Consider the following 72,089-nt stretch of genomic DNA (forward strand, 5'->3'; position numbering starts at 1 on the left):
AAATCACAGATTGAAAACTACTGAAAAACTTTGAATGCTTACTATAATATAATGCTAATGTTCCTAACAGAAATTCTAGAAGATCATATGGACGTTAATCTTTGAGTTCTTACTCTAATATGATAAGACAAATGTTTTTCGCTGAAACAAAATACAGTTTAAATCAAATACATGTGCTAACCTTTGACCGATCGAATGCTCGTTGAAAAACAACACATCCATATCTGTATAACATAATGTTCGATAGCATACGATTCTCAAAAAACTTTTGCATAACATTGGTGTATTGTTCATCATTTGCATACATCAGACATTTCACAACCATATTACTGCTAATGCACTGCATGGACATGCTTGTGTAATTACCCTTTAATTGGTTAACAATAGCCATTGTTGCCCATGGAAGCTGAAGCTCAAGCACACGTTGTACAACATAAATTCCAGAAATTCCAATCAAACAGAACTACATAATTTCAAGGGACTTTTAAGGTAATAAAAAGCTTATACAAATTACTACACCTATGTTTTCTTTGCAAAATCTGAATAAAATTTACTAGAAACCAAATAAAAAATATAATATATGAAGCTGCCATGAATATAGAATAAATTCAAAAAAATATTTGGCACTTGTTTTTCAAATTTACTATTCATTGAGCCAACAAAAAAATTGTAGCTGCATTCTCAAAATTTACAGTCTTAAAAAATAAATTATTTTTAGAAAAATATCCAGCAATACAAAATCACCAACATGAGGAAGCAAAACCCAGCATTACCCAATCACTAAACATGAGGAAGCAATATGCAGCAACAGCTCTATAATTTGTTTCTCAGCTTCTCTCTATCTCAGGATCTCACTCTTCGCTCGTCGTCTCTTGATCTTACCTCTCTGCTCTGAACAATTGAAGAAACAACCAAGAAAAAAAATTAAACAAAACCCATCAAATTTATCAAATTTACATAGGAAAAATTGAAAATTTAACTATAAAAACCATACTTTGATCTCTTTGATACACCTCTGTTTCAAATAAAACCCACCGAAAGAATTGTCAAAAACCCACCCGACTAAAGAAACCCAGAGAGCACAACAAAAATTAAACCCTCGCCTTCTCTTTCTTTCACCGTTATTGTGCATGAACCGCACCGAATCTCTATTAAGCACATCTTCCAAAACTGAAGAACACAAGCAAACTAACAAAAAAAAAAAAAATCCATACAAGTCCCACGTAAAAAAATCATGAAGCACATAAATAAACTCTACCAAAAAAGAAATCAGCTTTTTTTATGAATCCTTGCCTCTTTCATACAACTGTTTCAAACAAAATTCACCCAAAAAATTGTCAAAAATCCATACAAAACCCATGGAAAAAAAAAAACATGAAGCACATAAATAAACACAACAAAAAAAGAAATCAATTTTTTTTTTTTTTTTATGAATGATTACCTCTTTGATACACCTGTTTCAAACAAAACCCACCAGAAAAATTGTCAAAAATCCATACAAAACCCACAAAGAAAATCATCAAGCACATAAATAAACAATAGAAAAAAAAATAAATCAAATTTTTTTTAGATGAATCCTTACCTAGACTGCCACTTCTCCTCTCTCTTTCTTTCACCGTTGGTGTGCAACAAAACCGACCGAAACAATTGTGAAAAACTCATACAAAACTGAGGAAAGAAAATTGAACAATAAAAATCATTTCAAGTTGGTCTCACGTTACTGGATCCAAATCGTCTTTGTCGGAGCCCAACCACTGGATTTGTTGAGAGAGCTGGAGCCGGAGTGCCGGAGTGAAATCGCCGTTATTTTCTGAGAAAGAGAGAGAGGGAGAGAAGCGATTCAGAACAAAAATGAGGAAAGAAAATTGAACAATAAAAATCATTTGAAGCGATTCAGAAAGAGAAATGCTTGGTTGTAATAAAAAGTCCATATTTTGGCAATAAACATCACGCGGCAAGCATTTTAAAATGAGAAAAAATATCTGTTCTCTCTCCAACAGGCTTGTTAACCCAACCGGGTTAACCTTAACCAGCCTTTTTATTAAAAAAAAAAAAGAAAACGCATAACTCCCCCTCCCACCCACATCGTTACCCAGCCTTCTCTCTCCCACTCCTCTCTCTGTCTCTCAATTTCTCCCACCCTCCTCCCACCCACCTCCAGCCGCCACCACCATTCACCACCGCCAGCCACACCATCCAGTGGCTACGCCGCCGGCCACCACGAAGCAGGAGCGCTGGCCACCACGAAAGAGAAGCAGCGCCGACCACCCGAACCAGTTTCTCTCTCTCTCTCCCAAACCGCCGGCTGTTAACCAATCACTGTTAACCAATCAGCCGTGACTCACTCCTCTACAGCTCATGAAGATATGGTGCTGCATCAAGAAGGAAATATCCCATCAGACACGCCCAATCAATCAGAGAAATATCATACACCAAGACTTAAGGAAATACAATCAAAGCATGGGTGAAAATAAGGAAAGACATATCAAGCTGTACAAGGAAATTCTCTAGAAAACCAACGGCTACTTTGTACACACTCTGTTTATATATATCCATGTACATGACAATATTTATTATTGAATAAAAAGAATTATCTCTTTATTGTATATTTACATGGTATCAGAGCTAATAGCTCACGCATAGATCCATCTTCCGCATCAGATTTTTTTTTTCTCCTCTCCTTCTCACATGGCTCCCACCTCTACTTCTCAATCCACTGTCTACAATCCACCAAATATTGCACAGCTTATTGGTTCCCGAATGGATGGGACCAACTATCCGACTTGGCGTTTTCAGTGTCGGCCTATCTTACAAAGCCATGAATTGCTGGGTTTTGTGGATGGTACTGAACCGTGCCCAGCAAAATTCCTTCTTGCTGCCGATGGTAAGGAATCTACTGATCTCAATCCTGAGTACCTACTGTGGCTCAAAAAGGATCAATTTGTGATGAGTTGGCTCAATGCCTCTCTCACAGACAAGGTGATTTCCACCTTGTATGGCTTAACTACTGCCCGGCAGGTTTAGGTATCTTTATCCAACCGTTATGCCTCTCAATCCCGCGCTCGGGTCCACCATCTCAAGAGGCAATTGCAGAATCTTCATCAAGGTAGCAAATCCTGTATTGACTATCTTCACGATGCCAAACTCTTGGCTGATCAGCTTGCAACAATTGGTAAGCCAGTTGAGGATGAGGATCTCATTTCATATGTAATTGGTGGTTTGAATGCCTCTTATACCACTTTTATAACTGCTTGTTCCTTTGCCCTGGATGATTCCACCATGAAGTTTGATGACTTCCAATCAAAATTGCTCTCCCACGAGGTATTATTGGAGGAGCAGAATCAAGCCCATCTTTCCTCACAACAATCATTTGCAATGCTTGCTAGAAAGTCCACGCCCCATGGCCTCAGGAAATCCAAGATGCAGTTTTCTCCACGTCCTCCTCAGCATTCCTCCACTCAATCACACTTTGCAACTCGTCAACATCAATTGAAGTCCAAATTCACGCAACCCAGTGGCTCCTTCACACCTCAGCACAAACCTGGTTCTCCTACTACCTATAGTGGTGCATCACGAAGCCCATGTCAAATTTGTGGAAAATTAAGTCATAGGGCTCTTGACTGTTTTCTTCGCATGGATTACAGCTTTCAAGGGCGCCATCCTCCCGCTCAACTCGCTGCCATGGTAGCTCAAACCCATACTATACCTGAGGATGATCCATGGTTTGCGGATAGCGGTGCTAACAACCATGTCACCAACGACGTCGCCAACTTGTCTCGTCATGAACCCTATGGTGGTGACGAAACCATAGCTGTTGGTAATGGCTCTGGGTTACCCATTCAAAATAAAGGTTCTCTCACTTTCCAAACTCCTTCATCCTCTCTACATTTAAAACAAGTTCTTCATTGTCCCTCAGCCATGGCTAATCTGCTTTCCATTAATCAATTTTGCATAGATAATGCTTGTTTCTTCATTCTAACCGGTTCTCATTATTTCATCAAGGACAACAAAACCGGCATCACACTTCTGGAGGGTCTCAGTGAAGGGGGACTTTATCCCATTCACATCAATAAAAATTCTATCAATAAATTTCGTGCCTGTGTTGCTCTTTTCGGTGTCAAAACGTCTCTGGATATTTGGCATGCAAGATTGGGCCGTCCTTCCTCTCAAATAACCAAGCGGATTGTCTCCTCTTTTCAACTTCCCGTGGCTGGATCTCTCACACTTGATCATGTATGCTCTCATTGTCAACTTGGAAAGACCAAACAGCTACCATTTTCCGATTCCTCTAGAATTTCTACTTGTCCTCTTGAACTCATTCACTCAGATGTATGGGTTTCTCCTATTGTTTCCCATAGTGGTAGTCAATATTATGTCATATTTGTCGATGACTATTCACGTTTCACATGGTTGTACCCTCTTTTCAATAAAAGTGATGTTTTTTCTTGCTTTGTTAAATTTAAAACTTTGGTGGAAAATCTTTTCTCTTGTCGCATCAAAAAATTTCAAACGGACAATGGCGGCGAATATATATCAAAACAGTTTATTTCATTTCTTGACACCAATGGTATTTTACATCGACTCACATGTCCTTACACTTCTCAACAAAACGGGGTTGCTGAGAGAAAACACAGACACATTATGGATATTGGGTTATCCCTTCTTGCTCAATCACGTCTCCCTTCCACGTTTTGGGTCGATGCTTTTCTCACAGCCATTTTCCTTATAAATCGTCTCCCAACACCCGTCTTAAACAATAACTCGCCTTATGGTAAATTGTTTAAACACCCTCCAGATTATTCTCACTTAAAAAGCTTTGGTTGTGTTTGTTATCCCCTTCTCCGTCCTTATTCGTCTCGCAAACTTGCCTTTCGCAGCAAAGTTTACCTCTTTCTTGGTTATTCTCCCCAACACAAAGGGTATCGTTGCTACGACCCAGTCTCCAAAAAGACTTATTTGTCACGCAATGTTATCTTTGATGAGAAAAATTTTCCTGGTCTCCCCTCATCTCCTCAATCAAGTGCCACGTTTTCTCAGCCCTCTTTGCTGTCCATTCCAGCAACAACCCCCTCTCCATTAATTCCAGAAATCCCACCACTTGCCCACTCTAATGCCACGTCTCCTACCCACTCTTTGCTGTCCATTCCAGCCACATCCACCTCTTCCTTATTTAATGCACCTGTGATCTCTCCAAACCACACATCCCTTGATTTAAATCCTACACCTGTCAATATCCATGAAGCTCCTACACCTATCAATATCCCTGAAAATCTGGATATTCCCCTCATCCAATCCCCCAATTCACGCCTTATCTCATCTCCAGAAATTTTGGCACTCAATTCTCCTCCTCTTTCAGGTACTCCAAACTCAACGCAAGCCACGCCCAGCCTGCTTGCTTCTCCCGTCTCTTCCACAACGTCTCCTGATTTGGTCCCACCTCATCTTTCCACTCCCACTTCTCCTCCACACCCTCCTACCCGTATGCTCACCCGTGCTCAAACGGGTTCTCTCAAACCCAAAGAATTCCCCAATTTCAAACTTTTTTACACAATCAAACATCCTCTACAAGCCCTTAATAGTGTCCTTGTTCCTGAGCCCACATGTTACTCCCAAGCCGTTACCTCAGCTTAATGGCGCCAAGCCATGAGTCATGAAGTTGATGCATTGTTAGCCAACCATACGTGGAGTTTAGTTCCACGGCCTGCCCATAAGAATGTCATTCGTAACAAATGGGTTTACAAGTTGAAGCAACGTGCCGATGGCAGTATTGATCGGTATAAAGCCCGCTTGGTCGCAAAAGGCTTTGATCAAATTTCTGGAGTTGATTTTTCAGAGACGTTCAGCCCCGTAATCAAACCAGTTACTGTCCGTGTCCTCCTCGCACTTGCCGTTCACTTTGGCTGGCCCCTCCGTCAACTAGATGTTTCCAACGCCTTCTTACACGGCAAACTCCTTGAAGAAGTCTATATGGAGCAGCCCCAAGGCTTTGTTGATCCCATGCTTCCCCACCATGTTTGCCGGCTGCACAAGTCCATATATGGCCTCAAACAGGCACCAAGGGTCTGGTTTCATCGGCTGTCTCAGTGTCTCCTTGAACTGGACTTCACGGCCTCCTCTATGGATACTTCTTTATTTATTTATTATAAACATGGTGTTCATTTGTTCTTACTTGTTTATGTTGACGATATTATCTTGACAAGAACACATAGCCACCTGCTGGCCTCCCTCATCAAACGCCTTCAAGAAGAATTTGCATTGAAGGATCTTGGCCCACTTGGATATTTTCTTGGTATTCAGGTAACCCGGACAGCTCACGGTCTTCACCTTTGCCAAAGCAAATATATATTGGATGTCCTCCATCGTGCACGTATGGTTGGTGCAAAACCATATGCTGCTCCATGTGTATCAGGCAACAAGTTATCTTCTTTGTCTGGGGAACCTCTCACCGAGGTTAGTGAATATCGCAGTGTCGTGGGTGCCTTGCAATATTGCACCCTCACACGACCTGAAATTGCCTACTTGGTAAACCAGCTTTGCCAACACCTTCATGCTCCCACTATAGCTCACTGGACTTCGGCTAAACGTGTCCTTCGCTACCTCAAAGGCACGGTGGACCATGGCCTCTACTTTACACAAGGTTTTCTTGACCTTCATGCCTACAGCGATTCAGACTGGGCTGGTGACCTGGATGATCGCCGCTCCACGATGGGCTATGGTGTTTTCTTAGGTCCCTGTCTTGTTTCTTGGGCTGCCAAAAAGCAACCTATTGTCTCTCGCAGTAGCACCGAAGCTGAATATCGGGCTTTGGCAATGACAGTGGCTGAACTCTATTGGCTTCGTATGCTATTCCAAGACTTACACCTCCCCCTCTTGTCTCGCCCCATAGTCTGGTGTGATAATTTTGAAGCGCTTGCTTTGGCCTTTAATCCGGTCTTCCACGCTCGTACGAAACACATTGAGGTCGATGTTCATTTTATCCGTGAGAAAGTAGCCAATAAAGATGTTCAGTTGAAATTTATCTCCACCGTTGATCAAGTCGCGGATATTTTTACCAAAGGTTTATCCTCTCTTCGCTTCAACTTTCTCAAAGGAAAACTGATGGTGTGTCTTCCCCCCATCAGTTTTAGGGGGGCTGTTAACCAATCAGCTGTGACTCACTCCTCTACAGCTCATGAAGATATGGTGCTGCATCAAGAAGGAAATATCCCATCAGACACGCCCAATCAATCAGAGAAATATCATACACCAAGACTTAAGGAAATACAATCAAAGCATGGGTGAAAATAAGGAAAGACATATCAAGCTGTACAAGGAAATTCTCTAGAAAACCAACGGCTACTTTGTACACACTCTGTTTATATATATCCATGTACATGACAATATTTATTATTGAATAAAAAGAATTATCTCTTTATTGTATATTTACACCGGCCACCACGAAGAAGAATCAGCGCCGACCATCCAAAAACTGGCAGGCCGAACACTATCCTAACCTGACATTTGAGGTAGGCTGAATGGATATAGGTTTGTTGGGCTGAAATCTTGATGGGTTTTCTTGTTAGGACCGATTATAGTAAGATTTTGTGGTTTTTTGTTTGATTTCAAAAATGGGTAAGAATTTTTGGGTATATTTTGTTTGTCATTGGGTAACCGATATGGGTTTGGTTCTAATTTTGTGATTTTTTTTTTTTTTTTTTTTTTAAAAAGAAAAAATTTTATGGAATTTGGATGATTGATTTTCGGATGGAAGGTTGATTTTTGTTGAGTCTGGTCGATGTGTTGAATTTTTTTGGGAATTTTAAACCGAATGGATTTGGGAGAAGCTTTCTTCGGTTATTCTTTGGTTTTGGTTTTATTTGCACGAGATCATGGGAGTAGAGGGTGAAATACCCAAAATCCCAATCAAAGAAATTGAACCGTTTACAAATGCAATAGGCAAAAAAGTAATCATGAGTAAAAGACAACAATGCCCATAAAATTCCTTAGAAAGTCTAATGGAGAACAGGGGCAAACGAGTAATGTTAAATTTTGAAAGACAAAAATAACCTTAAACATGATGAACAAATAAAATGGACACGATTGTAAAATTATATGTCAAATAAAAATCACTGCTCAAAAGACATTCGCTCTTTTTATATAGGGAAAAATGCAAAATTAGTCCATGTGGTTTACCTGATTTACAATTTACTCTCTGTGATATCAAAACGAACTCAGAGGTCCTTGTGGTATGCAATAAAAATAATTTAGTCCCTGCAGTTAAATTCCATCCATTAACTTAACGGATTCCGTTAGTGTGCCACGTCACATCCAATAAAAATATGACACATGTTATATTTTATTTATGACTTTTAAAAAGCGTAATTAAATTTTCCATGTCATATTATTATGCCAACTAATATTTCCACCTCAGATTTACTCCACGTCAAACACAAGTAAAATATTTTAAAAAAACCTAATTATACCATTTTATTAATACGAGCACCGCCGGCTTCTTTTTCTTCTTCACGTTGTGTTCTACAACATCTTCACCCAATTAAGTTTGTGCCTCCACTAGCAGGCGTGGAAGGCAAATCGTGACTCTGCCCCGTACCACTTGTTCGTGTTCAGAGCACCGCCACTTCAAGTCACTTAGACGGCGGTAAGCAAGAAACCTTTTCAACTATGGTGAAATTTACCTTCCATGTTGTCGATTCATCTTCAAATCATTTGTGTTTGTATTTCTGTTAAATGAAAATTCATCTTAAATCGTGGGTTTACCTTCTGATCTCTCAATGAAATTTTTAGGTTTGAATTTTTTCTGCCATTGTTTATACCTTTTTGCTTTTAGGTTGAGATTAGAGGAAAATAAAGAAGACGATGAAAACTGCCTTTTATAAACGCACCGTTTAATTAAGTTTTAGTGTTTGACTGTTTTTGTACCATAGGTCCACATGCACGCCAGCTACCTACTTCTTCTTTTGTTTTTGTTTTTGTTTTTTTTTTTTTTTTGTTTAACTGCAAGCTAGCTATCTTAAGCCTACAGTTTTGTAACTTTGTTGTTTGACTCTTTATGACCCACCTTTTTTAGTTCTTACGTAAGGCTACACTTTCTCTTTTTTTTTTTTTTTTTTTTTTTAAATATATATATAAGCTTGCAACATGCACTATTTTTCTTTCATTTAACCCGCAATTCGCTAGTATATTTGGTTGAGAAACCAAATTTCAAAAGACTTTCCAAAGTCCAAACCAAGTTATGGCACTCTTACTTGCTGAAAAATAAAATAAAATTTACGTAATCAATGAGGTTTTCTAACACCCATTTCTAGTTGCAGTTATAGGGACCACACTAATCACATCTAAGATTACATTTTTTTTTTTTTTTTTTTTTTTTTTTCTGGAGGAAATGGTGAGAGTTCTCATTTACCATGGCGGTTCTCCTGAATTTTTACACATGTGCTATGTCGGAGGGCGGATTTTGGACCAAGGAGATATTGATGTAGACGTATTGTCGATTACTGAGTGGGCATACAAGCTAAAGAAATTGGGTTACACGAATTATATTGGTTATTGGTATAAGCTTGATGATAAGTTTCAGATAATGGACTTGCTCACATCCGTAATGATAATGATGTTGTCAACTTGATTGGGAGGATACTAACGGAGAAAAGAAGAGTGTTGCACCTATATGTCGAGCATGATACCGATCAGCCAAACTTAATTGAACCAGCCGAACAGCTAGCTGAGCCTTCGGAATTATGTTTAGTTGTTGGGGGAGATCTACAAGATGCTGGTGTTGAAAAAGTGGTTGTGGAGGACTCCTCTGATGCTGATTATGAACCTTCTAGTGAGGAGTCAGACGATCATTCAAAACTAAGTGATTATGAGACAACTGATGCTGAGGATGAAGAACTTTACACAACAGTTGTGAGAGGTAAAAACAAAGATAATGTACATGGAAAATTTGAGTGGTTTGGGCTTGGTATATCCTCAAATGTAGATGATGGCGAAGTTGTGCCATCCGATTCCGCTAGTAGTGATGGGGATGTGGAGAGTTTATCATCCGAATCTGATGAAGAGCAGGCCACTCGGACTTGGCGCAAGAAGAAGATAAAATACCCAGAATTCACTGAGCATGATTTGAAGGGGAAAATAAAGCTAAAAAAGGGGCTAAGGTTTCCCAGTACATCCATGTTTAAGGCTGCCATCAAAACTTATTCCATTCAAAATGGGTTCGATTTTGTGTACAAATGCAATGATAAAATACGGGTGACAGCGGAGTGCAAACTGAAATGTGGGTGGCGAATTCATGCATCGTGGTCAAACACGCGAGATTCCATTCAAATTAAGACCTTCAAACCAACACACAATTGTGGCACCCATCATGAGAACAAAAAAGCTGATGTTAATTGGATTTCGAATCACTATCTTGAGAATTTTAGGGATGACCCCACATGGACTGAGTATGCTTTGAGAGAGCAAATTAAGAGGGACTATAATATTTCAATCCCAAGATGGGTTGCCTATAGAGCCAAGAAGATGGCGATGAAAAAGGTGTATGGGAATGAGGCTGAGCACTACAAAAATTCTCGAGACTACGCTGCAGCAGTGCAAAGATGGAACCCTGGCAGCATGTGTGGTTTGCTAAAAGATGGACCTAATTTTCATCGGATGTTTGTATGCTTGGATGCCTGCAAGAAAGGTCTAATTTTTGGGTGTAGACCTATAATCGCATTAGATGGTTGCCACTTAAAGGGCTCATACGAGGGACAATTATTATGTGCAGTTGGCAGGGATGGGAATGATGACATGTTCCCAATTGCATATGCTGTTGTAGAAACCGAATGTAGAGACTCATGGACATGGTTTATGGATAGTCTTTTGGATTGCATTGGCCCTATTGAGGAGCGTGGATGGGTTTTTATGTTTGATAGGCAAAAGGTAAAATCTATATTTGACTTTCTTTTTTGTATGTGAGTTATATTAAAAAGACACTATGCTAATATAATTTATTTTTTCATTTGAAGGGACTTGTTGAGACATTTGAGTCAGTGTATCCTGGAGTTGAACATAGGTTTTGTATCCGACATCTACATGCCAATTTCAAAAGTAATGGATGGAAAGGAAGAGCATTTAAAGATGAGTTATTTGGTGCCGCTAGAGCCACAATAGAAGCACGGTTCAACCACCACATGAATGTGATTAAGGTTATGGACGAAGAAGCTTTCAAGTACTTGGAAAAAATTGATCCACGTTCTTGGTCAAGGCATGCATTTGGAACCCATTGTAAAAGTGATATGATATCAAACAACATTGCTGAATCATTTAATTCATGGATTAAGGATGCTAGGGATAAGCCACTCCTAACCATGTTAGACACAATCAGGAGACAATTGATGTGTAGGTTTCACACTAAAAGAGAAGGAGCTAAGCAATCCACTAATGAGATTTGTCCCAAGATACAAAAAAAACTGGAGAGGTCGAAAGATCTACAGAGATACTACATTTGCCATTGGCGAGATGGGGTTGTGTTTGAGGTAGACCACTGCCACGATTCGAGGAGGGTGGTAAATCTGAGCAATATGACATGTAGTTGTGGTAGATGGCAACTCAATGGGATTCCGTGCCCTCATGCATGTGCTGCCATTTATGCAGATCGACGTACTCCAGAAGACTTTGTGCATGAGTGTTATCGCATGGATGCATACAAGAAAGCATATGCCCCTTCTATTCATCCAATGCCTGGGCCTGAGGAATGGCCAAAAGTTACTATTGACACCATTCTACCTCCTTTGGTGAGAACTCAACCTGGACGCCCTAGAAAGGTCAGAAGAAGAGCTGAGGATGAGCCACAACACCCGTATAAAGTTACAAGGCAAGGGTATGATGTGAGATGTGGTAACTGTGGGTTGGTGGGCCATAATATCAGGTCTTGTCACGAGCCATTGAAGACAAACCGTAGGTCCTATAAGAAGAAAGGAAATGTAAGGACGGGTTTTTTGGCTGATTCCATATGCATGTTACTTTCAGCTATTTGTTTTTATACATGCCCTTTCTGATTTTTTTTTTCAAGGTCCTTTTCAAGTCACTTAACACTTTGCTGATTATTTTTTTTATTTTTATTTTTAGGGAAATGTGCCAAATGGGTCCGGAACATCTAACATAGAGGGGCAGCCTAGTGAAGGGAGAGAAACTGTAAGGATATATATTTACATTTATTATAAAATTCTTAAAACATGTAAATGGAACAATGAACACATCCATAAGGGTCATTTTTTTATTTTTTATTTTTAATGTGACTCATACTTAAAACATGCTTACAATGGTGTAGGGAAATGTTGGAGGCACTAGGGGTTTTCCAGTTCTGAGGAACCGTAGGGTTATGAGACCACATAGAGTTTTTCGTGCAAGCGAGGTAATTCTCTATGCATGTTGGTGTCTGCTGATGTAGTGGCTCTGCCAATGGATTCATATTTTATCTGATTATGCGTTTTTAATTATAATGGTTGGATATTTGTTATTGGTCTAATATGAAACTCTATTTATATATTTGCTATATTTTAATGCACAACAGATAAAATGATAATTCCCATGAACTTTACTAATTGATTATTCTGTTGTTTGTTTTTCATGCAGGGAAATGTGACTAATGCTTCAGTTTCGCAATCAGATGGGTCTGGAACATCTAACGTAGAAGGGCTCAGAGAAGGGAGACAGATGATGCCAAGGCCCACACAATAGAGTAGTAGATTTTGTTGTAGTAGAATTTGAAAGGAACAATGATGTATGGTGGTATTTTGATGGTCGGGATTTTGCTACTAAAGTATGTTAGTGGGTGATATTTTGTTGGAGTGGACAACATCAAAGGCGTAATGAAGTAGGTTGGTGGTCTTTTGTTGGAGAACATAAAAAAGGTTTAATGAAGTATCCAAGGATATTTTTTAGTTTTATGGATTAGTCATCATGTGCATTTGTCAGATAACTGCACTATGCGTCTTTCGATTTGGGTTCCTTGCCAGTTTCGGTGTGTTTTTGAGCTTGATATACATTTTTAGGCCACTTCTTCACAGCAGGGGACCAAAGTCTATGAGGATAAATACATTATAATTGACTCGTTGCTTCTTTGGATAATTTTTTTTGTCGTAATTATTTTTATGGTGAGCTAGTAAAGTATATCTATATATATACCTAATCGATGCTATTGGCACTTGATTCATCATAATTCTTGGTGACTTCTGGGCAATATAAAACATCATCATTAGCATTGAAAGAGGTGATTTTAACAAGATTAGGTGGAGAGAAGGAGGACCTCCAATTGTTAATGAGCTCATCATCCACTTGTTAACAACATGGTCTAGTACAACATATGTTCCAGTCTTAACGACCTTGAATCAAGTGATTACTTTTAGGAGAAACTTCATTAAGGACCCCCAAACTTTCATCCGTTTTGAAATACCCCCCCTGAACTTTAAAATCTCTCAATTTAGTCCCCTGAACTTTCAATTGCTCTCAATTTGGACCCTTCCGTTAATTTTAGCCGTTAAAAATTCAAAAATAGACCAAAATATCCCTGATTTTTATTTTTTAAAAAATAAAAAAATGTTTTAGAAGTTCGAATTTTATACAAAAGTTAGGGGTATAAACGTCATGTGACGTTTAAAATCGGATGGAGGGGTCCAAATTGAAAGCAATTGAAAGTTCAGGGGACTAAATTGAGAGATTTTGAAGTTCATGGGGGGTATTTCAAAACGGGTGGAAGTTTAGGGGTCCTTAGTGAAGTTTCCCCTTACTTTTATATTGTATGTACAAACATAACATTGGAGTTCTTTGAATGGTCTTGGTCAAAAGTCCATATGCAAATCTCTGTATGAATGTGCAGTTGAGAAAATATTGTAAATTCTTTGTATTTCATTCAGATAAAGGGGCAAACATAATCCCCACAAAAAGCAAACACAGTCGTCGATCCCAAAAAAAAAACACAAGGAAATCAATTTTTTTAATCTCACCATCTCCAATTTGCATTGTACACAATAAAACATTGACAGAATTAGTGAATTCCTTTCAATGGAGTTTGGGTTAGAAAAATTCTTATGTCTCTCTGTCTCCGTGGATTCATGCATCGTGGTCAAACATAGTACATACATCGTGCCCTCTGAATTCATGCATCGTAAAAATCCGCCCTCTGAATTCATGCATCGTGGTCAAACCAAAATCCGCCCTCCGACATAGCACATGCGTAAAAATTCAGGAGAACTGCCATGGTAAATGAGAACTCTAACCATTTCCTGCAACAAAAAAAAAAAAAAAAAAAAAAAAATGTAATCTTAGATGTGATTAGTGTGGTCCCTATAACTGCAACTAGAAATGGGTGTTAGAAAACCTCATTGATTACGTAAATTTTATTTTATTTTTCAGCAAGTAAGGGTGCCATAACTTGGTTTGGACTTTGGAAAGTCTTTTGAAATTTGGTTTCTCAACCAAATATACTAGCGAATTGCGGGTTAAAAGAAAGAAAAATAGTGCATGTTGCAAGCTTATATATATATATATATTTTTAAAAAAAGAGAAAGTGTAGCCTTACGTAAGAACTAAAAAAGGTGGGTTATAAAGAGTCAAACAACAAAGTTACAAAACTGTAGGCTTAAGATAGCTAGCTTGCAGTTAAACAAAAAAACAAAAACAAAAAAACAAAAGAAGAAGTAGGTAGCTGGCGTGCATGTGGACCTATGGTACAAAAACAGTCAAACACTAAAACTTAATTAAACCGTGCGTTTATAAAATGCAGTTTTCATCGTCTTCTTTATTTTCCTCTAATCTCAACCTAAAAGCAAAAAGGTATAAACAATGGCAGAAAAAATTCAAACCTAAAAATTTCATTGAGAGATCAGAAGGTAAACCCACGATTTAAGATGAATTTTCATTTAACAGATATACAAACACAAATGATTTGAAGATGAATCGACAACATGGAAGGTAAATTTCACCATAGTTGAAAAGGTTTCTTGCTTACCACCGTCTAAGTGGCTTGAAGTGGCGGTGCTCTGAACACGAACAAGTGGTACGGGGCAGAGTCACGATTTGCCTTCCACGCCTGCTAGTGGAGGCACAAACTTAATTGGGTGAAGATGTTGAAGAACACAACGTGAACAAGAAAAAGAAGCCGGCGGTGCTCGTATTAATAAAATAGTATAATTAGGTTTTTTTAAAATATTTTACTTGTGTTTGACGTGGAGTAAATCTGAGGTGGAAATATTAGTTGGCATAATAATATGACATGGAAAATTTAATTACGATTTTTAAAAGTCATAAATAAAATATAACATGTATCATATTTTTATTGGATGTGACGTGGCACACTAACGGAATCCGTTTAGTTAATGGATAGAATTTAATTGCAGGGACTAAATTATTTTTATTGCATACCACAGGGACCTCTGAGTTCGTTTTGATATCACAGGGAGTAAATTGTAAATCAGGTAAACCACATGGACTAATTTTGCATTTTTCCCTTTTATATATCTACTAGGTAAAGATTGTTGAACAATACGACGTCATTTAAACCATTTAAAAAAAAACATTTGAAGGACAAAACTACGTCGTTTTGCGCTTCTAAACTAAACCTAAAGCAAAATCACTCAGCCTCTCACACTTACGCTGTCACTCAGCCTCTAACGTTCTCTCTCGCTGCCGTCGTCTTCACCTCGCCGGCTCTCAGTTTTTCGCTGCCGTCCTCGCCTCGCCGTCTCTCGGTCCAGAACTCTCGTATTATCAAAACTACCGGTCCAGAATCGTCCTCGCCTCGCCTCGCCGCGCCGTCTGTATACATATATTGGTATATGTATTATAAAAACTCATTTGTTTTCTTGTTAATCTCTTATGCTGATAACTGTTGGTGCAGCTTTGAATTTTGATCACGACCCATTATCGAAAAAGGGTTTTAGGTGCTTGAAATTCTGCTTATTTAGTCCTTTATCAAAGGGTTTTAGCTTTTGGTGCTTGAGATTCTGCTTTATGTGCTTTCCTTAACAATTTTTTGTCTCTATCTCACCGTGTCTCTTCTCTGTTTTAGGTTTAGTCGTGACTCGTGACCTCAGTCTCTGTCTCTGTCTCTGTCTCTTGTTTTCTCGCTGCAAGCCAAGCAAGGTAAGTTAGTAACTTGATTTTGATATGTAAATGGTGGCCTTTATTGGGATTTATAAAGGTTTAGATTTAATTGGGACTTATGGTTGTTGTTGATTTTGATTTTGGTATATATAACATCGGTGGTTAAATGTTAACTTGGTATGTAAATGGTGGCTATTATTGCGATATATAAAGGTTTAAAATTAATTGGGATTTCAAATGATGGATTATCACTGAGGTTGTAAGAGGATTTCGGTTATTTGGCATTGAAAGCTTATTTGGGAGGGTGTTGGTATACCATTTGGTGGAAGAAGGACAAAGATAGCTAGATCTTGATTCTCGAGGAAAGAAGGTTTAAATATTGATCATTTATTCCTATATTGTCAGGTGGCTACCGAGATTTGGAGTGCAATTCTTCTACTATTTGGGGTTGTGTGGGTCATTCCTCGCAGGGTGAGTGAGTGTTTGAGTTGGAGGGGACAAATGGGAAATCATATTGCGTTGCATATATGGAGACTAGCACCATTGTGCGTGATGTGGTGTGTTTGGAGAGAATGGAATGCTCGAAGCTTTGACGATTGTGAGCAAGAATTGATTCATTTGAAGAAGTTGGTGCTACAAATGCTATTTTCATGGAAAGTGGCGTGGCCTATTCCAACTACTACTTTTTCTGAATTTCTAGATTTATGTTCTTCTTTCTCTACGGAATAGGGGTCTCTTGTATACTTGCTGTGTACATGGGTTGTGTCCCTCTGCGCGTTGCTTGAATATACATTATTTATCAAAAAAAAAAAAAAAAAAGTTGCTTCTGTTCTTTTTCTCCTTTCATCCTCAAACCCTCCTATTCTAACTCCATTTTTTTCCTTGACAGGTTACTAGAGCCCTTGGAACAGGCGCACGGCTACTTCCTGTTCCAACTCAATTTGTCTCCTTGACAGGTTCTATTGTATTGGCCTAATGTCTCATAGTTTGCCTCTATTTCCTTCCTTTGTCGTTGTTGGTATTGGCCTAATGTCTCATAGTTTGCCTCTATTCCTTCCTTTGTCGTTGCCACAGTGACAATCAAAAAGTGAAGATAATAAGTACAAAAGTGAAAATGTTCCTCCGAATCGCAAAGCTAAAGCCTTTGGCGTCGTCGGTGGAGTCCTCCTGGAGCCACCAATTCCTCCAGCAAAGGCCGGTTAGCGGAACCGCGAAGGGCAAGGCCAAAATCAAAGGAGGCCAAACCATAAAGCGATCCAAAATGAACACCAAAAAAGGCCAACTCGACTCCAAGAGCGGCGGAGCGGGAGCCAATAAAACATTCGAGCGAGAAGATAGGCTCGAGAATCTGTGCATGAATGCTCCCACGCCCGTCCGATACTTGACCCCTAGAGAAAGAGCACGTGAAGCCAGGAGAGAGAAGCTGGGCCTCCTCAGCAAAGACCGGAAGCGAGAGCTGGAGATGATGAAGAAGAAGGACTACAAGGAGAAGATGGGACTCTCGGAGGAGCCAGTGATAATTGGGACTCCGGGATTGGATCTGATTACTCTGGGACTTGTCGACGCCGACAAGATCCCCAAGTACGAGCTCACTGTGGAGGATGGGCGCCGATTGGCGAAGGAGTACAGTAGGTTTCTGATGCGGCGGCAACGGGCAAGGCAGGCCGCAGAGTCGACTTTCTTGAGGCTGAAGAAGGAGGCCATTGAGGCGCTGCCGGATGATTTGAGAGCGGCGGCTTTGGTACCGGATTTGACTCCGTTCCCAACGAACCGGTTCATGGCGACTTTGACTCCGCCGATTGAGGGTTACATTGATAAGGTCAAGGAAGCGGCGAAGAAGAGCAGTGGAAGGGAGAAGCTCAGATGATCTAAGCAGAGGTTAAAGTTTGCGTTTTTCATCTTCTGAGTAAGTATTTTGTTTGTGTTCCTGCTGAATTTGGTCATAGGTAGTGGCATAGAAATTGGTTTTGTCTATTCTTTAGTGGAAATTGACCATTGATATTCATATGCACCAATATAATTCAGCAATTTGTCGTTTTACATGATTTATGAATTTTCTTCTTCGAGTGCTCTCTCATGAACCAACTACTTGGCTATCTGATTTCCTGGCTTTGGATTAGCAAATATAGGGATCACTCTCCCCATTAGATTAGAAGGTTGGGGATTGTGAATATGATAGCTTTGGTGCTCAACCAAAGCTTTGGTGCTTCTTAACCCTGAAGGGTATTTACATAATACCAGCAGGTTTGTACAGTCTGTTTTGTTATGAACTTTCTATATAGAGTGAAACAATGCCACTGAAAAGTCAGAAAAGGCTTAGGATCTTCTCCCCATTGCTGCACTGCAAGACCTTGTAGAGAATCACAGGGGATTCAAGCTTATGCTAAGGCAAAAATGTTTGTAATGACTTGTCAGATTTACATGATCAGTGACTAGACATTATTAAGAGTTATCAGATCATGCTTCAAGAATAGTGACTTGTTGATTGCTATCGACTGAGATTTTTAAGAACGTTTCTCTTCTCAGAATTTAAAGAAAAGAATAGCTGAAGATAAACCATAATGGCTATGTTAGTATGTTTCTGTTAATATTATCAGACCAGCGGGAGATTAAGTATGAAATAATCTCGTGAAAATTAACATTTACATCAAATGAGCTGCAGAATTCATATTGCCTCGAGTTCATTTATATATCAAAGAGAAGTTCACTAGTAGAACCTTAGTTATAGGACAAAGGGAGCATGTCTGTTCTTATGTGTTCTGTCCCATAATATATTTTGTATAGTATTCAAATAATTTAGTGATCAGTTAGGGATAATTTCAGCTGAGGGCAGAATCATGATGTGATTCCTAGTTAGTTTTTTGTAATACAATTGCCTTTGTTTCTGGTGACATGTTGTAAGAAAAAGGCTTGTGGTTTATAAATAGTCAAGAGTCAAGCTCTTGACATTATGATCACTAATGTCATTGGGCATGTTATGTTGCTCATAAAACTATTCCCTTTTTAGCAAAGGAAAACAGAAAAAAGAATACTTATGTGAGAACACATGCATATGTTTTATTTGCTGTATCATAATCTCAAGTCATTTGGTATGGTTTTATATGCTATACCTTGTCCGGCAGATGGAGTATGTTTGCAAGCCTGGAGAATGAGTCGTTTCACAATTGGCAACTACAACTCATAAAGCTGTGTTTATTGATTCGGCCGGCAGTGAAGCACCAGGGAACAGATGTAATAATCTTGATGAATTTAGGACAACATCTTTGGTAATGAGAACTTGCTTGTTTGTCTTGCTTTTGTATGGTTTTTGGTGGTGATTATCTTGTTTAACTCAGATATTTTTACTAAATCCATCATGCATGCATGTTAACTCAATCCAGCAAAAGTGGTACCTTCGTAAAAACTAGATGATTATGGTTTGTAATGTCCTAAGGAGTAGTTCAATCGGCTGTAGATCACGCTTAATAAAGTGAAAGTCACTAGTTCGAATCCTCCGTCTCCCTTTCCTTATGTGCACACGTCAAAAAAAAAAAAAAAAAAAAAAAAAGAATTACATACATTTTAGACTTCTGCTGAGCATATTATAAGGGGTCAGCTGGAAGCGGATGATGTTAAGCTCTGTGAATCCCCTTTGTAAGTGGGCTCTAATCCTACTACAGTGGTCCATTATTTCTTGGTCTTTAACCAACTAGCCTTTTTCGCATCTGCTTGCAATTGGCAACGAACCCATTCCACTAATCATGATAAAACTGCAATAACATTACTGACTTCAAGCGGAGTTCAAGGCACAAGATGTGAGTTTCCTTGGTTGCAAGTAGGCTCCACTTATTTTTGACATGATATACACGAACTTAACACAAAATTAGTAGGTTATGGTTGATGAGTTTGAACTGTTTAATTAAATGTATTAGGTTAGGGATACTTATGTAGTTTTATACATATGCTTTGATATAATCTGAACTTGACACAACATTTATAATTAATCCATCAAAGGAAGAGTAGATTCTTGACTAATTTTTTCACGAATTAGGAATCTGGAATGAGAAGTTGAAAGGTACAAATTGGATATAGAAAATTAGAACAGGAACATATATACTTTGTAATCCATAATTCCCTTTCACAAATCTCATTATATTCTGTAATTATTGGCGTATTCTGACAAATGTGGGCTGTAGATTATGAAGGGGGCAAGTAAGAGAAGTGATTTGGAAAAAGGATGACGACAGTCTACAGGACGTTGCACCCAATTAGAGAACAAACACCATAAGGTTAAAGATAAGCCAAATCTGATGTAATTGCAAATTAAATTTCAAGATATTGAACTTACAAATGGTTTAAGTAGCACACAACTAGACAAAAGCAAGATGAGGAGAAGGAGAATTGTCTGCAATTCACAACGCCGTGTGCGTTTAACAGTGATTATTAAGATTGTGAAACTAGAGCAACCCTTCAGCCACGCACTCTTTAGCAACAGAACAAGATGATAAATGTCACAATTGGGCCATAATCCCCCTATATAAAGCATGCTTTACACTAACATAGTCAAGCAAAAAAGCAACACAGAAAAATGGCAATGGGGTCATCAAATTCAGTAGCATTATTCTGCTTAGCAATGCTAACACTGGCAATGGCTACAAATGCTGGCGGAATAGCTATCTATTGGGGTCAAAATGGAAATGAGGGCACCTTGGCGGAGACCTGTGCCACTGGAAACTATGACTTTGTGAATCTAGCTTTCCTACCAACCTTTGGAAATGGTCAGACTCCTATGATTAACCTTGCAGGCCATTGTGATCCCTACAGCAATGGCTGCACCAGCTTAAGCTCTGACATACAATCATGCCAAGCCAAAGGCATTAAGGTGATGCTTTCGATCGGAGGCGGCGCAGGGAGCTACTACCTTACCTCTTCTGAGGATGCCAGACAAGTAGCTACTTATCTTTGGAATAACTTCTTGGGAGGAAAGTCCTCCTCCCGCCCACTTGGTGCTGCTGTTTTGGATGGAATTGATTTTGATATTGAAGGGGGCACCAACCAGCACTGGGATGACTTGGCAAGGTACCTCTCTGGATACAGCAAGCAGGGCAAGAAGGTGTACTTGACTGCAGCTCCACAGTGTCCTTTTCCAGATGCTTGGATTGGGGGTGCTCTGAAAACTGGTCCTATGTCTGGGTCCAATTCTACAATAACCCTCCTTGCCAGTACACTTCTGGGAGTATTGGCAATCTGGAAGATGCATGGAAGCAGTGGACTTCCGATATCCCTGCTACCAAGATTTTCCTTGGATTACCTGCTGCTCCTGCAGCAGCAGGAAGTGGCTTCATTCCTGCATCTGATCTAACTTCCCAAGTGCTTCCAGCCATTAAGGATTCTTCCAAGTATGGTGGTGTTATGCTGTGGTCCAAGTATTATGATGATCAATCTGGATATAGTTCCTCCATCCAGAGCCATGTCTGAATACCCAGATGATTTGTATCCAAGCTTCTGCATTTTTCACTTGTGTTCTCTCTATATGTACTAATATCATGTATGATTTGTATGGATATATCATGAAAGTGTGATTTTTAACTAATGGGTTAAAGGTTAAAGGTTGAGGGATATGACATGGGTTAATATTGACCTAAATAGTCTTATGTTTATTCTTCGAATGCTGAAGCCGAAGGCTACATGCCAACACAAATTGACACCCCTAGTTACAACTTCCTCACGAAATCAAAAGGAGATGAACAATTAAGCCGCTCAATAGTCAATATTATATGAAAAATAAAACCTTAAACCCTAAACCATATTTTCATCATGGTATTAGAAAACAGAAAATGGAAGCAAAAACATAAGAAATGCAAAATTCGAAACCCCATATGTATGGATGGATCTTTCTCTCTTCTAAATCTTATCAATATCTTCGTCCTCGAACACAACATAATTACTCCCGACTCCTTCATCCTCCTCGACCAACCCAGCAGCAATCCCCTCGTTCAACCTGATAGTCTCCGGCAACTCCCCGTAGGCCTTCAAGAGCCTGGCCTCGTCGGGCATGTACTTGAGGATGATGTCAGCCTTGTCGTCCTGGTAGTCCCTGAGCCCAACGAGTACGATGTCCCCTGCGGCGATCCACACCTTCTTGTGCATCTTCCCGCGGATGTGGCAGAGCCGCTTTGTGCCGTCGATGCACGTGGCCTCGCACCGGCCGTTCCCCAGCATTCGGTTCACCTGGGCGTACTCTTGCCCGTCTTCTTTGAACAACAGCTCCCGTTTATCGTCGTCCGCCTCGTTCTTTCCTCGCTTCCTGTTCTTCCCTCCCTTTCCCTTATTCTTCGGCATCTTGTTGCTTGCTTGCTTTGTGTGCGTGTGAATGAGAGAAGAGAGGAGCTATATATATATATATACTTTTATATATATATTCGCTCGCGCGCGTCGATGTTAAGCACAGCTTTCGTGGAGTTGCGGTTGGCTTTTTCTCTATGATTATATGATACTTATATATTTATTTATTCTAATTCGAAGTTCACTTGCTGGATTGGAAGAATCCTTCCTGGTTAAAAACTAAATTTTAATACCTCTCTCTTTAAGATTATATTCTTTTTTCTATTAACGTAAACTAGGCAGGATTTTCTTTATAATTTAATTTTAAAATTTAAATGCATCCCCGTCTTACTTTTCATGTGAAAAAAATTTATCATGCTTCTTTTAACAAAAAGATATATTAAAAGTTATACTCTAGTACATTATTGAACATGCATTTTTTTTTGAACTGTACTGAATATGTATTTTTTTTTTTTTTTAAAGGGAAAATCATTCCAATCTTATTAATAAAAATGATCACGGGCATATAGTTCTTACATCACAAAAGCACAAAGCTCAGAGAATGCAAATCATAGCCGAAGCTACAAGGTTACAACATCATAGACACATACATAACATTCTATCATTTAAGACCTATCTATGATTTCAACTTCTGCTAACCTATGACTAGTCTTCAAATGAAATAACAGATCTGCTCCAAGCAGACACAATCAAATACATAGGTAGTGCTTATTCCTCGGCTCTGGGCGCATAAAACGATCGTGCTAACACTCATCCTTCTCGACCTGAAAGCTAGGATACAGTTCTCGTCGACAACCAAGGGTCTGGACTAACAACAAATACCCCATAGATCAACAAGAGAAGAAGGCCTTATTACAAGCAAATAAAACAAGAACAAAAAACTACAGGGAAAACCAAAACAGAATATAGGGAAAACAAAATAGAATACAGGGAAGATCAAGACAAACAGAAACAAAAAACAAAACCAACAACCAAGAGCAACACCGGAGGGGGAGTGGCGGCCAAGCCCGAGAGAATCAAGATCAAGCTTGAGGCAAACCAAATCTAAACCCCACAAGGAGACCAAAGCATGGGGAAAAGGCGGCGCCTTGAAGGAGGGGGAAGGGGGGAAGCAAGCCCATCCCTTCTCCCCCAAGGAGAGGACCTGTGCGGTACTCCCTAAGGAGCTAGGGTTTTTTCTCGCCTTGCTCCATACCGAACATGTACTTAATGACACAATCATTCACAGATGAATTAAAACATAAGATTATTGAATTTAGTTTAATTTATATAAACTAAAACATGGTAAAATATTTGTTCTCGTCAATCTTTCACTAAACCTTTAAATCAATCAAGTCAATCCTCTCATAAGGTGCAATGCTTAATATTTCTTTGGTGTTTCGAAAGTATTTATGTTCAATTTATGCTTATTAATCGAATAAATGTTTGCCTTATTTTGCTTTCAAAAGCATAATAAGTAAGTACATGTATCTTTTTATCCTCACAAAGTTAATGTTGTTTTTAAAATTATCATTGGATCAAAATTTAATAGTGATTCATCCTAAATCTAATTGTGATTTTAAAAGCCAAATTAGCTCCCTACGTGACAGATGCATGAAAATATTTTTATTTGAAATACCCACAATATCTTGATTTTGGGAATTATAAGCTCTTTTGTTCTTCAAATAAAAAAATACAACTAAAAATAAATAAAAATAAAAGGAGAGAGAGAAGTGGTCAAACCACCCCCACCTCCTAGGGTGGCTCAACCACGCTCTAAAGAATTTTGAGTTTTGGTGAATCACCTCCTCAAGCAGAGGAAATAGTTAGACCACCCTAAAAAACCCCAAAAAAAGACTTTAAAGGTTGATGAACTACGCATCACCTTGAGGTGGTTGGTCACCTCTCTCAACTTCTTGTTTTTTTTTTTTTTTTTTTTTTTTTTTTTTTGTTAAAGATTAATTTGAAAATTTAAAATAAGAAATTTTGTGCATAACTTCTCCGTCCATTTTAATGAGAACAATAACAAAGGGTGTCAATTGAAAAGGAATGGTAATTTAAGGGTCCAAGTGTCAAATATTGTAGTTTGAGAGGCTATCAACAAATGATTTGTCACTTCATGGGGTCAAGTATATTTTCCACTAGTTTTAGTGAAAATATTAAAAAAAAAAAAAAAAAAAAAGTGAACAAATTGTATGTCCACATATTTAGTTTCTCCGCGAATAAACCAAAAAAAGGGTAGCGAATTAAAGAAAGTATAAAAAACAACATTAAACTAACCATCATTTGTCCTAAAATGAAAAAAAAAAAAAAAAAAAAAAAAAAAAAAAAAGCGTGATTTTATGGTTTATAAGAAAAATGAAAAGTTTTTTATTTTTTTTAAGGGGAGATAATTCTAGTCTCATTAATTGATGAATGATTACGAACATAAAGGTTTTACATTACAAAGCAAAAGGTTTGAGAAAATCATAGTTGAAGTTACAAGGTTACAAGTCATAGATACATACATAACAATTTGACATTCAAGACATATCTATAACATCAAAATTCGCTAACCAGTAACCTATGACTAATCCTCAGTCGTAACAACAGGTTTGCTCCAGACACACTCAATCCGATACATAGGTAGCAACATCCTCCTGCCGAAACTCATCCTCCTTAACTTGCAAGGTAGGAAATTATTCACACCCTTAACCTAATAGGTCAGGACCACAAAATACAGGGAAAACAAAAAACACAAAGAAAAAAAAAAAGAAGCACAAATGCTCACAAAACACTACCGGAGGAAGGTTGCCGGATGATTCTAGCCAGAAAGTGAAAAAACCACGCGTAGATGCGTGCAAGTCACTATCCGTCGCAGGGTTGCCGGAATCAGAAGTGATAGGTGCCATTGGAAGTGGGCGGGGCTGATGCGCGCAGTGGAGTGGCAAGTGTCGAGGTGGATTTGATGAAAGGACATAAATCGAGCTTTGAACAGTCCAATCTAAGAACCCATCAACCCCTGAAAAAGATGCGACAGAAATGATGGACGACACACCTGACGTTGTGGGGCTTGAGCCTGTAACAAAAGAAAAATAAGCAAAAGAAGGGGAGGGGGGGGGGGGGGGGGGGGGGAGGAGGAGAGAAATGAAAAGCATTGAAAAAGGAAGAATGAAAGTGATCATGCATGATTAAATGATTTATGAGTAAATCTCTTACCAATCTCAATGCTTCTTGATGTGCTTTTCATAACAGTCTAATAAACAATATGCACTTTAGATGCCACGAGTTAACATGGGAAGTTTGTAACAAGGGTTTATGCAGCTTACTGCAATAGCATAAAGCTCCAAGATTGAAATTTTACTAGGACTTTTATAAATGCACTGGAAAAAAGTAGAGATAAAACACTCCTCAAATTCAAGGATATTAGGTGTTTCTTTACATTTTTCACTTGCAATTTCAAAGCATTGATAGCCATCGATTATTTTCTTGCACTCTAAAAATATTCTTATTTAGAGGTTAAATGCAGAAATAATTAATTATAAGGGTTGAACCATTGGAATATATATATATATAAAAAGAGAGGAGTACTTCGCTCTAGAATTATGGCTTTAGAATTCTTGTGTGGTTAATTATTAAAATATATAATTATATTTTAACAATAAGTTAATGAACATTGCCATAATTCTAAAGCCACACAATATATTTTATAAATAATTTAGTAGAAAATATTTGTGTAGAATTGTGTGGCTTTAGAATTATGGCAACGTTCATTAACTTATCGTAGGTTCAAAAGGTTTCACAAGAGATTTTTATTTATTTTTTAAAATGTTTTTTGCAATTAATATATGATTCTTCCCAAAAGTCAAAAGTGCAATGTATAAGAACAAGTCAAGGAAGATTATCCAATATTCACAATATATTATGAAAGCGGTGATATTTGCATTAACAAAAAATATTTATTCAAGGCTGTTATTTCCAACCCTTTCCTGCGTGTGAATGGTACGCAGGCTCAGCATGGCGTTTTCATAGAGCAATTAATCATATTTAAGTCCAGGTCAAAAAAAAAAAAAAAAAAAAAATCATATTTAAGTGACAAGTACAGCAACGTAAAAAAACCAATAAGAAGTGTATTCCTAGGCGCTAGGGCTCCCCCACTGGCCCTCCTCCCCTCTCCCTCTTCAGCCTGCCCCCCTCCCCTTTTATTGTTCTCTTTCGCTTAGTGAGTTAGCATATTTATCTTATGTCCCTAGCTCTTTGGACAATTTTTTTCATTTTCCTTCCTCTTTGCCTCTTCCCCCCTCCTTTGGTCCCTAATTGTTTTTGTTTCTTTCTGTATTTGCTTTTGTTGTTTTTTTTCTGCTTGTTTAGGTATATTTTGTGGGTGATGCTCTTCAGGTTTCACTCAAACTTCTCCCTCCATTTGAGTGTGCCGTCGATCTCCTTTGCGTGTTTCGCTCACCGTCCTCTGATGGGCCTTTTCTTGAGCCCCCATCGCAATGAGCTTCCAACGCCCCTTCTGTTTTCGATTTCCAGTGAGCGCGCGATTGGCTCTTCTTTCCGGCTGCTGTCATCCTCTTTGTATGCTTTTTATGTTGTTTATTTCCCTATAATTTTGTTTGGCTTTCCTTTTTTGGTTTTTTGTCTTGTTTTGTTTCCCTATAATCGTTTTTTGTTTTGCTTATAATAATGCTCGGTCCTCTCTCTCGATCTGCCTGCCTGATGTCCTTTGAGTTTATTGCTTTGGTCTAGACCTTTGGGTTGTGGATGTGAACGTTATCTTGGCTTTCGGGTTGAGGATGATGAGCTTCGGCTTGAGGTTCTCTACCCTTAGTGCCGATGAATAAGAGCTACCTATGCATTGGTTTAAGTCTGTTTGGCGTAGACCTACTGCTTAATTTGAAAATTAGTCATAGGTTAACGGATTTTGTTTAAATCTGGAATGTAATACATTGTCTTTGACGCTTATAACCTCGTAGCTTATGCTATATATGGTTGCTTCAGAGCTTTTGCTCTGTATTATTTGAGCTTTAGATTGTTTATCAATGAATGAAACTGAATTGATTCCTTTAAAAAAAAAAAAAAAATCATATTTAAACAATGGTTAAATACCTTATTAATACCATATTTCATATTATTATTACATTTTCACTTCAAAAATATTAGCGTTCCTTCAAATTTGACCCAGGAAGGCAGGAAGCCTGTTACCCAAGTCATATGCTGAATATTTGAATTTAATATAAAAATATCTTTCTATCAAAAGGTTTTCTTGTTTTGTTTTTGTTTTTGTTTTTTGTTTTTTGTTTTTTTTTTTCTTTTCTTTTCCTTAAGAAAATAAGAGCATTCATATATATTGGATTAACCAAAATTTAATACATGAGCTTTAGTATTAAATATTCTACAAAATCATCCAAACATTAAAGATGCAAAATCGAATAAATTTATATACTCCCAATCACCACGATCATAATCGAATAACCAAACAACTCGAAAATAACACAATCCAGGTTCCATCATATCCAAACAACATTTATAATCCGAACATAATAATTAAGAGTAATGCTAGAAACAACATTTTTATTTCATAATTATCTTATAATACCGATGTGGCAATCCTAATGATTAGTCGAGATCGTCACGTCAGCATTATGAAATAATTATAGGATAAAAATATAATTTCTAATATTATTTTAAAATTAAATAACACTCTCTCTACATCTACATATTTAACTTAAGCCAAACATAAATAAAATGGACAATAAAGCTGGGAGTTGTCCACGCCAAATCCATGATCCCGCTCAACAACCTGTGATGTTGATGGAGAATGAAATTAAATAGCTGATTATATATATATATATATATATATATAATACCATGCATCTTCTAATTCTCACAAAGTTGATATTGTTTTTAAAATCATCATTATATTAAAATTCAATAGTGATTCATCCTAAATTTAATTATGATTTTAAAAGCTAGATTAGCTCCTTACGTCATGCATGAAAATATTTATTTTTGAAATACCCAAAATATCTTGATTTTAGGAATTAACCTCCCTCAACTTCTTGTTTTTTATTTTTATTTTGTTAAAGGGTAATTTAAAAAATTTAAATAAGAAATTTGCACATATAAGTTTTGTGCACAACTTCTCCGTCCATTTTAATGCTAAACAATAACAAAGGTTGTCAATTGAAAAGAAATGGTAATTTAAGGGTCCAGGTGTCAAATATTGTAGTTTGAGAGGCTATCAACAAATGATTTGTCACTTCATGGGGTCAAGTATATTTTCCTCTAGTTTTAGTGAAAAAAAAAAAAAAGAGTACAAATTGTATGTCCACATATTTAGTTGCTCCGCGAATAAACCAAAAAAAGGTAGTGAATTAAAGAAAAGTATAAAAAAAGTAGGGGTGTCAACTCGATCCCGGTTCTCGATTATTGGCCAAACCGGGAATCGAAACCGAGGTACCCTGGTTATTGATTTTGGGAAACCAGAACCGGGTTCTGTTTTGTACTCTGTTATCCGGACTAGGTAACCGGTTTTTTTAAAAATGAAAAATTACACTTTACCCCCCTAAAGTTGGCAGCAATTTTCAATTCGACCTCCAAAGTTTTAATTTTTGCAATCTACTCTCACAAAGTTTCAATTTTTTTCAATTCAGCCATTCCGTCAGTCAAAGCCGTTTTGACTGATGGAATAGTGGTCATGTGTGACGCACGTGATCACTGTTGTCTTTTTTTTTCTCCAAAATGTCTCCACCCTCATCAAATCAATTACCAAAAACTACCCTCAGTTGAGCCTCTCTACTTCGCAAATTGGCTGGGAGCCTTTTCATAACTTATTAAACTCTTTATCATGGTATTATAGAAAGGTAAAAATTGACCTTTCTTATATCTGTTTTGATACAGGTTTTAAGAACAGGAAGGTCAATTTGTGATGCTGAGGCCTTGTTTGGCTAGGCATGTTTTTGTTTTTGTTTTTGTTTTCAAATTCATATTTTTTTATTTCCAAAATAATTCTATTTCAGATTTCTAAGTAAAAATAAGTTTAATTACAATGTGATAAAAATTGGTTTTGTACTTATTTTTACAACAACTTTTGGTGTAAATAAAAAATGATTGCCAATGATTGGTATTAATCATTGGAGGATCTAACTTCCATTGGATTCACAAATAGGGGTTTAACCAACTAAAGTAATACTTAACAGATTATTAAAAGAAAAAAAAATGGCTTACTTTCGGCACCACCTTTAAGCCTCCCATTGCACTCTACAGTACCCAAAACGGATTCCACTTCCTCTTCTATTTTTATGCAAGTTGGGCTTCGCCAACTGTGTTTTACACCTGTTGGTGTAGGGTAAAAAAACAAAAACCCTAAACAAATTTTAAATCCATATAATTGCATTAATTGAAATAAGATAAATTATGAAAAAAAAAAAAAAAAAAAAACTGCTCTTGGTCTTGGTGCCTCTCACTACACGTATGGACTAACAACAAATACGCTTACGCTTATTTTTGTCGTTAATGGGCTAACATTGTCGAAATAGATGATATATGCATAATGCAAAAAATAGGCAATCATCTTTAATAGGTTGAAACAAACAATGGTTTGTACCAACTACATAGTACCGAACGATGCATTACCATTGCCCTACTAACAAGAGATCAATTACCATAAACAGAAATTATCCTTCCTGCAGGCTTAACAACAAACTATAAACAACCAGTTACCATTAATGCAATGCCACCAAGATGCACTTCAAGCAAATAAGGGCATTAGTAGTAGGAGTACTCCTAGGCAACTTAAATAGCAGACGGTAGAACCAACACAGCATCGCATAGTATTATTGAGCCACTGGTTGCCCAATACACCTCTATTACCATGTACACCCACTTCTAAGACATCGTCTTGATGGTGTTGATATATTTTCCAACAATTCATCTTCCCAATGTGCTCGCCCTTGCTGAGATGAGCGTGGCGACAAATTTTGTAGTAGCTCATCTTCACAATGGACACTACCTGGATGATTTTGCAGTGACATATTTTTCAACAAGTCATTTTCCCAATGTGCTCGCCCTTGCTGGGACGAGCGCGACGACAAACTTTGTAGTAGCTCATCTTCCCAATGGAAACTACTTGGATGATTCTGCAGTAACACCAGTCGATTATGGATGGAATACCAATGTATTAAAAGATAAATGCATATTAATAGTTGAAGTAACTTGTTCAAATCAGCTAGTGTTGTCTCAATGTGAAGAGTGACTATTATGTTTAGGGCCACAAAAAATAATGACAATACATACGACTTTTTAACATGTTTGTTATACCTATCCCACTAGTTCAAAGATTACAAATATATGTGAACATCTAATTGTGCATAATTGTCAATGAAAAGTCACAAACAAGACACAAAAACAACCAACGAATTATTGATACAAATTTCAATTCAAAAGCCAATGATAATTTTTCCTTCAATGTAAGTCAAACGATGCAATCATGTATTATTGTCTAGGTTAAGCAAAAACATTGCATACCTTGTATAGGGGATACTTGTAAAAGCGTCTCATGTAGTTCTTGTCGGTTCTAGAAACAAGTAGTCTCATCGGTCCAGCACCACATGTACATAGGACAAAACACACCATAAATGGAATTTAACATATCATCCATTCAAATAAACATTTGATAATATTATAGGGTACACATTTAAATTTATAAGGGAGTCATAAAACCCAAGAGAAAATTTGCCTAGGTTGCACCCATAAGGTGACAGTGGCTCATTGTCAAGGAATATTACATGCCAAACTTAAACGCCCCATACAAATAAAGATTAGTAGCATAACATAAACACTTTTTAGCCATACGACATAATAGACAAAACAAGGAGCATTTGGAACAATCCAACCTGCATCAATGCAGTGAACATCAGGCAAAAAACATGTCACAAGACCAGCAATGATTTGGTGAAATTGTTACAGTGAGGCTACACATGCCTTCTTCCTAGCTGGAGGCATAGCTATAAAACCATCTCGAACGCTCTCGTCCCTAAAAAGATTAAAGGCCCTCAGGTACCTCTCATCATCCAAATCAGGGGCAATCTCATCCAATATGGCTATAGCCCTACTCATGCTATTAGAAAAGGACACACCACTACTTCCACCACTGCCACTGGCTTCTCCTCTACTACTCATTCTCTGCTGATCCTGAATCAACTTCTCCTTCTTCAGCCGGGACAAGTCACGAAACTCTTTCAGACCATCACTTCTAAGGGAGTCCATTGAAGAGGACTCATTTCCCTTCCCTTCCTCTTATAGTCTGAGCTGGGACCCGAGCTATCCACAGGACGCTTGCCACGCACATTTCCCCCAATTACTAAACCCCTACTAGTAGAAGTAGCATTGTCGCCCCCACCCCCTAAACCCCCAACAGAATTTACACCATTACCAAGACCTGCATTTGCCTCCCTACTAACATGCATTCCAAACCGTAACAATGCATCGTTCAACTCCTCCCCTTCATCACTATTTGGTGGGGTCCTAGTAGAGGAATGCCGAAGCACCCCAGTGGCTGTTGACCCATTGAAAAGAAGACCTAATAGTTCATAGTTTGGGCAACATTTCTTTCTGAAACGCCCAACCTTCTTGTTGATCTAAGACAGACACAAAAAAGAAAAAAAAAAAAAAAAAAAAAAGAAGGAAAATACACCGTGTTGCCTAAAGACTCATAGACAAAGGAAAAATGCTAGAGGGTTGTGCGAAAGTTACCCTAAGATATTGCTGCCACTGAGTTTCTGTCCTGTGGATAGTGTTTGCCAATGGGTCCCAACTGAACCCAATTATGTGATGGAGGAGGTCGGAAAACTCACGGTGGCTCATCCAAAGACGCGAAAATTTTGTCCGACACTGGGCGGCAGTGTAGGTCCGACTAGTCATTTCAGAAAGTTTGGAAGCAATAAAAGACCACATGTTCACGTGGATTGACCCATTCACTATTCGGCCATTGTTAGCGAGTTCAACCAAAATTTGAACAAATATGTGTTCAAACTCAGGAGACCAAATGGTCGAGTGCTCACTTTCAACGGGTTCCATCTACGTATATGTATGTTTATCCAACTCAATTACCATATACTAGTACGAGAGCAAACACATATAAAAAGGAAACAAAAACGTACATATACTTACCTTACGCCTCTTGGAGAATACGGGTGAATTTGGGGGAAGGTATCGTTTGCTGCTCCTTGTCCAATAAGCCTACACAAAAATCTCACACAGTCACTATTAAGAACATTGGCATTTCCATTTAATACAGATACTGTGGGAGGTATAGACAAACCTTCCAAGTGCGTGTCCTTGGAGGGGAGCCCGTGTCCGTAGATGCAAAACACGGATGAGGATGTGGGTGCTTGCAAGGAGATGGTTGGACGAAGGGCTGGAAGAACCGTTACACGATTCTTCAGACCAACAACTGTGACATTCGGTGTGGGTCTACATCTGGCGAAGCTATATTCCAAATTGTCTTATACAAACGTTGAGAACTGTTCAGCTATCAATTCAAAGATGTACTATGATTGAAGGTTTTGTGGGTATTGATGATATGAGCAGATGCTCGGGGCTCGGGGTTCGCGGTTAAAGAGGATATGGCCTACTGGAGAAGATGCAGAAGACGGGCGAATCTATTTTTCGATTGATATTTCTTCACACATAGTGGAGATTTGGTTAGGGGTGTTAATCAGGAAGACACATGTTATTAGATTTGTTTGTGCTTCGTTAATCAAGAAACCTGATGCGAAGGAGAAGTTGGGCTTATGTTGGATTGATATACCACTGGATTTCCACTTAATCACGTATTTTAGAAATCAACGGTGGAGATCAGCACCGGACGCCACCATTAGCATATTGGATGGTCACATTTGCCTACAAGAAAATGGTGATTTGTTTTGAAAAAAAAAAATCTTGCGCGATTGGATACACTGGCCGAGGCATGAGAAATTTTTTTATTTATTTGAAAAGTCACTTTTCTGAGACTTTGCTAACGTGTAGCGCAATTGCACAAGAACCATTCACTTGGATCAATCTTGGACATTGATCATTGACAAGTGCATTCGTTGATGAGGTAGCAGCAGTTGATTTGGCACGATTTAGAGTGCACAGTAGGGGTATATTGCACGTGATTGAGGCAGAAACCCATCTCTATCTTAATCTTACGGTACTAGATGAGTGGATGCAAATCAAACGGTCCGAAAGTCGTGGTCGTTTACCATGAGATGCCTCTTGCACTTCATGAGGTCTTTGCACATCATAATGGGTATAGTAAATACATGTGAAATAGCCATTGGGGAATCTTGACAGGCATGATTGGTTCAGATTCGTACCGCCTAATGGCAACACATGACCCAATTGCATGGAGCCTCAACGGGTTCTTGTATAATATCAAAAGGACACGTGTCAGCGTCATGGTAAGAGTAATGTAAACAAAAGGTCATGATTTGTCCACAAAGATCTGATCTCTAAGTGGGCACTGATAAAATATATAAATATATTAAATATAATATAAAGAGAGAGAAAATATGTAATGGGCTACATTGTATTAAGACTAATTGATTAAAGAGTATTACAGAGGCCTCTATTTATAGAGAGGCTATGAGTGATAGGAAAGTAACCTAGTAGACTAAGAAAAGGTAAACCTAGTAGGCTAAGGAAACCCTAGAATCAATAAGGAAGTAAATAACCCTATAATAATAAATAACCCTAACATTATATTCTTAACATTAATACACAATCCCATAAAACATAGAGGAGGAAATCATGAGATTGTTGCCTTGTCTGGATTTGCTTGATATGATTAGATTTTGTCTTCTAACACTTCTCTGCAAACTGATGGTAGGAACTTCTTTCAGTTTGATAACCAAAAAGTAATTGGTAGTTTGTCGATTGAATCTTGCCATGAACCACTGGGGGCGGACGGATCTCGCCGAAAAAGCACCAATGGGCAGACGGATCTTACTGCAAATTACCAAGGGATGGTCGAATCATGCCGCAAATACCAAGAGCCGGTCAAATCTTGCCGCAGAACCACTAATGGATGTCAAACTTTCACCACAAACTACCAAAAACCTGAAACTAGGATGAGTAGTGACCAAGAAAAGAAGAGCCAACATGGCTTGAATGAGCTCGGGTTTTGGTTGTTACCTAGGCTAGAGACATGAAAAAGACTTGGTTTTAGGTATTACCACAAGGCCAAGACATTGGGCCAACAATGGGCCATATTGAAATTGACAAACTATGGGTTGAAGTGAACCTTGGGTTTTAGATATTACCTCAAGGTCATTTTTTTTTTTTTTTGGCAATAAACTCTCTTGATGGAGGAAAGGACGCCGGCACAAGGTACTCCGGGAACGTCCGATGGATGATAAAAGAAGTGGGCATCTTTGGCCCATTTTTTTTTTTTTTTTTAAGAATATCCTGTTCACAGATTCCATAAACTGGGATAAGGAATATCTTAATCCCGTAACCAAACAGAACTCCAAACAACTAAATCAGGATATCATATTCCTAAACTAGAATAGGAATAGCTGCATACTCGAATAAGGGTAAATCAAAACCTATAGCCAAACATGTGTCTTCTTCTCAATGAACCACAAAAGAAATCTCCTAAAACACGATCGGCTACTGGAGTCCGCGGATCTACGGCTCGGAGCGCCATAGATTGGCGCAGATGCGCGGTCTGGATGATGGCTATAGGGAGCAAGTCGGAGGACGATGGCTTCTGGGTTGCAGTGTGTCTGAGATCTGCACAGCGGCTGTAAGAAGTAAGCCAGAGCAGGTGCTGGGATGCCGGCAGAGAGCGGCGGCTAAGGGCTGTTGGCGGTAAGGCAGTAATCGGTGTGGCCGGACGCAGCAGAGAATGACCTTGAATGACGGAGAAAACGTTGTTTTGAAGCCGGATTTTGAGAGGGATGACGCCGGTGGAAAAGCTGGTGGAAAGCCGAAGAAAACGTAGATCTGCCCGAATTCTCCCACGGCGATGTAGTGCAGATAGATTTTTTTTTTTTTTTTTTTTTTTTTTTTTTTTTTTCAAAAGGAGAAATACAATAAAAAGACTAAAAGACTCCACATGACCATTTGAATCTAACACTGGCGTAAGCCGATTGCTCTGATACCATGACAAAATATATAAATATATTAAATATAATATAAAGAGAGAGAAGAGAGATAGAGAGAGAGAGAGAAAATATGTAATGGGCTACATTGTATTAAGACTGATTGATTAAAGAGTATTACAGAGGCCTCTATTTATAGAGAGGCTATGAGTGATAAGAAAGTAATCTAATAGACTAAGAAAAGGTAAACCTAGTAGGCTAAGAAAACCCTAGAATCAATAAGGAAGTAAATAACCCTATAATAATAAATAACCCTAACATAATATTCTTAACATTAATACACAATCCCATAAAACATGGAGGAGGAAATCATGAGATTGTTGCCTTGTCTGGATTTGCTTGATATGATTAGGTTTTGTCTTCTAATAGGCACAGTTGTAATACACATTGAATCCAACCCACATCTGATATTCACAATAAAGGTTACTACTTCCTATGTACTAACAGTCCAGCAAAAACACGCCTATTACCAATGCCTAGCTGTCAACTCATTTTTAGATCGGTGCCTGACTAATTTCAAGATTTTTTATATTATTTTTATTGTTTTTTAAGAAAGTTTTCTATTATTTTAATTTTTTTTTTTTAAGTAAGTTTTTTCTATTTGTTTACTTTCACTGTGAACCACAATTTCACTGAGACAAGCTCGCACATGGCCCTCCATTAAACTGTTTTTCAACTTCGATAAACAGTAAAGAAGATGGGAAAAATAAATAGCCACTTAAAGTTGGTAATGGTTAGATCATTACTCCGCATGGGTGTCAGGCAAACGTGTTGGCCAACATGTGGGCTGTCTGTTGCGGTCAAGCACAATTATTTCGACCGTTGGGTTTTGGATGCTGAGACACGGAATTTGGACTAGCACGATTCTTTCAAGGTGTTCACTCTCCATTTTCATTTTCACTTTGGGTTTCGGACTAAAAGGGCCAAACAAGAAACTCACATGGGTTTTAACAAAAAACCGAAAACAAAACCAAATTTGGCCCAGCCAAACAAGGCCCTTGGCCTTTTCACAATTCTTCTCATAACCTTCTCAACATAAACAGGCGGTTTCGAGAAACTAAGCCTCCACCAGTTGCTCGCAATTTGCAGGCTTCATCTGTGAAGCAAAATAGATGGGTTCGATGTTGCTCTTGAGCTTCACGATCACCTTCATCCCCGAGAACCACAAGGTGGGTTCTGATGTTCAAAGCAGTTCAGATTTTTTTATTTTTTTTATTTTATTTTTATTTTTTAAGTAAGCATTTAATATCAAAATTTCTTCACTTCTCCAAGTTTTCTTAGCATCCAAACAGACGTCCGCTTAATATGTTGGACTAGAATCGCTTTGATTGGTTGATGGAAAAAAAAAATGGAATCGATTTAATTAAATCAACATAAATTTGTCCATGTTTTTTTGATTGGTAGACTGTAATTGATTTAATTCACTGGTGGACTAGAATCGATTTAATCGATTGGACTTGACTATAATCGATTTAATTTCTTTACTTCTCCGATTTTTTTTTTTTTCTTTCTAGCGCTTTCTTCATTTTCTCACCAAACAAACAGAAAACAATAGAAGACCTTGATGTAGACGTTCTCAGCAGCGCGCTCCTCCTCACCCAGAACCCAGCCCTTGCCGTCGCTAAAGTAGCGTGGCCAAAAGTATTGGGTTTCGCCAAAGTAGACATTTTCACTGGAGAGCTAAGGAAGCACATCTATGGAGAACAGAGGAATGACGGTGAGCCTATGTTCCTTCCAAGTAGCCCCAGTTCGGAGAAAGAGGATGACAGTTACATCCTAGCTTTCGTGCACGAAGAGGTGGAGTGGAAATCAGAGCTGAGAGCTGGGTCGTTGTCGGCAAACAGAGGAGTGAGAGTCTGTTGGGATGGAGGGCATTTTGGGTACGAAAAGGCCATAAGTGATCACACATGATTACTGTTCCGTCAGTCATAGCGGCTTTAACTGACGGAATGGCTGAATTGAAAAAAAAAATTGAAACTTTGTGGGGGTGGATTGCAAAAATTAAAACTTTGTAGGTCGAATAAAAAATCGCTACCAACTTTAGGGGGTAAAGTGTAATTTTTCCTTTAAAAAAAAATTGTATTTTGGGCTTATTTTAGGTATTGGGCCTAAAATAAGGCCATTTTTTTGCACACAGTTGGCCCTTTTTTTTAAAAAAAAAAATAAAATAAAATAAAAAATCTATTAGCCTTTTTGTCCCAATAAACTGGGTTTTGTTGTGATTGTTCCAAAAAAAAAAAAAAAAAAACCTAAAAAAGCACAAAAATCCTAAAAAATCAATGTTTTTACCTCGATGGGCATTAAAAATAAAAATCCAATTTTTTAAAATACCATAAAATTATTTTAAAAGCTTACCTAATACATAATATATGTAAACAAACTAACAACAAAAAGAGATATCTCCTCACAATAACAACAAACCTAAAGAAAATAAAAACAAGTATTTAAACAAACCACAAGAAATATCCCCTTACTACAACAAGTTGTGAAATTGTGAAATGTGAAGTGTTAAATCTAAACTAAAAACTAAAAAGTAAAAATAAAAGCAATATATATATATATATATATATATGCACCCGGTTACCAGTTTTTTTCAACCGGAACCAGAACCGGTTCCCCAGTTTCTCAGTATTTTTTGATACCCCTAAAAAAAAGAATGTTAAACTAACCATCATTTGTCCTAAAATGAATTTTTTTTTTTTTTTTTTTTTTTTAATTTTAATTTTAAAACATGATTTTATGGTTTGTAAGAAACATGAAAAGTATTGAAAAAGGAAGAATGAAACTGACCATGCATGATTACATGATTTATGAGAAAAATCTCTTTGTAGCATTATTCAACATAAATAATTTAATGGGGGGTTTAAATTAATGAATTAAAGAAAATTATTTTTTTGTATATATGTTTTTTTTTTTTTTTTTTTTTTTTGAAGTTTGGTAGATAGCGACCACCATTAAATAAAAGCCTTTCAATTACAACCAAGGAGACATAACCTAAGAAAATATTTATTATTTTTCAAAAGAATTTAAGAGATTTGTCAAAATTTGTCAAGAACTCTTACCAATCTCAATACTCCTTGACATGCTTTTCATAACAGTTTAATAAACAATACACACTTTTGATGCCACGAGTTACCATGGGAAGTTTGTAACAAGAGTTTACGTAGCATACTGCAATAGCATAAAGCTCCAAGATTGGAATTTTACTCGGGCTTTTATAAATGCATTGAAAAAATTAGAGATAAAAACACTCCTGAAATTCAAGGGTATTTGGTGTTTCTTTACATTTTTCACGTGTGATTTCAAAGCATTCATAGCCATGACCATTATCAAAATGATGGGGAAAATGAATGCTGACAATAGGCTGTGAAGAGGCATGGATTTCAAACATTGTGAGGACAATCATCATCATCATCATCACCAACATAATGTTTCTCATACAACTTTTAGACATCGATTATTTTCTTGCACACTAAAAAAAATCTTATTTAGAGGTTAAATGCAGAAATAATTTATAAGGGTTGAACCATTGGAATATATATATGTATATATATAAGAGAGGAGCACTTCCTAGTAGAAAAGATTTGTGTAGAATTGTGTGGCTTATGGCAATGTCCTTAACTTTAGATTTTTTTTTTTTGCAATTAATATATGATTCTTCCCAAAAGTCAAAAGTGCAATGTACGTATAAGAACATGTCAAGGAAGATCATCGGATATTCACAATATATTATGAAAGCGGTGATATTTGCATTGACAAAAAAGCATGGCATTTCCATAGAGCAATTAATATAACTTCTATGGATTTTTTTAAAAAAAATCCATAGAAGTTATATATATAAGGGCCAGTAAATTCTCTATATTTAGAATATACCGACAAATCTAATGGTTGAGATTTGTTGATATAAGTCAAATATGAAAAAAAATATTGATCTTTAGCATTTCTCGTTGATGATATATATATGAATGATAAATACCTCTAAACCATGGGACCCCCCGGCGGGGAAGGGTGTGTTTGGTAATTTTTTTTTTTTTTGGTGAATTTTTAATGTGAGTAGTAATAAGAAGTGATTGATGGAGTCATGCTACAAGTCTTTCTTATGTCCCTTCAATAATGACGTGACTCTTAAAATCACAATTAAGCTTGTGATTAATCATTATTGGATTTTGATCAAATGGTAATTTTAAAAGACACTTTATTTTTAAAGTGACACAAAATTTTTTTTTAGAATTACTCATGATTGATGTGATATAAAAGTAAAATAAGATGTTAAGCGGAAGATGGTTTGCCAAGCGGTGCCCAAGATACTATCAAACCCATTAGAGGCGTGCTTGCTCGCAAGACATGCCAAGCATCATATCAGTTGGAGATTTATTAGTGGCGGGGTTTGATACGCAAATCGCCATTCTGAGGTTCTACTACCATCTAACCCCTCAGGAGCCGGTAGCCACCTAAGGACCTAACGAACCAACAACCTCTCAACCGATGGTTTATTGCCAAGAAGACATAGATCCTCGATTAGCATCGCTAGCTAAGGAGGCCATATCTGAGGGTGCCCCAACCAATAAAGACCTAATTGGCCTATTTGCCTTATTTACTATTATGAAAAAAAGTTAAGTTGCGTAGTCTGCTGGAGACGAAAAAACACCCATAATAGTCAGATTTGACTATTATTAAAGATTTAGCTATTCTTTTAGATATGCTATTAGGACAACCTCTATAAAGCTGATGAAAAACCTAAGTCTAAGGTATGCACACTAAAATTATATTTTGTAAAAAATCCAAAGTTTACCACTAAAATGCTAGAAATTGACGTGGCGCCCAATCCTGAGCTCAGCCTCTCGTTGATGATAAATTGCAAACGAGCGACTCCTCACTCGCATGCCACCAACTCCTCTGCAGCTGTTCTCTTCCGCCATGGAAACCGCTATTCATAAACTTCCTTCTTTCAAAACCATAAACCCTAGCTTCTACACCGCTCGGGGCACCGCGACTTTTCGGGTCGGGCTCCGCAGGTCTTCCTCTTCCCTTTCCGTTTCGGCTTCGGCAGACCGAGAAGGCGACCAGGATCTCGGTCACAGGACCCGGCCCGATTTCCCCATCCTCCACCAGGTTTTCACGCCGATTCTTTTTCAACTTTGTTTGAAGTTCGAAAGGATAATCATGAGAATTTGAAGCTCTGTGATTCTTGTTCAACTCTTTAGTTTTGCCAATTCTAGTCCCGCCCCTGGACCTTGTTCGTCTCTGTTTTCAATTGTTTGAGTTGAAAGCGTAATTTCTTTTGGTCGGAAATGAATTGTTAGAATTATGATCAACCTGAGGTCCTATTGACTGTACAAAATATATACTATTCACTCACTATAATGCTGTTCAGATGGTCTATTTTGTGTTTCTAGTATTGATTCTTCGCGGTAGTTGGATTGAACATGCGATAGAGTTCTTGCTTATATTCGGTGCATTTTATTTGTGGTTTTTACATGACACAGAGTTACCGGCCTTAACTTTATTTTTTTGTGTTTTTAATTTTTTTTTCAAGGAAGTGAATGGCTCAAAACTTGTGTACTTGGACAATGCCGCAACTTCTCAGAAGCCGACTGCTGTGTTGAAGACTTTGCAAAATTATTATGAATCTTACAACTCTAATGTGCACCGTGGGATTCATTTCTTAAGGTACTTTGTCTGTTAAGCGAAACTCAAATTTCCCTCTTTTTTTTACCTTGTGATAAGTATTTAAAATGAGATTGATATTATTAGAGGGAAAGCCTTCAGTGAGATTTTTCATCATGTCTTTATGTTTTTGGTACATGGTGTTGTCAATGTTGTACTTGTGATTTTAGAGTGCCTTTTTTTTTTTTTTTTATTTATTTATTTTTTTTTTTATCTTGTCGGTTTTAAATAATACAAGTCGCTTACCGGGTCTTCTGTGTAAAGTGCAAAGGCGACGGATGAGTACGAGTTGGCAAGGAAGAAGGTGGCAGCTTTTATCAATGCGTCCGACGCTAGAGAGATTGTTTTCACGAAGAACGCTACTGAGGCCATCAATCTGGTGGCTTATTCCTGGGGCCTGTTGAATTTAAAACCTGAAGATGAGGTGTGCTTATGCTACTTCTCTCACATTTAGCTTTATGTGTTGTTTTTATTTCTTATCCTATGGTGAAAATGAATTTAACCTATTTTGGTGTTACATAGATTAAGGAAAATGATGTATCTTGTATATTTAAAATTCACTTTGGTGGTGAATATTGCATAGCGAAATAGGAAAGAAGTAGGAAAATACAACTGTCAAGCAAGGTTGAATCTTTAATCTTGTTCATTTCCGAGCTCCGCGCTGCCTGCAGCCAATGATTTCGGTGACTGGCTGCACTTGGCACCATTTCCTACTTCAGTTCTCTTCATCTTGTTTTCTTCAATTCTCTGTATCCAGTGGTTACTGAGAAATAGACAAAGATTACAAGCACAATACACTGTTCCACCACACAGAACTTGCACAATTTTGTGATTCATGGGCTTTCCATAGGTTTGAAGATAAGATTTAGCAGTTCCTGACATTTGTAGGGAGAAAAGAACAATTATAAAGTTGTCACAAAATGTATGAAATACAAGCCTTGAATTGAAACGAACAGGGGCATAAGCTATTGTAGGTTTGGGGTATTGCAACATCAAGCCGAGCAGGTGTATTAGTCGGAGTGGAGAGAAAGAGGGAAAAATAAATTATTGAACTTAAAATCTAGATACAGTGGGTGATATTTCATGGTGCTAGGCTAAACTAGTCCACATCTCTTGTCTGAATAATCATCTCCTGTCTGCCATTACCTTTGATCATATTATCACTATGGGTATTGTTTCTATTTCTTCTTAAGGAACAAAGAATGTGTTTTTTATTTCTCAATCCAGGGTCGAGAATAAAATTTCAATTTACTTACCTCATCTTATGTCAGCTTCTGTTTGAAGTAGTTGTGCAGGATTCAGCAACGTTATTATTTTAATTTTCTTTGAAAAATAAGGGAACAAATAATAAACAAACTTAAAATGAATATCCTTCCAGATGTTTTACTTTGTGCCCTTGCACAATATTATTTTTCTGTCAGGTAATACTTACAATTGCTGAGCACCACAGCAACATTGTTCCTTGGCAACTTGTAGCTCAAAAGACTGGTGCTATTTTGAAATATGTTACTTTAAATGAAAATGGAGCTCCAGATATAGGCAACCTAAAGCAAATGATTTCAAGGAAGACAAAAATTGTAGCTGTTCATCATGTTTCAAACATGCTAGGTATGTTCCTGTCTTGAGTCTCTTCACTTTAGACGTCTATGTTTCCTTATTGATATTCAAGTTGAGGCTCATAAATTTATTTTAATTGTTATGCTGGTAATTAACATTGTTGATTGTATGAGAACTTTTAGTGGCTGGGTTTCCTTTATCTCTTGATCTTTCGTGAGAGATACTACTGGATTTATGCTGTCGTGCAGTTCAAACCATGTTTAATGCTCGTCTTCTCGATGCATATTAATGCAACATGTATGCCCTCATTGGATTTTGGCTGTTTGCGGATATAAAAGCATAATCACAAACTAGTTCAACTTCTGATTAGTATGAGTAATAAATGAGCATAACTTTAGTAGTTCGTTTATTCATCGGTTTTTTGTTTAATGTGCATATAATATCTAAAACTGGCCTGTGATAAGCATTTTGATATATTGGTGAAATCGTGTTTAAGGGTTGTAGGCTATGACAAGGTGATTTAGTTGACCTCAAGTGAAAGCAGATTGTCTTCACTTTTTTTTTTTTGGGGTAAAAAAAAAAAAAAATCAAGTAAACAATTCATTATAAGGCGCAAAAGGTGCAACCCAAGTACATTGGAAGTATACAAGAGAAACTCTAGTTAGTAGAAATTGTCTTCCCTTTTAAAAGTAAAATGGTATATCATGCCCCTAAATTACAGCACAACAGGAATAGGCTAATATAGATTGCATAGCTTGGCTTTGTCATGGTGTTGCAACGTGCTTGAGTGGTTTCTTAAGGAGTAATAAGTAATTTGTAAAAGAATAATTTTTTTCCTTTGGCTTTTAACTTATGATAGATTTTATTAGCAAAGGAGTGGAAATATATTGAAAGACTTCTTTAGCAGGGGAAAATGAGGACATACTACATCCTTGAGACTCATGGGCTCAACCAAAATAATTGTCATCCATTCCATCTTACTTAAGAGGAATGACCATGAATATGACTATGCCCACCACATAAGTTTAGCATAGGCTTCCTGTGGTGCAGCCATAGAAAGATTGATTTATTGGTTCTCGGTAACTTTGTGAATTCCAAGATTTATAGTGAATGCCACACAACATCAAATTGGGCGAAGTCTTCTATGGTTTTGAAGGTAAAGTCATCACGGGTTAAAGATTAAAATAGTTTCTTTATTTGGGTTACTATTTCATAAGTTACGGCTACTTTGTAATGAGGGGCAGATCTGTAATTTTTGTAACTCCTGCAAATATAGGGCACTTTGTTTAGTGAGCGGAGTCTAAAATTTTCTAGGAGTTTCTAAATGTCCTTCAGTTTGATTTTTTTGAGTTCCAGTTAATCTTTATTTTCGGTTTTATTAGCTCTTCAGTTTATTAGTCAATTTAGGAGTCCTCATGCTACTAATATAAAAGACTCCTCATATATAACTGTGCTCAATGTACTCAGATTATAGATTTGAACAGAACCAAAACAGTCACAAGCTTTTATATTGTCTTCTCTCTTTTGCAACCCCAAATTTGGCCCTTCTTATCTATGGAAAGCCTAAAACACCATATATTTCCCTACCAAATAGCCAATCAAACCAGCCATAGTTTCCCATATCCAACCACTATTCAATCTTTGAATCCTAATCCTTTTTAGTCAGCCCTAACTCGTCTACCACTGTTCCCACCACTTTAGATGTGCTCCCTGTCTCTAGATTAATTAGAGTTAAAATTGCATTTGGTGAAAAAAAAATTAAACAGTACGAGAGCTCACAAATAATTCTTGATGGTTTTGTTTTTCCTAAACTAAAAATAGAAAACGATTTCAAGAAACATCATTTTGATGTTCTCAAGAACAATCATTTCAACTTACAGTTTCACTGTTTCAAAAAAAAAAAAGTTAACAGTTTTCACAAATCTGAAAACAAAAACACCAACCCAAACAGAATACTCAGTTTTTTTGTTCTGAAAACAGAAAACTCTTCTTAGAGAACAAATTCAATTATGCCGTAAGGTTTTTCTTATTGGACTACCCAATGTTAGTTTTTACATAGCCATTTGTTGTGCATGATTGCTTATTTCTACTGAATACTAACGAGTTGATCTCATTGGTTTATTCAAATGATTATTTTTTCACTGTTTTCTCTATTTGTTTGTAGTAGGATTTTATTTCTTTATGCAATTAATTGCTTGCCACTTTTAGGATACTGATTTAGAGAAACAAGTAAATCCCATATTCATTTTTCTGTAGCTTCTGTGCTTCCTATTGAAGAGATTGCACATTGGGCTCATGATGTTGGGGCAAAAGTGCTCTTGGATGCCTGTCAGAGTGTTCCACACATGGCCGTCAATGTACAGAGCCTTGATGTTGATTTTCTTGTTGCATCTTCTCACAAGGTTAGTGTACTGCCTTACATGCGAGTTCTTAGCCTTATAGCTGAGTATAATAAATTTAAGAAATAAACATTCTTCAGATGTGTGGGCCTACAGGCATTGGATTCTTATATGGAAAGAGTGAGCTATTGTCCGCCATGCCTCCGTTTCTAGGTAAGTTAAATCTCATCCACCTAAAATTTCAATTCTTGTCCTCCAAAAGTTCTTTATATCACCCAACAACAACCAACAGCGCCCCCCACCCCCCAAAGAAAAAAGAGATTTTATATAAATTGGTATAACTTGAAACTGATCCTATTGTTTTTCTCTTTCTAGGTGGTGGAGAAATGATCTCTGACGTCTATCTGGATCATTCCACTTATGCCGAACCTCCATCTAGGTTTGTGAGCTTATTTACATCTTGACCAAATTCACATGCTTGCATCAAGTGCATGTGTGTGTTTAAGTTGGTACCTTGTGCAAGATCCCACTTGCAATTTCACCAAGGCTAAAAATTATGTAGTAGATAGCTTGAGCTTTCCTTCAAAATTGAGGTCTTTGGTGAAATCCATTTGCTTAGCGAATGTGTACCAGTAACCACTTAATACGATACATGGTGGGAAATACATTTAGAAACATGAGGGAATATGCTTATGAAGCCCATGGCAAAGAGCAAGGTAGTGTGTGGAGACTTGTTTCCCAGGAAAAAAAAAAAAACTAAATCCCCCCACATTTCTCTTGTCATTTTTAGCATGCTTCCCTTTGATTATATGTACTTATTGCTTTAATATTTTCATCTGATTCACATTTCCCCTCAACTACTAAGCAATTGATAGATCGCCCTTTATTCTTTTGTAAGTTTTGAAATACAATGATGATGTTAAAGTTTTGCTGTTATTAATAGCTGTTATAAGACATTATAGGTCCTAGAGATGCCTCCTTTATCTTGTCCATTAGTGCTTTAGTGGTCTCTAATTTGTCATTGAAAAATTGATCATTGTGAAATTTGGGTTTCCTTTCCATATGCTGCTTTCTAACAGCACCTTTCATTGGAATATCACTTTCATCATATCCGTGCATGATTGGGAGGTGGAGATGGTCACTTTGTTCTTTAATCTCTTATACTCTTATCAGTTTGAATGGTGTTTTTGCCTGTTTATTCTAACTATATGGACTTGGTAAGCAAACATTAGCTTGCCCATGGGCTTCATATAGGGCGCCATATTTTGTAATAGATAACATACCCTAGTCTTAACTTCTCAAAACCTCAAGTCTCTTTCTTTGTTGCCTTCTCATTCTCCATATAGCCTATCTCTGTTGTATAATCTATTCTTTAATTGAATTAGATTTGAGGCTGGAACACCTGCAATCGGGGAAGCAATTGGGTTGGGAGCAGCAATTGATTATTTATCTGGAATTGGCATGCAAAACATACATGATTATGAGGTGAGTTGAATTTTTGTGCCATATTTATCTCTTATTTTATGATGAGAAAATAGGACGCATGCATGCCTTAATGAGTAAAAATACGTGAAAAATCATGTTTTTGAATGGAATCCGCATAAGATGTAGTGTAACCTACATCTGTTGGTTCTAGAAGCTGTTGGAACATATACATAATTCTAATGATAACTCAGCTTCAAGCATGCGCCAGATAGAACAAAAATAATCTTTGTTATGTTTATATAATATTGGGTGGTATTGTTTGCAATTTTACTTTACAGTTGGAACTGGCTAACTATCTGCATGAAAGCCTTCGTGCTGTCCCCAATATTCGCATCTATGGCCCAGTACCTTCAGGAAGTATCAACCGTGCCGCCCTCTGCTCTTTCAATGTCGATAACATTCATCCTACAGATATTGCAACATTTCTTGACCAACAGGTATGGGAGTAGATTTGCAGTGCTTATGCTTAATCAATATCAGTTTTCTTATAAACAACTATCGAAGATTCAAGAATCCTTTTAAAAACTTCTAGACAAACTGTTTTAACTGTTGTAGAGAGGAAAATTAGATTGGAATGCGAACTAACATATCTAGTTTCAGCATGGAGTGGCTATCAGATCAGGTCACCATTGTGCCCAACCCCTTCATCGCAGTTTAGGAGTCAGTGCAAGTGCACGTGCTAGCCTCCACTTCTATAACGTTAAAGAGGATGTTGACGATTTTGTCCGGGCACTCAAGGACACTGTCAGCTTCTTCAATTCTTACAAGTAGAGTTTATTGTTCTCTTCTCTTCCGACCTCCTACTTCAGATTTTGTGTCAACTGTCCTGCTTCTCCCACATGACCAAAGTTTTATATGTCTTTATCTTTTTCATTTTCTACAGTTTTGTTATGAGTGCTTTTTTGTGGGACAATTGGCCTCTTGAAATAGTTTATTTAAATTGATTAGGGACCATTTAGAGATGAATTGCAGCTTAATGTTATAGTCATGTATTAGGATCCTCTGGATAGTTCATTTGAATTAGAGAAAATTTAATTAGTTATATCGAAAATGGTAATTTTGTTTTATCAAAAAGTAAAAAGATAAAAATACTTTTCAAATATAACTAACTGGATCATCTCCAGTTTATTTGAACTGGAGAGGATCCTCTTCCGTTGGTCATGGACTATTAATGCATACTAATAGCAGTAAATTAGCAAAAATTCATGTCATGAATCATGATAGTTGTTAGGGCTACCTGATTTTTGGACATTTTCGTGTTTGTCTACTAAGAAAAAATTGATTCAGGTAAAAACGAGCTGGACTTCCCACCCAGTGATATAAAGATCTCTTTGCCCCCAACACAATTGATAGTGTTGTTTATGGTGTTTGGATTAAATGGAAGCTTTTCACCTATTCTCATATCGTAAGAGTTAGAGAACTCCAAGATGGATTAGGAGGTTTAATATACTCCTTTGCATTATGCTTGTATGGACTCCTCTTGTAAACCAAAAATAGCTGGCAATCGATCAATCAAGTATATTTCACTTTGTAAACCACCAAGAATCCTTTATATTGACTTAACCATTAGAAGCTTTTTCGCAGGCATCTCGGCTGATACCACGCCGGTGGTTCTTCCCTTGTTTTGCAAGAATTTGCAACTCAGTCCGAACGTTCAAAAAGCAAAAATCTACATGAGCACAAAATATGGAGAATGAACTCAATTATAAACTTAATTTCGTCTAGCTACGGCCATTATGATTATCCAAAAAAATAAAATCATTGTGGCATGGATACTAGCAACTAAATCAAATTGTTTCTTAGTAGAGTAAACCCACGTAGAGATTTCTCCCGAAGGGTTATAAACAAGCCCTAAGGATCTCAATGAAATAAGGTCCCAAATGGTAATAATATAACAAGTTTCATTTTATTAAAAAACAATTTAAGGCCCTAATTATGATAAAGATGATAGTCAGGCTCCAATTATGGTAAAACAAAATAATCTCAAAGAATTGAATACTAAGATATTGAAACTTTAGTCCTCAAGGGGTACCTCAATCGGTTCTGGACCACGCTTCATGAAGCGAAGGTCTCACTAGTTCGAATCCACCTCCCCTTTCCCTTTGATGGACATGTCAATAAAAATATATATATATATATATTGAAACTTTAGAGGGAAAGAAAGAGCAATGGAATAATGGCACCTCTAAAAAATTAACTAAACTAATAAAATTAAAACTAACGTATTTGCTAAGTTCATTTATTAACATAATTTTTAAAATAAAGTAAATTTTGTTATATGCAAATTATACTATACATAAAAAGAATTATATGTCACCTTAGAACTTAAAATTATACATAAAAGGAATTAAATTTTTAAAACTATTTATTTTATATTTACATATAAATAAAGCCCCACTTAAATTTGTCACCTTAGAACTAAAATCTATTGAACCAGCCCTAATTTTAAATTGTTAGCCGGGTGGTAATTATACGCAGAATTTATAAATATTATGTTACCCTCAAAAAAATGTCATGTTCAACTAAGATGTATTGAGAGAGAGTGAGGACAAGGATCCTTTCTATTTCATGGTTATAATTTAAAGTTAATACATCTAACGTTGTATATAATGATATATTATTCAAGCTTCTTTTTTTAAAAAAAAAAATTCAAGTTAACATTAGTATCATATGCATCATTAGATGCATAAACTTTAAATTTTAATAATAAAATTGATATTATAAATTTCTTTTGAATTTAATTTTTTTTTTTAAGGAGAAGAAAGGGAAAGAGTATATATACTTAATGGCCTAAAAGCCAGCTGATTAACAAATAAAAATTTAAGACATGTCATATGCCATGAATGATATTTAAATATTAATGAATGGAGCTTAAGGCAGATACCATAATAGGCTTCATTTAGTTAATGCAACTCTAAACATCTTCATAAATAAATAATAATAATAATTAAATAAACCCTAAACTAAAACTAGAGTCAATCATGGTGTACGGTTCTCTTGATAAAGAATATATGTGCAACATAAAAGTCAAAAAAATAGGTCACGATTTTCAAAGAATCTGCAATTGATGTGGAAGTGCACTTATCTTTTTGTCCCAAGGGCTTTTCATTTCCATTGCTTTAACATCATAAAAGCAGGAAAGAGCCCTTAAGTGACCTCATTACAATATATATTATATTATATTATATTATATTATATAGTTTTGTTTTTTATATGAGAAGATAGGAAAGGGTATTTCAAAACCTAGACAAGTTTTAGATTTGTAGGCGAAACTACTATGAAAGTGTATGGGTGTCTCAAACTGATACATGCTCTTACAAATCACTAGAAAAGTTGCTGCTAATATCGGAATAAAATATATAAAAATATAAAAAACTTTTTACTACCAGAGGTCCAGAAGCAAGATCCTAGTGCAAGACAGCTCAAATCCCACTTCTTCTTGCTTTTTCTGCTGACCACTGGTCATGTTCATTTTAATTTGTGTGGTTGATGTGGACTCTGAACCCATGTTCAACCAACTTATGCATTTGTATTATACTTCAAAATAATAATAATAATAATAATAATAACAACAAAGAAAAGTGAATTGCCCCTTCGGTTTGTCGAATGAATATAGAATAAAGTTTCATCAGCATAATGTCATTGTTTTATATCTGCTATCTCCAGATCAGTGCTTATCATTTGTTCTTATTTAACTTCTGTTGTGATTTTCTTTTATTTGCAGCCTAACTTTGATTATATGCAAGAAAATCACTAAAAAAAAACCTTTTCTACTGCATAATATATATATATTGACAGAGCAATGGAAAGCTTGACAGACAAGAAGAATATTAGAAAACCTTTGATTTACTGTAACAACTAGGTTGAAGCTGTACTGAAAATCCTACAAGAGCTAAGGTGTCGGAAGGATTTGTGAGGTTTTTGGTTTTGGTTTTGGTCTATATGGAACATATATTATAGAGAAATTATTCGTGTCAAATTCAATAGTGAATTCCTCTATTCACTATAGAGATGGTTGAAAAAGAAATAAATTATATCATTTTTTTATATTCTAACACCCCCTTCACTTAAGCTAAAAATTGCTGAAAACTTGAGTTTGTAAAGAAAATGAATTAAAAGACAGGCTAAGTAGGTAAATGCGGGACAAGCCGGTGCTGGCGATAACGGTTGACAATGACAACCAAAGAAATACTAGAGAACGAAAACCGGGAGTTGCCGATAAACTAACCATGAAAGTCCAATGAAGGGCTACATCATACTCGGCCGTGGATCATTGGTGATTTGGGCAATAGATCACAACAAACTTAGCTTGACTATGCCGAATGAATTGCTTTCTAAATTCATTATTATTTTGTGTGCTAGCAAAGTTGCTTTCTAAATTCCACAAAGGCATTGCACTTCATCAAGAACAAATAAGCTTTAAAAAAAAAAACTACTCTTCCTCGGCCTAAAAGGTCAGGAAAACAACTCACGTCCTCGACCTAAAGACCAGGACAAAAATTAAAAATCAAAAAATCAAAACTAAAATCTAAAAAAAAAAACAAAATCTCCAATACAAGCAGCAACGGAGAAGCACAGCTCTATTTGATATGTTAAATCATTATTTATCTCGAAAGCTTAAACTCTTTCTCGTTCTCTTTCTCTGCAGCTCTCTTTCACCACCTTTCTTCCTTGCGGCCAGCAAACACCTAACTCTCAACTCCATTTTTTAAGAATTTGGTAGTAGGTTTGTTCAGTTCTACTTGGCAAAATATTCCTTTTCTTCACTAAAGGGGATACTACAGATTGTCCTTAGGAAAAGCAAAATATTCATTAAAACACAACATTATTAAAGAACTTGTAGTGTCTTAGGAAAAACAAGAGCCGTTGGTTTGAGACTTTTAGTCAACAGAATGTCCTTTAAGGCTCTACAAGTTCTTTAATGTTGTGTTTTAATGAATAATTTTAAAACATATATTAAACTTCGTAAAATCATCAAATTTAGGTAAGTTGTCATTGTTTGCGACCATATTTAGAATTTGAGAAATTAGAGCATTAATGTAATTATAAAGATTATTGTTATTGTAAGAACAGGTTCTTACCGCCAAACGCTCGATTAATTCACACGTGCGAAACAGAAAGGATAAAAGCACGAGAGCTTGCCAATGGGTGCCAATAAAAATAGTTTCAATGCTTAAGTCAGAATAATGTTAAAATCTGAGTTAACTCAGACGATGGCGGCGATGATGGCGGCGATGGTGATGTGGCACCTTTACAAAAATTCGAAAATTTATTTCACAGTAATAGAAAATAGTTAACTCAGTAATTAGGGTAAAACTTAATTAATTATTTATTTCTTTAATCTTTTTTCATTCTGTTGGTAATTAACTCAAACATAGCACCCAAACTTTACAAGAATTGAGTTCAGGGATATTATCATCGTTAGATATACTAGTGATACCTATTTTGACTATTTACATCTCTGCCTGTTTATTACCAGTCAATGGTTCCGGCCGACGAGTGTAATTTTCCGGTGAACCTGAAGTTGGCCCACCGACCCTTACAACAACATGAGGGCATTCAATCTCGGAGACCGGTTTAACATCTTCTAAAAGTGATTGTTCCGGCGAGACGGCTTTAGGCTTCACACTCTCAAAATTTGCTACAGAGGCCAGCTCATTAACGGCGTCACGGATTCTCTCGGTGCAGCCGACAACATCAATAAGCAGTGAAGCCACTGTCGCCGCCGGAATCACTGCTAAGAGGTCGTCGGCGTCTTCAAATAAGCCTGATCTCAGCACTGATTCAAGATTCCCGGCGGCGGCTTTTGAATTTGAAACGTGGCGGTCGGCGGAAGACTGCTGGCTCATTGTTCGTACTGCAGATGATAATTCTTTCAGCGCCCTGCCGCATTCCAGGCTCATTTCTGTGCATGCCTCCTGGATTTTACTGCGAATTTCCGGCGACGCCTGCGACTGCATAGGAAGATCATACGAAGCTGAGGATTGAATATATGGGTAATGGAAAATTTTGCTTATCCCGACCTTCCAGCGTTTTTGCAATCATAATCTTGAATTTTTAATTTTTGTAATACGGTATTTTATTGTACCGTTAAGGTTAAATAAAACGGTAAGTAAGTGAAATGTTTCTTATACTCGTAAAAAAATTTATAAAAATACAAATTTTCCTTTATTAAAAAGAAACTAATAAAAAAATAGAACGGGTGAAATGGCCGTGAGTCAACTAATCCATAGTTTGGTCATGCGTCGCTAGACTCACCATTGGCGGCCAACACTACTTTTGACATTCTTTGTTAGGATTTGACTGAAAATCTTAACGGAAGGATAAAATTGAAAGAAATTTTTTTTTGGAATACGGACATTGCAAAAATTAAACGTTCAAGATTATGATTACAAAAACAATGATAGCCGAGGGCAAGTAAAGTTGCCCTTTGTTTGAAATGGACAAACTTTTTTGGTCCATTATTTATGTGTCTTACTTGAACATCAGAGTTGAGGTAGCTACTAAGGGCGTCTATTCGGTAGGCGCATTCGCGGGTTAGAGCTCCAATTTGAAGGTATTGTTTCCAAGGATGGCGGAACTGGAATTGGCCATGACAAGGCTCCCAGCTTGCAAAATTAGCCTGCAAAAAACATCATATGATCAACATCTGAGGCTTTTTTTAAGTAAATTTTCAGAGACAGGGACAGAGAGAACTTGTTACCCACCAAGGATTCTTCAGTACTTTTTGAATTGAGAACATTCTTGTATTCTTTCAGAAACAACTTGTCATGATGATCATTACCCTCTCCATCTTCTGATGTTTTGAAGTATTCACCTCCAAATCCTATGAATTTGTCAAGTTCTATAAGCTATGATTATTGATGCTCATAAATTGAAGGAGAAAAAGGACAATATAATTAATTAGCATGTTGGATTTTTAGTCCTTTTTTCTTTTATGCATGTCTATGAACAGGTTGTGTACTTTTTTTTTTAGTTGTACCTTCTAAGAAGTTGGCCAGCTTTTCCATGTTGAGAGCAATCAGATTGTGTAGATCTTCTCCAGCCCAAACAGGGCAAATCAAAATGGATATTATCACACAGGCTGAGGCACCTATGATAATGGTTGATAGCCTCTTGTGTGCCAACTCTAATATCTCATCATCTCGAAAACCAGACACAGATATCAGGGAGAATGTCAATATAAATATCAACAGCCCATAGTCATATCTTGCCTTGATTTTTGGGAAGAACCGTACAAATGTTGATGTAGTAGCTGCAGCACATGTGGTACAAACCCATTGGCTACTTATTATTCACATATTTGTAAAATGAATAATGCTACTGTTATACAACTGAAATAACGTGACAAAAAAATAAGAAGAAAAAGAGCTCACCTTGGAGGAAGACAAAGATCCCAAGTAGAATGGGTTCACCTATCTGTCCACAGAGGCTAGCTAGATGGTGAGCTCCAACACCCAAAGCACCAGCTAGCAATGTTGCCAATCCCCTATTGAGACCTTTTCCAAGAGTGGCTCCTGAAAGCATGCCAAGAATTGTTTGCTTTAATTTGATTTGATTTACAAGTGAACAAATACAAACCTATAAACTTGAGAATTTGTCTAGAATTTCCAACATGTTCCAAAACATTACCTACAGAGAATTCAAAAACGACAACCACAGTGACAACTGCCCACATTGCTGAGACACCAAAATTGACATAGAGTGGCTGATAGTAGTAGACCAAGGAAACCAAGGAGAGTGCAACTCCAACTTTTGCTGAGTGAGTTACTCTTCTGGGGTCATCTTGGGCAAGCTTTTTGGTGGAGGCAGCAATCTCAAATGCCTTGGCTGCAAGCCTCTGAGGCAGGGCCTTAAAGAAGGAGAAGCATCGAGTGAGTAGCAGCATATGTTTCTCAGGGCTTGCAGTGCTCATCTCTGTGGCTGCTATCCAAGTAGTGGCAGACAAGTTTTCTTTGTTTTTTGCATGAACTGATGAGGGAGGGGGAGGGGGAGGAGGAGAAATGGAGGGCTCCAGATGATGCTTTTGGAGGGGATCTACAGGCCTTGATTTATAAGAAGAAAGCATTATGTAGGAGGGATATAATAATATTACTTGTATTCGATCAACACGTTTTCTTGTCTTTTACTTTGTACGGCTCCAAGTACAAGAGAATTTACACTTAAAGAAAGAGGTTGAAAATGCAAAAGCAGCATATATATATTAAGTGCATTGTAGCTCTGGATTGGTGTTGTTACCCATTGTCAGAACTCCTTAAGGTAAAGGTGAAAGTCACATCACTATAAAACTGTCATTTTAGTTCTCCTTGCAGGCCTGGTACAAGAAATGTTACATATACTCTTACTCTCATGTTTTTTGACGTGCCTTTTAAAAATTATCATTAGATCATCAAAATTTAAAAAATGATCAATTTCAAATTTAATAGCGATTTCAAAAGTCACGCCAGGTAATGTATAGCATTACTCGAAATCTATATTACTAGTAATCAAGTACTGACGTCTAAAGAGATACGAAAACCCATTTTTTTTACACTTTCAAGTGCTTATGTCGAAAAAGATGGAGAATAAGTAGATAAGATTAAAAAACGTTGTAGTGAAAAGTTGACGTTGCAACCAGCACGTTAGAGAGTAAGCACTTGAAACGAAAGTTGGCTTACTAGTGTTTGTGGAGTCTAAATAACCAAAGTCTGTGATAATGATGGCATAGCCAAATGCAGAATAGGTGTGTAACTATGAACTGTATCCCATGGTTTAAAGCACTAAGAGAGAATCACGCTGTAACACAGTCCATGCACTCTGTCATTTTCGGTTCCGCTTAAAAAGATAAGCCTTTTCCCCTTCTCCGGCTTAGGTTAGCTGAAAAGATGGCACACATATTTTTCCACCCTCTCTCTCTCTCTCTCTCTCTCTCTCTCTCTCTCCCTCTCTCCCTTTGCTTTTAACATATTTGAGCCCTTAGGGTTTTTTTTTTTCGTTGAGCAAGGGCTATATATATATATATATATATATAAAGAAAGAAAAACACAAACTCGAAAGTTATAAGTAAAGCACAGACATGATAACTTTCCTAGCAAGGAGCCAGTGGAGAAGTTATCAGCTTGGACTTTTGAGCATATAATATATACTCCAGCTTTGTTCCAGAGATGACTTGAACTCAACTTTATAATAATCAACTCGGACGCCTTGCCCTGCTGTCTGGATTTGGCAGCATAAATCCTGTTTCAACAATTTTTTTTTTTTTTTTTTTTGAAAATTTGTGATTGACCCCAAACTTTATTTAATAGAGAATATATGTTTATGCTCAAAAGTGTTTAGATTGCTCTCTGAAGTGTTGGCAATGGGTGGACCTCTCTCTCACATAATATTTGGTGTACCAAGGGTTAAATTAAAACTTGGGTTTTAAAATGAAAGTCAGTTCTGTTCGTTGTAGGTTTGTTTGATTGAGTGTTTATAAACTTTCGGTTTCAATATCTCACTTGATGCAGAACTTCGATCGATCGAACTCTTGGGTTTATGTATCATTTTTCAATGCATGCATTACTTTGCTTGATCGTTTATCAATTGAAGGGTCAATCGAACTCTCAGAAATTTGTATCACTGCATATCACACTAGTTCGATTGATCATGCATCGATCGAAGCCTTGAAAAGTCTTGAATTCTTTTATGCCTTTGGATGAGTTAGTTGATTATTGTAAAGTTGTAATGGTATATATATATATATGTGTGCTCTGCTCCATTCAGGCACATATACATACTGATATATATTGTATGAAATCTAACATAGAACATAACATCAAACATCATCATAAATTACGTCATGCATGCTTTCGTTTGATCGTTGCATTCCCATTTCCATTCATAATTTGTGTCCTTTTGGTTAGTTCTTGTTGGCTAATTCGGTGCTCAAAACCAAAGGTCTAAAGAAATTTGAATTTCCTCCATATTGCAATTGCTTTCCGGACAGAGGACTAGGCTGTCCCAACAGCAAAACCAGAGAGTCATTCTCTAGCTCCGAAGTAGAGGCTGTCCGGACAAGTCCTTACCCTGTTCGGACAGTAAATCCAACAAGCAGTATTTTCCGTCCTCGAAGCTTGCTGTCCGGACAGGCACTAACCCTGTCCGGACACCCCATAGGTTTTATGCCCAAAACGTGTTTTTAAGTGGGCCCATGTCTAGGGTTTTGTACATGATATAAATATGTCGTTATAGACTTGGAGAGGTACGAATTTCTACCTTAGAGTTCGTCAAAGGCTGAGCTAAGAGCAATCATATGTTGTGAGCCATAAATTGTTACTCTTAGAGTTTTTATGTTAGTTTGATTTATGTACTTCATTGAGAAGTCTATCGAAAGGATCTGGTAAAGGAAAATCACGTTGAAAAAGATTGTGAGCAAGGAAACGAGTTGTAGGCTTGTCGATCTTACAGAGCCAAGGTCTTGCAAAGTGTTGTAAGTGTTCCTAATGTCTGTAATCGCTGAATAATCATTTGATAGTGATTTCCTGGGTTTGGCTACCCTAAATAGGTTTTACTTTTAGATCATTTTCTAAAAGGTTTCTTCTTCGTCACCAAAATATTTGTGTTTTCGTAATTTACTGCTTTACATATTTTGATGTTTGAATTGTTTGTTGCCTCTTATTTGTTAATTCCACATTAATTGGTATTTGGAGTCTAGATAGGGCTTTTCAATTGGTATCAGAGCGAATTCACTCTGTTTGGCTTAAATTTCTGAGTGAGATCATTGACTCCTTTTTACTATGAATACATCTTAGTCCAACTCTTTTGGTTTTGATAATCTTAACGATGTGTACAAGATCATCTCTGATAAGTATAGTAAACTATTCTACAAATACAAAAAGATGTGTTCGAATTTTAAAGATGTAGAACAGGAAAAAGAATCCTTGATGACCAAATTGTCTGAATCACATACCTTGATTAATTCTTTAAATTCTAAGATGTTTATGCTTGTTGAAAAAAATATATCACTTGAAAATGATTTGAAAGATTCTAAAGAAATCTCACAAAAATCCTCTTGTGATAATTTGAAAAGTTTTTTCTATGTTCATAATAAGTATAGTATGATTGTTGATAATATTGGTAGTTCTACTTCACATGCTTCTAAATCTGAAAGAAATACCTTGTTTGTTAAGCATGTGAATGTTAAAGAAATCAAAGCTAATATAATCTGTTTGGATAAGGGCAAAACTTCTTGTTTGAATAATTGTGTGAAACCTAAATCCAAGACTTCTTCTAAGAAACAAACTCAAGCTAAGTTTGTTCCTATTTGCCATCATTGTGGGATTATTGGTCACATCAGACCAAACTATTTTTAGTTTAAATCCCAAAGAAAAACTTGGCTTCTCTTAAGAAAGATAAATGTGATATAGAATCTTTTTGCCTAGATCAAAGTCTAAATATATCCCTCCTCATAAAAGACAACATTCTCAAAGGTTTGTTTCCACCTGTCATCATTGTGGCAAAGTTGGACATATTCGATCAAATTATTTTAAATTGAGACATGCACCATAAATCTTAACAGTATGAGTGACACTACACAAATTTTTAAGTTGGTTACACTAAATTGAGAGTTCTTACAGTTTAGACTTTAGAGAGATGATTGCAAAAGCATTAAAAGTTCAAGGGGGTTAAAGTGATTTTTTAAAAAATATATTTTCGTTCTACGTTTGAGAATGTCTTTGCAATAGAGTTGTGGAATTCACCCATTTTGTTTTGTTTTTGAAGAAATTGAGCATACTTTTATTAATAATAACCAATTTAAGCACATCGCTCAAGGTTATCCAGGCACTCCGAAAGGACTCAGTTTGCAGGGGGAGCTACGGTCATGTGGTGGAGGACGCGAAACTAATGCTGAATTCTTCATGTCAATGGGAGGCCAGTCATGTGAGGAGGACCGGAAATGTTGCAGCTCATCGTCTAGCTAGATATGCCTTAAGTTGTACCACATAACTAGTTTGGCATTTTGCTTGTGCTCTGTATTCTGGAGGTTGTTCTTGCGGAGAAAGTTGTTTCTTGATTTTTAAAGGCAGTTCCCAATTCAAAAAAAAATAATAAATAACATCAACAATACAATTGGGAACTTTCTTAAGATAAATCTCTTCCTCACTTGGCAAAAGCACCACCTTTACAAGGTGGTGCGCCGCCCCATTAGCAATGTGCCAGACGTGGTTAACTTTACATTGTTGGAGGCTATTTAAGACTTTGCGAGCTTCCTCAATTAGGTGCTCGTATTTACTTCTCTGTGCAGCGCCTGTACCACCTAAAGAGCGTCACCATGTTTATTCAAGGGTAGCTAATTATTTCAAGTAGCTTTTATGTAGGGATTAAAAAAAAAAAAAAAAAAAAAAAAGCAAACAAACAAACAAACAAAAACAACAACATCAAAATGGCAGCCTTCAAGCAGGGACGAACATTAAGGGGGTCACGACTAACTTTAAGCAGAGATGGGAAAAACAACTTCACGAGGCCTCCGTAGAGAGAATAGAATTCTTTTCATTTCACAGTCAAAATTTAAAGTTGATACATTTATACATGATGTCGATTATTTAAAAAAAAAAAAAAAAAAGTGTCAATATTGATATCATATACACTGTTAAATGTACAAACTTTAATAACCTCAACTGCTCCGCCTTAGGCTATTAGCAGTTTTAAAATAACCACCGATTAGCGATTATTTGAAGTTAAAATCGCACTGCATATCTGTTTTTTTTAATATGGGTCTTTTGGACTTATTTTTGAGTTTTTGGCCTTCTTGAACCTATTTGTTTGGTCCCTTTTTCTTTTTCTTTTTTTGTTTTGTTTTTTTAGCCTCTTTGTAGGGCTTTTTTTCGTTTAACTTTTAAGATAATCCCTTTTTTTTTCCCCATGAATCATAACAAAGTCTTTTTTTTTTTTTTTGGTCCTGGACAATGATTCATAACTAAGTTTAAAGACAATTTCCTCAACAACAAAAAATAATAATAATAATAATAAATAAATAAATAAAAAGAAGTATTCACCAAAAAAGCATAGCAACAATGTCACAATAATACATAGAATCATATTTCTCAAACTAAAGAACAAATTACAAGATAAGCTGTACCCAACAATGATCATAAATAGCCTTTTCCTTCATAATAATGACCATTTTTATGAAGAAAAATACCAACGTATATATATATATATTTTTTAATACCAAATAAAAAAATGACCACATAAGAGAAAAGTTGGACAAAAAAATTGTATTTCTATCATTTTTTTTAACGAAAAAGTAGGATTGAGGAGACTTATGTTATGTCAAGACGTGGAAACCATAACTTCTATGAAACGAAGTCATTTTTAACACCGAAACGACGTCGTTGGTGTATATATATAAGGGTAAGTAGTTAATAGTTATAATCGTCTTTGCTAACTCGTAAAACTGTTAACCGTCCATTTTACTTTTTTCAACCATCTACAAAAGCATTTACGTGATTACACAATTAACGATTATTAAAAATAATTCATTCAAAATTTAATAATAACTTTTACCGACACTTGAAAGTGCAGCAAGCAGACTCATCCATTATTCATCAAAGTAGAGATCCTGATCCCCCTGAGTTTGCCTGTACGTTTTCTCGTGAAAAACCTACTTTTTGTCTCCAAAGTAACACGTCTTTCAACCTATTTTCCACCCATATATATATATATATATATATATATATATATATATATATATACCTCCTTAATTATTTGTCGCTTATATGAAAGTTTCATAAAATTTAAAGTGAGCTAAAATGATGCATCAAACTACTAAGATGTGTTAAAATGACACTTTTTTATTATATTCTTATAATATCCTTATTTTCTTAAAAACTAAAAACTAAAAAAAAAAAAAAAAAAAACTAGGTTTAGTTTTTTTTTTTTTTTTAGGATAAATAAAAATTAGTCATTGTAGTTGGCCTGAATTACAAACCGATATAAAAAAATAGAGATAATAAAATGGCTTTTTTATTGCACTATATCATTTGAGGTCAAACCCTCTGGGAGTTCTGTTAGATGTTATGTCAATCCCAATCAAATGGCGACATGTGTCATTCTTAATAAAAAAAAAATGTGAATATATTAAACTAAAAAATTAATTTTTTTTCTTTTTTTCTTTATCTAAAAATAATAATTTTTTAGTTTTTAATTTTATTAATTTTTATTTTAGTTTTAAAGAGAATAAGAGTATTATAGGAACATAATAATAAAAAGTTGCATTTTTTACATACTTTTTTTTTTTTTTTTTTTTTTAAGGATACTTTGATAGTTTGATGTATCAGTTTAGTACACTTTAAACTTGATGGGGCTATTTAAAAAACAACTATTAATTCTGGAGACTTTTTTATTTTGGTTAAATACCTTTTTAGGCTTCGTTTGGTAAAAGCCTAAGCCTAAACACTGTTTAGTGTCTGACCATTGACCAGTTTTTTTCCTCAACATTTGTCATGATTTTTACCATATTGCCCCTCTCTCTCTGCAATTTTTCCACAGAAATTAAATCCCACGCTTTTTGTTTGCTCAGCGTCTCAAATCCACCATCTCAGATCCACACTCCTTGATTTTCTCTACCACCCCAGATTCTCGTATAACTAATCTAACATACTCCCTCATTTGCCGAACAAGGCCATGTTTCACAAACTTGTTAGTCAAATTCACATGCCCCAACTTCAATGAAGCCCCAAAACTAACTTTCCCTTCCTTCCCAACAACGAACTCAGTAGACCCACCTCCAAAATCTATAACCAACACCGATTTCCCAAAAACTGACAGGAATTGAAGCACACCCAGGTACACAAGCTGGGCTTCCTCCTCACCAGACAACACCTCAACTTCAAGACCAGTCTTTTCCTTGACACACCGAACAAACTCATTTCTATTAGCTGCCTCGCGTGTTGCTACAGTGGCAACACAGTGAGTATGGTTGGGAATGACATGGTGAGAGGATAAGATTGCTTGGAAGCCTTGGAGGGTATGGAGGGCAAGTGGGGTTGTTGGGGCGGAGCTGAGGCCGAGGACGACAGATTCTTTGAGGTGGCCGAGAGTGAGGAATTTGCCGGATGTGTTGGCATGGACAATGATGAGCTCGAAGGAGTTGGTGCCCATGTCTACGGCAGCAAAGAGGGAGGAGGACGAAGACGAGGTTGGTAAAGGTAGAAGATCGGCGCCCATGTCTTGGTTCTGGCTATGATTTGGGAGAAACAAATGAAGGGTAATAATATAATTTCACATTAAAGAAAAGTTTTAAACAGTATCTAGGCTGGGTTATGCCTTTTGCCAAACACCCCCTTAGTACCTGCGTTTTAACGCCTTTATTTTTTCCCACCTAGGTTTTATTTTATATTATAAATGAAACCTAGTTTTTGACTAAATACGGAGATGGTACCTCCGTTCATATTCTGTTAATAAAACTAATCGATTTTCACCTCAAAATGCAATTAGGGAGTGGCTAAACAACCTCCAAGGACCTTGGGGGTGGTTTGGTCACCTCATATTAGCCTTGGGGGTGGCTGAGCCACCCCTAGTGGCCAAAATAGGGGTGGCCGCCCACCCCAATTGCCCAAAAATGAGGGTTGCCGAACCACCTGCAAAGCCGGTAATGGTATGGGCGTGACCCAACCACCCCAAGGCCATTCGAGGTGGCCAAACCACCCCCAATTACAAAAAAGAGTGAAAATTTGTTAATTTTATTAATGGAAGATGGACGGAGGTACCAATTCAGCATTTAGCCATAACCTAGGTATTATCTATGATACAAAATGAAACTTAGGTGAGAAAAAATGAAGGCGTTAAAACCTATGTACACCCCCCCCCGCAAAAAAAAAAAAAAAAAAATTGAAGAATTTTTCTCTAGAGTGGCTCTAATGAATTTGTTGACGTGGAAGGGCCAAAAGCAAGAAAAAGATAAATGCTTTGGGTCAACATTTTCTCCATATTTGACTAATCTCATCTTAGAAATTAACCATCATATTTGTGGACTTATGTGAACTCCACATAAGTCAATAGTGGACCCTACAAATCTAATGATTGATATATTAAATTTGTAAGAGAATGTAGACTAAATATGAATAACTTATTGACCCTTAGCATTTCTCCAAAAAAATAAAAAATAAAATAAAAAAATAACAAACAACTAATATCAATGAATGAAAAAAAGATGCTCCTTGAGGACCTTGCTGGAGCCTCCTTTTTCTAGATTTTCTCATCTTCTCAAAATCTTATATTATTTGATCCCACTTTATCCTTCTGTTCTTGCTACCATACATGGCTAGAAAAATAAGGCTGCTTTTCCAAATCCACATTCCCTGTACGACCAATATGCGAAGCATATTTGAGACTTTTGATTGATGGAGACAGAGTAAAGAACAGAGGAACACTAACAATTTGGACGTTTAGAATATTTACAAATGGGTTGAATATGTTCTCATTTTAATTCTAATTTTAATTTTCATCACGTAATGTTCAGAACAATGTACTTTAAAGGATCAAGTCTCTTTGGCTTGTAGTTGAGCCAGGAAATCAAACTTTAATACCGCATAAGATTTCAAATGATAAAAATTTAAAGAAGAAAAAATATTGTGCTTTTTCAGATGTATGATATAAGTACTCTTGAAAACAACCTTGTAAGGATAGGGTATCTAAAAATTTATATACCCATACATGGTTAAGATTGCATATAATCGATGTGAGACACTTAGGATCGTATTATGTCACCACGATATGCTGCTGATGTGCATGATGGCAACTCTATCGACACTAACCCGCACAAGAGCTGATATACACATGGTTAAAAATAACACCTAACCAATGTAAAACACTTAAAATCGTAACATACGACTGTGCTCTGCAGCTGTTAGATTTCAATCACTTAACACTATGCCCATCATATCAATACTCTTCCTCCGAGACTCGGCTACAAAGCCACAACTCATTTGATCGGTGGTGGTGATGTGATACCGAATAATACAAATCTCAAATAAAACTCACTATTAAAAACCGGTTTGCAATGATAGGGTTTTCAGAAACTTATATGCACATAACCGACCAACGTGGGATACTTAAAATCTCACTAAACCACCACCACTAAATGGTATACAAAATGGTAGGGTGAGAAAGAGAAGAAGAGAAAGGCAAAGGCATTGAATTTCATAACAAGTGGGATGTCATGGTTGAGTATTGAGGGTATGCAAAAGGAGAAAAATGAATAACAATATTCCTTGTCAGGGCATTTTGTTTAAGAGGTGCGGCAGACAAGATAATGATAAGTAGGAGGATCGAATAGCAAATCATCATCTGAATTCAGAAATAGATAAGTTTCAGAATTTTGCAGTATGGATTAAATACGGTTGGCTGAGAACCAAGAAAACCAACATGAATTGCCAAGGCATATTTGCAACGGAATGTCCAGACCCCATGAAAAAGCAACCTTTGAATGGGCAGGCCAGCTCGATAAATTTTGAGGCAATGCTTAAAAGCAGCACTTTTTTTGTCCTCAAGAGGTAGCTCAATCGACTGTGATCTCGCCTAATAAAACGGAGGTCACTAGTTCGAATCCTCCTCCCTCCTCTTGTGCGGACATGTCAAAAAAAAAAAAAAACACTTTTTTGGGAATTTATCGAGAAAAATTTTGAGATCTAATGCATCAATTTTTAAAATGGCATTTTTTTTATTTTTTTTTTTTGAGACGCAAAATTATTAATTACATTTTTATGTTCAATTTTTTTTTTCTAATATTTTCTTTTAATTGATAAATATCGCTAATCTATTTAATCTTTTTTGTGACATTATTGATCATATCTAGATGCATAATTCTTTCTTCTTCTTTTTTTTTTTTCTGATAAAAAATATGCTTCTCTTTAAGATAATCAAACAAACGGGGCAAAATTGCTCCAGTAACAAAGCATCACAAATACAGTTAAGGGGCGATACATGCCATGAATTATTCTCAACATGTGTTACAGCATACTTTGCAAGTAGATGAGCCACGTCGTTCCCCTCCCTTCTGACAAAAGAAATCTTCCATTGATGGAAATTAAAGCTTAGATCTCCACTTTTATACCCCATCCAACTACTATCTACATTCTAGATGCATAATTCTGGTAGACATCCATAATCAAAATAAAATAAATTTTAGGGTTACATATACTTTAGCCCTCTCAACTAACGGTCATTTTTATAAAGCCTCACGAACTGACAATTATGACACTTAGGTTCATTAAACTATCAAATTGTTGAATTTAAGCCGTTTCGAATTTAACAAAATGCTATTGAATAAATCATCCTTTAATGTTATCAAAAAGTAATAGGGTCGGTCAAAAAAATCATAATTAAATATACCAACCCCAACTATCTATGACACTAAGGATCTAAATGGGCTAGGGCTTAAGCCCACTTCCAGGAAACCCTAATCTTTGTCCCCTCTTGGAGTGGAGTATGTTGGTGGTCAAAGGTCCATGGCATTATTGCTGGACTTTCTTTTAAAAAAATAATAAAAAAATTGGGTCATAAAAAATACAGTGCAAAAAATACAAATAAAAAATAAAAAATGGGCCATAAAAAAAATTCCTCCTTTAATGCAATGGAAGAGCAAATGAATAATGATAAAGTTTATAGCATCTATCCTTTGTGTCACCAATCCACTTACAATGCTAACATGTGAGCCAATCATGCCTCAATTGTCCCTTTCTCTTTTGAAGGCATGAATCCTTGTTGCTCTTCGTATGGCTGCAAATACTTCCATCCTCTTATATATATATATATATATATATATATATATATAGCCACTCAACTATAAGAACATCTTGAGACAAGTATTGAATTCATTCCATAGTGATTCTTGTTCGAATATTTTCAATATTTTGATTTAGTTTCCTTATTTATTCTAGGATTTTTTGTTTACCCACTCTTAATCTTTCTATAAATATCACTCTATTGTATTTTATATATATATATATATATATATATATATATATATATATATATAATGGGACAAGAGTTATAGCCCACAAGGACAAACACAAATGAAACGGGGTGAGCTTCCTAACAACAAGACTCAAACGGAAAAGGCAATGCAAAGATGGTAATGAAAACAAACAGTAGGCAATGGAACCAAAAATGATTCAAGCCTCTCTAAGGGCCTCACGAAGAGGTATACAAAGGCAAAAGGGCTTCATTAAAAGCCCCATGCGATAAAGGCAACCACCACTATTAAGTGGTAGTTGCAAGGGGAGTATTGCCAAGAACCGAGCAATATCACTCTATTGTGTTAATACAATTGATATACATCAATATAGTAAAGATGTATCCTTATTCTTTCACTCTCTATCTCTATGTCTGCTTCCGCTCTTCTCTCTTTCATATTATATATCCCGAGACCTGCTATTCTTCCAACTCTTATTCATCTCTTATACAGCTCATTTTCAAAACTACATGTGAGTTTCATAAATTTAATGGTAAATTTGAAAAGAGAAAAGATGAAATTAATGCATATCCAAAGATTGCTAGGGATAGATTACAAAGAGTAAAACAACAATGAGACTGAACTTTGATATGATTTATTTCCAACTAAAGTTTTGTTTGGGAGGATTCTAGGGTATATATATATATATTGAATTGCTCCTTCTTTTTTTTCTCACTGAACAAATGCCTAATTCGTAAATATTGATCAAAATTAGATGACAAAATAAAGTCTTACTACTACCTTGAGCATCACTGATGTTTTAATGAGGTTAGGTCAGGCTATATAACTCAATCGAACTTGAAGGAATGCCTACAATTTTCATCGTCTAAAACACCTCCCGTCATTGGTTCTCAGCGGGCAAGTGCTAGATATTATAACCATGCTCAAATAAAATAACCACCTAGACAGTCCCCTCCTTCCTTTAAAATTTTTTTTTTAAAAAAAAAAAAAAAATGCTAAACGACCAAAGGCAGCCATGCATATATAAGGTGTGCCTCAAAGGCATTTTTTTTATATATACAATCTATTTAGGGCCAATCCTAGCCCAAAAGGCTACTGATTTTCCACTTTTTCTTTTTTCGATCTTTTTTTTTTTTTTTTTTTGGTGGCCAGTAAATTTCTTCTTTTTATTTTTTTCCCTTTTGTTTTTTTCAAGAGCTGCTTTGGTGTCTTAGTGTCTATGGTATTTAGGCCTACTTTATAGGATTTTTTCTGACCTTTAATATCTATTTCTAGTTGGGCCTTAGGACTTTATTGATACCCTGGATCCAGCCCGGGGCACCTGAGTCCCTTAAAAAAAGATGCTCTTTAGGATTTTAGCCTTTCACAATATATTATTCTCTTTTGAGAAATCCACCCTGACTCTCTTAAGTGCACACTCTTTCAACGTTTAGATTTTAAATTCAATGGTAGTTTTCAATATCACGTTAGTGAATTTGCACATGAAAGTACATATCACATTTCTCTTCTCATTTCTCATGTTGATGGTATTTTTGTACCCACCGCACCCATTTCTTCTTCTATTTTTCTATAATTTATGATTTGAGAAATGTCCAAACCCTAAACCCTAAACATAGTAGTTCCAACCAACTCTTAAATTTTTATTTTTATTTATATTTTTTTTTATTTTTTTTATTATTATTATTTTTTTTTTTTTTAACAATGACTAATCTCATGGTTGGTTTGGACTATCATGTCACGTCAGCATTACTCTTTCTTATTTAAACCTAAGGTACGCACCTTCTTTCTTCACCCCATTTTTGTATTACTTCAAAGTAATGCTACATATTATACAAATATCCCACAAAACTGATGTGATAGGATCTAATAGCCCTTAGATTAGCCATTATTTAAAAAAAATCCAATAATTACTAAAACTTGCCACATCTTCTTTGTGAGATACTTATAAGAGTAACTCATTCCCAAATATCCTTTATATCTCTCAAAAAAACATGTTTGGAATTACGTTTGAGAAATAGAGTTTTTCAGTTAAAAAACATTTTTTGACAAAAGTTTCATTTTTAAACTTTTGCCAAAAATGCGTTTTGGCAATTTTTAAACTTTTTGACATTCAAAAGCTTATACCAATCAGGTGTTTTTTTTTTTTTTCAAACGAACTTTTAGGATGTTAAACGCACTTTCGAGGTCCACAAACTTAATCACAATTTGATATCCAAAAGCTCTTTTAAACCTAAATTTTAAAAGAGTAAACCATTTTTTTTTTCTCTCTCCCTCAAGGGATAGGTTGTGTAGCGCATTACATTGTTGACTTGATTTCCAACACAAGAATCAAAATATGTCAAAGTTAGAGATTGTGAGCATCTCCATTGCGCATCACACAACCCCAATGATAGGAACCAAGAGTTTTAATGGATTCAAAATTAAAAATTTTAAAAAAAATAATTAAAAAAAATTATATATATATATATATATATATATATATATATATAAAATATTTAAAAAAATTATGAAAATATTTTGAAGATACTATGAAGGAGCAAGAGATGCGAATATGCCCTAGCAAATGATGAAAGACGATTACAATTTACAATCATGAATTGGAAAATGGTGATGGTTTGACACGTGGCTTAAGGGAATCCATCGAAGACTCTTAACAAAATTATTTGATTAAGACATTGTTATGATGGATTAGAAAGAAAGAAAGAAAATAAAAAAACAAAAAACAAAAGGTTGAAAGAGCTTTAAGCCTAATATTAAACATCAACTTACCCCACCATCACACAAACACCAAAGCACTCGGATTTATGGCAATTATCTCATATAGTTTAAATTTATTTGTCCGGCAGGTAGGTGGGTAGCTTAAAATTTATTTGAATAGATGAGTTTTATATGAGCTCTCTCACATTATATGTCTAAATTACAAGCAATGCGAACAGGTGATTGATCTAAATCATTGACTCCATTTGTTTCAACGAAATAATTTCTCAAAAAATATTTTTGGTGTTTGGCTCATACATCGAAGTGGTTCGGCGACAATCCAATAGCAATATGCAGTTTGAGAATGAAAATTTCAAACTCATAAAAATAAAAAAATAAACATATTTTTACGTCAAAATAATCGAATTCTTAATAAAAACAACATAAATCTAGAGTGAACCATTTAAGATGAGGTGAGAGATTATAATAATCCCGTGGAGAGTTGCTTCACTCTCAACACAAGATGGCAAAATATATATAAATAAAAGAGATGGGAAAACAACAAGCAAGTGAGATGTTGATGTTTGAATAAGTGGGATGTCTTAATCAAATGATAGGACTCAAAATTAAAATATTTTTGCGTGCTATGAAAAGGAAGGGATGGCAACGTTAGTGGATGTCATGATGAAGTCTACACGGAAAAGAGACATTTATTCTTTTTTAATAATCCACACCCTCACTACGCCATTCAATTCATCAATTAGTTGTTAAAAAGCTTTAATAATTTTATTTAATGGGTGTCCTTTCTTTTCCCTATAAATACTCACTAATTTTTTTTAAAATATATATATTAGCAAAAATTAGGGTTTGAAGAGGAAGTTAAGTGTGTTTGGTAGAACCCACAATTTTTTTTTTTGAAAAAAGTTGTTGAGTAATAGTTTTGAAAATATGTAGACTTTTGCCAAACACATTTGAGCCTGAATTTGGCTGTTGTAAGAGCTGGACCATTGTCTACGACCACTTCACCACCATTATAGGTGCTCTCGATTTGAAAGGTTTTATATATGTCTCCTGTAGTATGATTGTTGACTCCACTATGTGCAAACCAAGGTTGAGTGTCATAGAAAGTATTGGTTATGGCTGCCATGGCTGCAAACTAGGATGGTGGGTGACGCCCTTGGTATGCAAAGTTTATTCGATGAAAGCAATCAAGAACTTGGTGACTAGTTTTTCCACAAACTTGACAAGGAGACATGTTGGTACCACAATGGGCAGTACCATTGTTACCACGATTCTGATTAGTCTTTGACAAAATGACTTTTTTGAGTAGTGGTAATCGGCTTGTTGTGTGAGGAGAATTGGTTGTTTCTAGGTCCTTTGTGTTTGTTCTTTTTTCTTTTGTTTGATGACCGGGAAGTTCTCCTCCGGGACCGGTTAAGTTATGGACTTTGCCGGGGGGGCTGACCCGAAGTAGTTTGCATATCAATGCCATCACAATACTCCTTCAATTGTTGCTGCATAAAATAAGAAAAAATTGGAAGACCCATAACAAGCAATTTTGACATGTATAGTTTGATAGAAACAAGATGTGAAAGCAAAAGAGGGTGGAGTGGATGAGGAAGATGATGCCATTGTTGGATCTGATACCGTGTGCAATCATCATTTGTTAGACCACACTACACATGAACTATCTCCATCACTTGTGAGACGACACTACATAGGAACTATTTTAGTTGAAATGAAAGATAAGTTGTAAGATTAACTTTTGACACCATAATAGAATTTGAAGAATAATTTTACTGCAGAAAAGATTCAATCTTGCTCATAAAGGAAGGGATGCGCTTGGTTTGTTTCCTTGATGATGACAATGTTCGACTTGGTAAAATCCCTGGATTCTAAATGATTTGTTTCCATGTTGATGATATCAATAATTGAATTGGCTAAATCCTTGATTCAAGATGATTTGCAAATTACAGTAATACTATATGGTCAAGACCTGTTCTATTTTACCCGACACCTTAACAGTTAATGCAGAATAATGCTATAAGTCCCTCCAATAATAATGTGACTATTAAAATCACCATTGAGCTTGTGATTGATCATTATTGAATTTTGATCAACTGGTAATTTTAATAGCCAGATCATTCTTAGAGAGACTCAAGAAAAACACAAAAGAAATTTCTAGAATTACTTGTTAACACAAGCTATTTCAAGACAAAGAATGCCGATTGGCCATGAAGTGTCCGAAAAAGAATACCATCATCAAAGGCCATGGAAATCTTCCAGAATCAAAGACATTCATCATTACATTAACATAAGTAACATCAATTACCCAGGAAAATCCAGTAGTAGAAGAAAAAAAAAAAAAAAAGATTTGCCAACTAAAACACTTCAACACCTCTCTATTTCATGTTCCACATCTTCTGTACAATGTGTGAACCACAGAACCCAGAATCCCTCTCCTGCCTACAAGATAACCATCAAGCTAAATTAAATAAATCCAGGTTTTCCAGGGTGTGCGCTATCAATAGGCTTCACAATAGTTGGGAACCATGGCTAAATATTCTTCTCAGATTCAGGTTCTAGAGGAAAATATCTAATTCCTTGGATAAGGAAAGAACACACTCACAAAGGGTCTTGAGCAGCATTTCACTAACTAAAAATCTTCCCCTACAAACCTCAGTCATAATATGGTTTGTGGGTGACAAAAACTTGGTCAAAAGTTAGAACCACCGGAATCCATGTTAGTCATTGCAAGCAAATTCCGAGCTCGCTCTCAACAAGAACCCGTATAGCATGCAGCCAATCATTGCAAGCTACTGGGCCTTCCAGTTGCAGGTATAGGGGCAGCTTGGGGATGAGAGCAGTGGACCATCATATTGTTGTTGTCAATGCCATTACCTGATCCTGCACTGCCCTTCACAGTTTGCTCCAAGAGGCGAACTAGAGACATAAATATTTCCATCCTCGTTATGTCCCTATTTGCCTGTATATGAAAATCGAAGTAAATTGAGATAAGTAAAAGGCATCATAGTTCAAAGAAAACAGAGACATCTGTCAGTCAGTCAAGGAACATTCAGACTATTGTAGAGGGAGAGTAGAGGGTGTAATTTTTTAACAAATCTCAACCATATATGGGCTTGGAAAAAGGCTAATAATTTTTTGAAGCATTCCTTTTTTTTTTTTTTTAATTTTTTTTCCTTTATAATTGAAGATAGAAAATACAAGAATTGAAGAGCACATGCCAGGAAAGGATTAGAACAATTGTGATTACACTTTTGAGGTTTCATGACATTAGAAATTGCAATCACATCAACTTGCTGAGGATGCAGATTTTATTGAGTTCAGGTTTTCATTAAGAGGACTTCAGAAATTTTACTGCACTGCATATTTCCATGCTTCTTGGCATTTTGCTCCTGGGAGTATAATCAAGCAAATGCTAACAAATTGCTAAACGTATCAATTCTTCTAGCTCTTTCCCAGCAGATTAATCAATCAAAGATCTTCCCAAGAGAAGAAAGGGATCCTTTATGGCGTGGTTTGAATGAACTCAAATCTCACTTGGTGTATTGGGACAATGTGCTGTCTATGCAATGTTGGATGTTTGGGTTTAAGAAATTGGCCTTTCTAACCAGGTGGTGCTTGGAAAATGGTTGAGATGTGTGGTGTAGAGGGTGAGGGAGGCTGGATCATAGATAGGCAAGGATATCCTAGGGTTTAGTGTTGTGGAAGAGAGTATTCTTGAGGGTTGGGGGATTCCCTTGGTCTCACTACCTATAGGGCAGTATATGGAAGGTGTACCTGTCTTCGGTATGATGTTAGGTGTGACGAATTGCCACTAAAAACAACTTTTTTATCTTGTTTAACACTACTGAATATGAAAACACATAAGTA

At 36.5% G+C, this 72,089-nt stretch overlaps 5 protein-coding genes and 1 pseudogene across 9 annotated transcripts in view; 3 read left to right on the forward strand and 3 right to left on the reverse strand.

The window, feature by feature from the left end:
• Positions 1 to 15,614: 15,614 nt before the first annotated feature.
• On the forward strand, positions 15,615 to 19,455 carry LOC132164257 (uncharacterized). 4 transcript variants are annotated; one of them, XM_059574729.2, is made up of 6 exons: positions 15,615 to 15,808; positions 16,046 to 16,119; positions 16,486 to 16,678; positions 16,970 to 17,036; positions 17,155 to 17,986; positions 19,203 to 19,455. In XM_059574729.2, the coding sequence occupies exon 5, from the start codon at positions 17,195 to 17,197 to the stop codon at positions 17,945 to 17,947; it is 753 nt and encodes a 250-aa protein (XP_059430712.2). In that variant the 5' UTR covers positions 15,615 to 15,808; positions 16,046 to 16,119; positions 16,486 to 16,678; positions 16,970 to 17,036; positions 17,155 to 17,194; the 3' UTR covers positions 17,948 to 17,986; positions 19,203 to 19,455. The 4 variants fall into 4 exon arrangements, with proteins under 4 accessions (XP_059430712.2, XP_059430714.2, XP_059430713.2 ...); XM_059574731.2 differs by having other exon boundaries at positions 16,486 to 16,551; XM_059574730.2 differs by lacking the exon at positions 16,486 to 16,678.
• Positions 19,456 to 20,647: 1,192 nt separating this feature from the next.
• On the forward strand, positions 20,648 to 21,576 carry LOC132164501 (hevamine-A-like; annotated as a pseudogene).
• Positions 21,577 to 21,784: 208 nt separating this feature from the next.
• On the reverse strand, positions 21,785 to 22,432 carry LOC132164419 (eukaryotic translation initiation factor 1A). Its single transcript, XM_059574930.2, has one exon. It carries the CDS (start codon positions 22,399 to 22,401, stop codon positions 21,964 to 21,966), a length of 438 nt encoding a protein of 145 aa, XP_059430913.2. The 5' UTR covers positions 22,402 to 22,432; the 3' UTR covers positions 21,785 to 21,963.
• Positions 22,433 to 40,294: 17,862 nt separating this feature from the next.
• Positions 40,295 to 47,615, forward strand: CPNIFS (chloroplastic NIFS-like cysteine desulfurase). 2 transcript variants are annotated; one of them, XM_088519047.1, is made up of 10 exons: positions 40,295 to 40,628; positions 41,053 to 41,186; positions 41,448 to 41,607; positions 42,605 to 42,791; positions 44,997 to 45,142; positions 45,220 to 45,292; positions 45,455 to 45,518; positions 46,465 to 46,564; positions 46,843 to 47,001; positions 47,159 to 47,615. In XM_088519047.1, exons 1-10 carry the CDS (start codon positions 40,398 to 40,400, stop codon positions 47,333 to 47,335), a joined length of 1,431 nt encoding a protein of 476 aa, XP_088375173.1. In that variant the 5' UTR covers positions 40,295 to 40,397; the 3' UTR covers positions 47,336 to 47,615. The 2 variants fall into 2 exon arrangements, with proteins under 2 accessions (XP_088375173.1, XP_059429051.2); XM_059573068.2 differs by having other exon boundaries at positions 40,298 to 40,628; positions 47,165 to 47,615.
• A 4,310-nt stretch (positions 47,616 to 51,925) lies between these two features.
• On the reverse strand, positions 51,926 to 54,575 carry LOC132164339 (aluminum-activated malate transporter 2-like). Its single transcript, XM_088519126.1, has 6 exons — positions 54,197 to 54,575; positions 53,941 to 54,081; positions 53,547 to 53,819; positions 53,272 to 53,390; positions 53,043 to 53,186; positions 51,926 to 52,518 (listed from the first exon to the last, which is right to left on the reverse strand). Exons 1-6 carry the CDS (start codon positions 54,477 to 54,479, stop codon positions 52,018 to 52,020), a joined length of 1,461 nt encoding a protein of 486 aa, XP_088375252.1. The 5' UTR covers positions 54,480 to 54,575; the 3' UTR covers positions 51,926 to 52,017.
• A 15,898-nt stretch (positions 54,576 to 70,473) lies between these two features.
• LHW (transcription factor-like protein) overlaps positions 70,474 to 72,089 on the reverse strand; it is an 8,980-nt gene continuing 7,364 nt past the window's right edge. Inside the window, exon 10 of the mRNA XM_059573598.2 lies at positions 70,474 to 71,181. Within this exon, the coding sequence (XP_059429581.2) occupies positions 71,002 to 71,181 (180 nt within the window). The 3' untranslated portion in view covers positions 70,474 to 71,001. The remainder of the gene's footprint in view (positions 71,182 to 72,089) is intronic.

Source organism: Corylus avellana, chromosome 8, assembly GCF_965113065.1.
Source record: "Corylus avellana chromosome 8, dhCorAvel1.hap1.2, whole genome shotgun sequence".
Lineage (NCBI taxonomy): Eukaryota > Viridiplantae > Streptophyta > Magnoliopsida > Fagales > Betulaceae > Corylus > Corylus avellana.

Coding starts and splice junctions, on each gene's coding strand:
- LOC132164257 (XM_059574729.2), top strand. CDS start 17,195: ATGTTCCTCCGAATCGCAAAGCTAAAGCCTTTGGCGTCGTCGGTGGAG.
- LOC132164419 (XM_059574930.2), bottom strand. CDS start 22,401: ATGCCGAAGAATAAGGGAAAGGGAGGGAAGAACAGGAAGCGAGGAAAG.
- CPNIFS (XM_088519047.1), top strand. CDS start 40,398: ATGCCACCAACTCCTCTGCAGCTGTTCTCTTCCGCCATGGAAACCGCT. Junction 41,187..41,447: donor CGTGGGATTCATTTCTTAAG/GTACTTTGTCTG, acceptor TTCTGTGTAAAG/TGCAAAGGCGACGGATGAGT. Junction 45,293..45,454: donor CGCCATGCCTCCGTTTCTAG/GTAAGTTAAATC, acceptor TTCTCTTTCTAG/GTGGTGGAGAAATGATCTCT.
- LOC132164339 (XM_088519126.1), bottom strand. CDS start 54,479: ATGAGCACTGCAAGCCCTGAGAAACATATGCTGCTACTCACTCGATGC. Junction 54,082..54,196: donor CGTTTTTGAATTCTCTGTAG/GTAATGTTTTGG, acceptor GCATGCTTTCAG/GAGCCACTCTTGGAAAAGGT. Junction 53,820..53,940: donor GATCTTTGTCTTCCTCCAAG/GTGAGCTCTTTT, acceptor CATGTGCTGCAG/CTACTACATCAACATTTGTA.